Here is a 72,089-nt window from a genome sequence, read left to right as displayed (position 1 = left end):
GTCGGGTCTTGGAGTTAAGTTAATAAAAACCAAGAATTTTTCTGGTGTCTGGTGTTCGTCGTAGCGCCACCATAAGCGTTGTAGTAGACCCACCTCAGTGGGGCCTGACCTGCTATGGAGAGTATGTGTGGTTCGTGGTGAGTCACCATAGCGGACAGGGATCTGTTTGTGACGGACTCGTGGAAGTTAGAGATGGGCCGCTGGCGCGGGCCAACTGTAGCGGGCAAGCGAATAGACCAAATTGATATTAAATGCTAAGTTAAAACACTTCATTTCTTATCACTGCATTTATCTTTCCTAAGCATCTTTGAGGTGATTTGAGGAGGTTTCAACTAGATTTCTCTTCAGGTAAGTTCTTTAACCTTGATTTCATTCATTTACCTTCCTTAAGCATGAATGCTAGGTAGAAAATCTTTAGAACTTAATAAGAAAGATGGGTTTTGATGTTTACTTCATTATTTGAGTTTCAGTCTACCTAAATGACAAAAAGGCTTTAATCTTCCATTTATGTTGATGAATTGAAAGATTGAAAGTTAGGGTTTATACCCAAAGAAGGGGTTTTGAATTGATTGATGAAATTTACCTAATCCCTAGTTAATTAAGAAATTGAAGAGTAGAATTGAACTTCTAGAATATTGGGTTACCAATTTCACCTTTGAAACACCGGTTTTGCCCTTATGAGCCCCTTTTTCCCTTTTGTCATAGCTAATTTTGATTTGAATGATGGTATAGCAATATGGATATGGGTTTCTTCTTCCTTATTTATAACTTAGAATTTTATTATGGATAGACTTCGAGTACTTAGAGGCTCTCCGAAAAGGCAAGCCGAATGTGTGATTGTTTGTTACTCCAACTTGACTTCCAGGTAGGTTACAGCTTACCTTATGGTTAGACTTTGATTATCAAAGAATATGTAGAGTTATTTCTTGTCAGAGAAAGAATGTTACGACTATGGGTATGAAGTTGGGACGGATATTCTTAGGTTGGTATTGTTGATTGATTTGTGGGCTTGTTGCCGCTTTGTGATTTATTAGATTGCTCCCATGTATGTGATACTGGACTTATACTTAGTTGCCTTATTGTGATTATGATACGGCCGTCTCTCTCTTATCTTGAATTTATCATGGATAGAGGGAAGGGCTTGACTTGGAATTGATATTGTGAGATATGCCCATGTGTGGCACGACTGGGATTGATATGATTCACTTGATATTGCTATTTTGCATTGCATTCATCCTCGTTTCCTGATACATTGATATTACATGTGTTTAGTGCTGATAATGATTAGTGAGAAAGAAATAATCTGAGGTCTTTGTTGGATTGTGAAAAAGAGACAAGAATTTGTGATCCGAGGTTGTTACCAGAGGGGAGAATTATGTGCAGTTTGATTAGGAGGGCTTGTCCTCGTTATTTATGTGTTGATTGACATATGGTGCGTCTTGATCTCCTTATCATATTAATAACCTTTGATTCATTGATTTCATATTCTGGCACTCATATAGATTTAATATGATTACACCTGAGATTGCTATTATGCATTGCATTCATACTCATCTCACATGGCATACATGGATATGAACTTTGATTGGTACTAATGGTGATGAATATTAAAGAAACATCCGGAGTTATAGAAGGATTGGACATAGTAGCCATCTCCAGGATGTGTACGAAATGGCTATATGTATGTAGGCCGGATGGGAAAACGTGGTGGAATCATCTTTGGGCTGTGTACGGAGTGACAGTGCATGGATTTCATGGGTCCTTCATGAGTCATGAATATCGAGACGTGGAGGTATTCCATCTGTAGCATGTGTGTACGATATGAGACAGTTGGCTAATGCATTGCACATGCACTCATATTACCTTCACTCATATCTCTGATTGCAGTTGTTGTACATATTGTATGGTGCATTTGGACATTGATTCCTTGGTTGATTATTGATTTGAGTTGTTGTGTGCTTGATTAATACATACCTGGTGACTTGACGAACTCGAGGATTAGAGACATTTTCCAAGGCTATGACTTGAGGTTACAGAGATCTATTTTGGTTCCTATTACCGTGAAATCTATTGTGGTTCCTATTATCGTGAGATTTATTGGATGTGCTTAGTAACCATATTTTATTTCTTACTTGCCTATTTGTGGATTTCTTTCCTTTATATATGTTAGCTAATTGTTGTTGGCCTATGATACCTACTAGTAAATAGTGGTTGTAGTGATACTACTCTTACTACCCCCTTTTCGGGTTGTAGAGTTATTCCATGTACATGAGTTAGATTCAGTTAACCTTGAAGGATCTCACGGAGTTCATCTAGACTTTTCTATTTTATTCGCATCCTAAATGGAAGTTATATCTAGGTTGTGGTTGTAACTTTTATTCAAATTGTATACCTAGAAGCTCTTGTACTATTCAGACCAAATTCCTTGGGTAGTGTTGGTATTCCGAATTACCATATATATATTTTTGGACTTCTATTTCTCTTGTTTATTATTGATGTTGTTTGATGAATCTATAAGGGATGGGTTTGCCTACCAGGTGGGGAAGGGGTAGGTGCCCACGCGATCTGTGATTTGGGTCCTGACAAGTTGGTATTAGAGTCCAAGGTTATTCGGTCTATAAGTATAAGATCATGTCTAGTAGAGTCTTGCGGATCGATACGAAGAGCTCCGTACCTATCCAGATCATTTGAATTACTATTTGAATATCTTTGCCTTATTCTCTCACGAATGGTGGAAACTCATTCTTAAATTATTATACGAGCAATTTAGTTATGGCGTGGCTTGGTATGGAACGAGATGTGCCATCCTGATTCAAACGTGTGACCAAGATCACTTTCTGGCTATAGGATGATGTTTCAGTTGTGTGGGATGGTGGTTAGACTCGTCAATTGTGGGGGTTTCTTGTAAAATGGGAAAGATGGTATAGAGGGTCAGATGATCTCCATGTTTTCAGCGCTGGGTTGCTCGGAACTGGAAAAAGTGCATTTGTGGCCTAAAAAGAGTTATTGGTTTTGGGAAAAATTTTAACATCGTCAAGGTATTATGATGGTTTGCGTGGCACGGGTGTACTAATGGCAGCTTAACGATTCATCTGTGGTAGTGTATTAGATGTCGATATGAGGGGACGAGTGTAAGTTTGGTAGGGATCATCGAAGTTGACAAAAAGTATAGTGACTGCATGTAATCAAGTAGAGAAGTTGAGAATAAGGACTTGAAGGACGACTTTTGTGGGAAACGTGTAGCTAAGTATGATTTCTTAGGGTTTACTGGTAGGAGTACTTTTTGCGATATGGAACGAAGGCCTAAGGAAGAGTATTTGGATAGACTAATCTCCGCTATTAGGAGGGAAAAAATCGGTATATGACGTGCTTGATAGGATAAGGTTGTAATTGGTACTAGAGTGAATTTCGTATTCAATCATAAAAATTTAACTTGGGCTTCGATGTGACTATATGCTAGTGGCTTGTGGATTACTCCAGGGAAATGACTATCAGTTCTAGAATGAAAAGCAAGGTTACTTGTGACGAGTAGAGACTTAAGATATTGGGCAGTTGTTGTCCTAATCCTTCAGTGAAAGGTGTGTTCTTTGGGTCTTCGTGTTTAGAGGATCGGTAAAGGGATCGTGGTATCAAGATCTAGTTGATTTGCAAGTTATGTTGCGGGCATACATGGTAGAATAGATATAAGGGTTCAGTGTTGAGTTGGTATGTTTGGTTATGTCGTCGGCTAGTAGGAGCCAGTGGTTGATTAATAGAATGACTCTAGTATTGGATAAGTGCGAAGTGTTAGTACTCAAGGAGCTATCGAGTGTTGCATCTAATATAGGACTAGGGTTGAGAGTTGTATACATATTCTGAAAGTTTCAGCTGGTTCTCGCTACTACTAATGTTACTATTCGGTTGAGTTGATTGAATAAAAGGGTTAATCGCGCGAATGGTTAAGGGAGTTCTGGTTCATTCGAGGTGGTAAATCAACGACAAGGTTCGAATTAATTCAAGTTGTAGAGAACATTTTGAAATTTGAGTGAAGGGAAATTGAGCAAAGGCACCTTTGTAGAGGTACGTGAGGACGTTAGTAGGACGGTGTATGTGATATGTGGGTTTTAGAGAGCATCCAGTTTTAGAGTTAATTTAGTTAAGGGAACTCTAGTGTGTAGAGTGTGTGACATGCTACTATCTCCAGGATTGACTCGGCTAGTTTACAAGACTTATGATTATGTAGTATTCTACAGAGCGGGTTCGAGAAATGGTTAGACGGTGACGATGATTGTAATTTGATTGGATTTGGGAAATTGAATAGTCAAGGAAAAAATATAGTTGGTCGAGAATCGGTAAAAATAAGGTACATCTTTGGGATTACATAGGTCATTATAGGGTTGTGGAGATGTTATCTTGCATATTTCAGATGAGGTGTGATCGTGAGTACACTTAAAGAAGAGAGTCTACAGAAAAGGAGTAAGTGATGTGATGAAGTTCCATGAGGTTTCATGATCAGCGACTAGTGAGAAGAAAATTTTAGGTAACCAACATGTTAAGGCTTATGGAAGTGGCTTGTGTGGTACACAGTTAGGTAATTTTGTAACTCTCTTCATGGATGAGTAAGTGTGGTTTAAGGGAAAGAAATTGTGGAAATCCCTAATATGCGAGGGCTACACTTATATTTTCGAGATTAGACTGTATTCATGGTAGTGTATTATGTTGCAAGTAATATTGACTGGATAGCTTGGGTGAGCACTTTTGGACATTAAGGATGAGGGAGTAGTTGCGTGAGGTTTAGAGCGGTGGTTATAAGATTTGATACTTTCGAAATTGTTAGGGGCATATCGAGGTGTTACATCGCAGATTTGATGTTTAAAGGGTTATTAAATGACGCTACAGGTTTTGCATCGAAAAGTTTGGGGTTGTATCAGATTTGCGAATCGAGTAAAGGTTGAGAAACATGAAGATTGCAATCATAAACATGAAGATTGCAATCATAAGGTATAGTTCTTTGGTGCTAAGTTGACAACTTGGATAGGACTCAGCTTGGAGTCAAGGGTAATAGACATGATTTATTATGCGTGAGGAAAAGATTATAATTGGTGGCCATAGAGGTGTGGTAGGACTGTGATTGATTTTGGAAATTTGGAGTCAGTTCGAGTGGCTATTAATGGTATTCAGGGGTTGTGCATTCATTCCGGGTTAGGATTGTTTGATTAGAAGTTGATGGACTATGTTTATATTCCCCGAGAGATTTATGGTTTACCTAGAAAGTCACCTTCATGGATTTGATGAGTTTCAGTTCAGATTTAAGGTATGACAGGTTTGTCGAGCTTTATCAGTGTTTGATATTGAACTTGATGATATTTTACTAAGAGAAGCTATTCGGATAGATATAATGATTTACTTCGGTGCTTAGTATTCATTTGATAGGGTATTATGGTTGCGAGAGCGCTTTTGAGTGATCAGATGGTTTCCTATAGACTTCGCCCGGCGAGATACTCAGGGGTATGCTTCCAGTGTTTTGATTTGAAGGTTTAAGAAGACTTAGAACTAGCCAAGTTGAGTATGAGTAAGATCAGTTGATGGAATTTCTTAGAGTTGCTCTAACAAAGATAGAATTCTTTTCTGGTAAGAGTAAGTCATGGTTTCGGGCTTGTATTTATGTGTTTCTAAGAAATCATGGTACGAAGAACGGCTTGAGAAAGGTGAAAGAAGGGCTAAGGGATTCAAAATATTTTACTGATTCAGATTGGGCTACGGTTAGTAGCCATGTTTCAAAGGATTGTGATGTTTGGGGAAATGTTTGTGGGGCCTATTCACCGCGTTGAGAGGTGTTGTTTTATCGAATCAGAGAATTCCATAAAAAAGAGTTCTTATATTCGAGGATTAGTTATGCTTGAAATTCGAATATGGTAATATGAAAATTGGGTCTTTGAGCTAAGTTAAAGGAAGATTTGACTGATAAGGTGAGCGGGCAGTGATGTTGGCATACTTCTTGTCGTAGAGGCTCCATGTGGTATAATAAAGATTCCTTAGTTACCTTCAGCTTTCGTACTCTCTTTCTTCGTTCGAAGAGGAACGATTGTTTTATTGGTATCTGATGCAACGATCTGTTTGGTCGTTATTGCACTTTTGACCCATTTACCCTCGTTGACCCTTCCCTGAGCCTTGTTAGTATGATTTTGACCCACAGGGATAGGCGATACAGTTTCTATGGTCATCGGGCGAGTCTTAATATGAATTGAGGAATTTAAAGCTTTAAAGTGGAAAATGTTTGAGCAATGGTTGACTTTTAGGTAAACAGACCTTTTTCAAAATTTCGTCAATTCCATAAGGTCCGGAGGGTCGATTATGACTTGGTGTGACGTTTGGCTCAGTTACCTAGGCGCTCAAGAGCATTTGGGTTTTTGGTTGGAAAGCTGGTTGTTGCCATTGGGGGTTGACCTGGTCAAATAGACCTCCGTTGGGAATTTCAAGACCACGAGTTAGTCTGTAGCGTGGTTTTATGTATGGTTGCATGTCTGGTTTGTATATGGGAGGTCTCGGGTGATTGTTAGGTTTTGGAGTTGAGTTAGTGAAAAATCAGGAATTTTCTTGTGTCTGGTGTCCGTCGTAGTGTTACCATAAGCATTGTACCGGACCCACCTCGACGAGGTCTGGTCTGCTATGGTGAGTATGTGTGGCTCGTGGTGTGTCACCACTATCAACGGGGAGCCACTGTGGCAGACTCATGGTAGCCAGAGTTGGGCCGCTGTCGCAGGCCTGCTATAAGCAGACAAGCAACCGCTGCAACGAATGTGGTGGACCAGATTGACATTAAATGCTAAGGTAAAACCCTTTATTTCTTATCACTACATTTAATTTAATTTTCTTCTTTTGTAATTGTAAAAAAGTTAGGTTGAAAAATTTCCTCTATTCAGAGTTACGATAAGGTTCATATAGAGGTACTATGAATGTTTGAGGCAATTACACAACTTTGATGCCATTACATGTTCTGAGCGGCAAACGCGCTATATTGATGTATTCAACGAATTTATAGCCTTGACCAACATGCATGGGTAATCTCAGAGTAAACCTATTTTTTTGGCCGAATTTGGACTATTATTAATTGCCATGTTTTTGGCCGAATTTGGACTATTATTAATTGTCATGGTTCAAATTTCACTTATCAATTTATTATCATCCTTCCCCACCCCTTTTTTGGTTTCTTTTTCTGAATTAATTCTAAGTAAGCATGAAAAGCCTATTTCTTATGCAGGGGATACAATATTGATTTCGCCCAACAGACCTCATATATGGAACGTTTCTATCCTTAGAAAAGGGAAAACAAAAAAAAACAAAACAAACAAAAAAGAGAGAGAGAGAGAGAAATTAAAGGAAATCATAAAAGTGTGGATACAATTTTAAGTTTTTAGAGTGCAGATCAATTCTATACAAATTACTTTAACAGACATTTGCATTTCATAATATAAAAAGATAGGAGAGTGACAAATATTCTTTATTGGTTAATTCACTATCAATTTTAGATCAATAAACTAGTCTCCGGTAAAAAGTTTGAAACTAAAATTTAACCAATATATATACTAATTTTTAAAACTTTTTTAAGCAAAGAGATCGTTTTTGGAAATCACACTAACAAAAACAACAAAAGTAATAAAGGCAGAGAAAAATATTGGAGTATCCAATTATAAACATGAAATAAGGATTGATAATAGATTTAAAAGTGAACGAGATAACAAAATTTGAAAAAGAAAATAAAACAACAGACGACAAAATTTGGACATGCAAAATAGTAAAAGACACAGACGATCCATGGGACAACATGGACATACCAAACATTATTAAGAAACGAACACTGGTCCTAGATAGGTCCTTAGATATTGTTGTTGTTGTTGGAGTCTTGAACATTGTTGTTGCAAGGCATATCATCGAAAAAACCCACAACATCGTCATTCCAGTTAAACATCTCAGACAATGGAGGACTCTGTGGATAGTCATAGGAATATCTTTGGTAGTTATTCATTGGCATTGATGCACTTATTTGGGGGACATTCATTGAGGGGTCCATTAATGGTGTCATTGGAGGAAATGCTGGAGCAGATGTTGAAGGAGCTATCATTGGTAAAGGACTTGGAGAAGCCATTGTGGTTGGAGCCACTGGAGGGATCATTCCAGGATCATTTGATGTAGAAGCCTCTCCATCAACCTTTATTTTCATCACTTCACGTACCCTTTTAAGGGTTTCATTGATCACGTAACTCAGATCGTTGAGATCGTAAGGTTTAATGTTAGTGGGAATATTTTTTCCATTCAACACTTCATGCATCTTGTTCGTGAACTCCTTCACCCTGTTCTCCTTCCTTACCTTTGACAATTGATTCTCCAACTTCTTAATCCTTTTCTTGATGACATCTTCTAGTGTCTCCATATTTTGAAATTGCTCCAACTCTGGCAGCTCCCTAAACTTTCTAAAAGTATTGGTAACAGCTTCCTGATTTGGAAATACCTTAGGTTCGTCGTGGTAAGGACTATAGACGACAGTAGCAGTCTCAACATCACATAGGGTGCTAAGTTCTTGGGCCTTTTTCAAGTATCCTTTTTGTCTTTTTTTGTATGAGACTTTTCTCTCGGTGATATCTTCAATCAAAGCAAGATTCACTCTCGATCTAGTCATGGCTAAAGAGGAGGAAATGAAGGAGGAGAAATGTGTTTGTTTTGATATGGGGATCAAATGGCTTTGTTCTTGTTGTTGATGTTGTGTATTTCTTTGCCTAGGACTATTTCCTATTTGTAGGCGGAATTTAGATTATGTAAATTTTTGAATAGTTTGAATTAGAGGATTCTTAGTTGTCACTAGTAACTATTTTGGCATGAAATTAAATGAGGGTGGATTAGATACCAAGTTAGTTACTATTCTCTTGAAATATATGTAGTTTATGGATACAAATCTCGAATCATGTACTGACCAAGTTTTTGCAAGTCAAACTCTTCTTATTAGGAGAATAATTTAGTTGATCAAATCTAAGTAATATCCATAATAGATGGTCATTGAGTTATAAAGTTGTGTTTGCATACTAATTTCCAAAAAAAGAAAGAGTTTGCTTACTAATTTAAGTAGACGTCAACAAAGTCAAAAAAAAAATGTGTACAATCTCTTTAATTTTTTAATGGTATGTACGAATGACTGAAACATGCGAGTATTTTAAATAAAACAAAATGTAAAATTTTAATTAATTATAGTGGCTCAGAATTTTGAAATATCAATTTCACCAACATTTGAATATGCGTAAAACAATAACATTAATTGTTAATTTTATAAAAATACAAACATTTATTGAATGTTAAATGGTGATATGTGTATGATTATATTCGTTGCAGTGCTTCATAGAAACACCTTTTAATCTTTTCCAATTTTGCAGAAACCATATTTAGTAAAGAATTTATGTTTCTTTCAAATACATTAAAAATTAAATCCTGCTTAAGTTGTCTTTTTAACTGTCAACTTACCAACTTGTCAATCGGCACACATTGAAAAAAATTATAAATTGATTTTGAGGCAAACCAATATTCAATAACTGATCAAAACAATGTGTTTGCACATAGTGGAGAGAGAAAAAGAGAATTTAATTATATTAAGAAAAGTACTATAAAAAAAATTAGCATATTGTTTAATAAATTAAAAAATTGGACATTTTACTATGATGAATTTCCTCCCTCCTAGTAACTAAGTTAACTTTTAACCATCGTGGGATCCATATTTAAGTTTATCCGATCATTTCTAGCTAATGTTTATCTGTATAATTAAATTAGAGAGGAAGAAGTAACAACAAATTCACTGAGTTTATGTCATATATTAAAGTTTCGTCGTGTTAAGTTTGAAGGTTAAAAAGTCACAATTTAAATCTAATTAGTGAATTATATTTCTCCGAATCAATTCTTAGGGATAGCCAATCAAGATCCGCTATCGAGAAAAGAAAAGGTCTTGGATTTTAGGTTAGGTTAATCTCTTCATTCGCATAATTTTCATGTCCATCGTCCCCTCTTATTAACGTTATAAATTCTATTAGTATAATCAAAAATGGAAGAACCAACAAGGACCACATTTAGAATTTAATTATCTTATACTATAATTTTTGCCGAGTTAAATTTAGCGGGAAAAAAAGGTCACAGTTTAACCTAGTTGAATTTTCCTTCTTCCCTTATTCACCCTATAGCTATAAGAAAGTCTATGTCATATTATAGCCTTTGTGAATCGAGCTTAACAATCAAAAAGTCACAATTTAAACCTAGTTGAATCTTCTGTCTTCTTTTATTACCCTTACAAGCAAGTTTGTGTTATCATATATTTCTTGCGAGCTAATGAGCTTAACAGGCAAAAGGTTATAATTTAAACCTAGTTGCATCTTCCATCTTCTTTTATTAACCGTATACGTAAGTTTGTATCATTCTATGTTTCCTGCGAGTTAATAAGCTAAACGGCCAAAAGGTCACTATTTAAACCTAGTTGGATTTTCCGCCTTCTTTATTAACTCTAAAAGTAAGCTTAGGTCATTCTATATTTTTTTGCAAGTTAATAAGCTTAATGGCTAAAAGGTCATAATCAAAACCTAGTTGGATCTTCCGTCTTACATTATTAACCTGATAAGTAAGTTTATGTCATTTTATATTTTATGCGAGTTAATAAGCTTAATGACCAAAGAGTCACAATTAAAACCTAGTTGAATCTACCGTCTTCTTTTATTAGCCCCATAAGTAAATTTATGTCATACTATAAAAAGAGTATTTGCTCCCTCAATTATTTGTAAATTCTAATTTTAGTTCATGTGATACGTCACTAAATTCATTTAACCTTCACCTAGTTATAATGTGCACTTTTGGTCCCTTTCCCTATGAATATTCTCTTCTTCTTTTTTCTTCTTTTTTAGAATTTTCAACCCCTCCATCATTTAATTATTCATGTATTATGTTAATCTTGTATCATTACCTTATATTTGAAGGCAATATACTTCTTAAAATAGCCCAAATATAGCACATTTCCTACATAAAAGGACCAAAAGCACACATTTAATTAATTGAAGGTTACATGTGTTGAGACATATCACAAGGACCAATATCATAATAAACCAATAACTGAGGGACCAAAAATGTCATTCTCCCATATATATTCTTTGCAAGTTAAAAATGGGAGAAATGGATTTATAGGCCATTACAAAATGATTTAAATTTTATAGCTTTTTTATAAGAGATTTTATTTTTTACACATAAAAGATCTGAAAAGGTCATTTTCTTCTATTCAAATTCTAAAAGGGCAAGAGATCTCATTTTCTCGTTAAAAAGTGTAATATCCAAAATGTCACAATTTAAACCTAGTTGGATCTTCCATCTTCCATCTCTCCCTAACCACATTTCCTCCACAAAACAAAAATCAAGGGTCATTATAATTGGCCTTCATTTTCCTTTTATTCAACTCAAGGTGATTGCTTACCCAAACAAAGGTAGAATAAGAATTTTTTCTTGTTCTGCGGAAACTTAGAGTGGCCACACTTTAGTCAAAGAGAGCAAAATAAGAAACTTGAAAGATTGGGGTGGCAGGAACACAAACCGAATTTCTTTTTCAATTAATTTTGCCCCAGAAATTACTAATGCTAGGATTAGCAAACACGTGAGGTGCTCTTTGTATTTTTAAAAACTTCAGGGTTAATTTTAAATTTTTTAAGACATCCCTTTTCTCTTTCTCTTTCTTTCCCTCTTTCTTCTTCCATGTTCTTCCCTGAAAACCATTCCTTTACTCTCAAATTCTCCCATTCCTTCATTCTCTATGTGTTTAATCAACGTTGGAAGCTAAAATGTTAGTGTATATATATATTTGGTTGCTGAAAAACGTGAAGAAGGAGTTGAAAGCCATTGACGGTCATTCGCAAAGCTTCGAAGCTCTAGTTAAAAAATGTGAATTACCTCACAATCTACTCCATAAATGTAATGCCTCCAAATCTTCAAACCAACTACTACCGCCACCAACTCTAAGTCATGAGTGAGGTAGTTCTTCTCGTGGACCTTCAACTGTCTCGAAGAATATGCTATCACTTTTCCCTCTTGCATCAAAACACAACCCAAACCAATTCAAGAAGTTTCACCAATAAACCGTAAAATCCTTTCCCTCTACTGATAAGGCTAAGACTGGAGCCGAAGTCAATAAGGTCTTGAGCTTTTGAATGCTCTCCTCACACTCATCAGACCACTGAAAAGCTACATTCTTTTGAGTTAACCGAGTCAAATAGAAAGCAATAGATAAGAACCCCTTCATAAAATGAGCCAAGCACGATCCTCAACTACTTCTCATGATCCTATGTGCTATGAGAATAGACTAAAATTTCATTAGTGAGGACAATCACAAAGGAATCCAAATAGGGATTGAAAACCCAATTCATCAAATCCATAAAAGCTTCGGGGGCACTGGTAAGCCCAAACAGCATGACCAAGAACTCATAGTGACCATAGCGGGTCCTGAAAGTTGTCTTCAAAATATCCTCTGCTCTAATCTTTAACAGATTATAGCCTGATTTCAAACAAGTCATCTATTAGGTTATCGGTGTCACGATCCAAATCACTAGTCGTGCGGGCACCTACCTTTTTCCCACCTAGAAGTTGAACCGGACCCTTAACCATAAACTCAAATCAAGATAAAGTAAATACGAGAATAGAAATATTAGTCTAAAATGTAAACATAGATAAGTGTAGAATACAATACTAATACGATCCCCAAGAACTGGTCTAACTCGTATAAAAGCAACAATAAAACTGTCTAGAAATATACAAGTCTAAAAATAAAATCACAACTGTCTGAATGGAACAAATATAAAGAAAGATATATGAGTCTTAAAGACAGCGGGCTCGCTAAATGCTCACCCTCGACACTCAGCATCAAGACCTCAGGATCAGTCATGAGGACTGGAAGTGGAGCCTGTCACGTACTCTGCACTCATAGAAAAATGCATCAAGGTAGTATCAGTACAAATACTATGCACTAGTAGGTATCATAGGCCGACAATAGTTAGCTAACATATATAAAGGAAAAAATTGAACAATAGACATACTAGCTATCAAGTATAAACACAACACAGTCCAAGAATAGCAACTCAAGTCTAGAATTACCAAGTCAGAATCAACAAGTATGTGAATGTAGTAATGAGTGCGTATGCAATCCCATGATATGCAATGGCCAATATAATCTCAGTACACACATGTCCGGACGGAATACCTCCACATCTCAATAGTCATGACCCATGGGGGACTCGCAAAATCCATGTACCACTCTCATGATCCTGACAAATATCTCGGGCATCGGACACTCTCACGATCCCAGTAAAGACCTCGGGCATCGAACACTCATCTTTCTCATCATCATCAATACCAAGTCACAACTCATATCAGTGTATCATGTAAAATGACGATGAGTTCCATACATAATATCAATGCCATGTGAAATCATATTGATAATTATCGTGCCATACATAGACATATATCACAATATCAAGAATAAGTCAATTTCTTTCCTCTATCCATGAATACTACCAAGATAAGTGATAGATAACGGTATCACAATCACGACAAGACCACTCAGTATCAAGTCTAATATCACACACATAGCAACAAGCCAATAGATCACAATAAGGCAACAAGCCCATAAATCAAACAACAGTACCAAACCTAAGTAATCCATCCCAACTACATACTCGAAGGAGTACATGCTTTCTGCAACAATCACTAACTCTACATATGCTTATCTAACCGAAGTCTAACCATAAGGTAAGCCGTAACCTGTCTGCCTGTCGAGCTGGAGCAACGAACAATCTAATCTAGGCCTTGCCTTTCCGGAAAGCCTCCAAGTACACAGAGTCTATCCATTATTAAACTCTAAGTTAGAAATGAGAAGCAACATACCCATATTGCTATACTATCATTCAAATCAAAGTCAACTAAAAAAAAGAGGGAAATAGGCCAACAAGGGTAAAATGGGTATTTCAAAGGGTTTAATTGGTAACCCAACGTTCTAGGAGTTTAATTCTACTCCTCAATTCAGTCTTTCAATTCATCAACTAAAATGGAAGATTCAAGCCTATTGGTCACTAATTCATCAAATTCCATGCTTAGATTAGTCAAATCTATTAACAAATCTTGTATTGGAAGACTAAATATCAAATAATGAAGTAAATGTCCTGACTCATCTTCTTCCGTAAGTTCTATAAATTTTCTATCGTGGATTCATGCTTAAGAAAGGTAAATGAATGAAACCAAGGTTAGAGAACTTACCCTCAAGAGAAATCTGCTTGGAACCTCTTCAATTCCCCTTAAAGACACTTTGAACAATAAATGCAGGGATAGGAAATGAAGGGTTTAACTTTGCATTAAATAGTGTTCTGGTCTACGTCACTCGCGGTAGCGGTAAAGGGTCTCCTACTGCGAAACCGCTCCCGCGGCTCACATTCCGCCATAGCGGACTCCTGTCCGCTGTAGCGGATTATTACGAATCCACTTATCTTGTCATAGCAGACCAGGCCTCACCGAGGCCGGTCCTCTACAGCGCACACGAGGCCGCCATAACGGGCATCAGAAACTAGCAAAAATGCTAGTTTTTCGCTAACTCTTTCCCAAACCCTGAAAATCACCTGAGACCTCCCAGTAATCAGACATGGAACCATACATAAAAATACGCTACCAACTCACTTGTGGTATCGAAATTCCCAATAAACGTATATTTGACCCGGTTAATCCCCAATGACGAAAGATCAACTTTCTAATCAATGACCCAAAACGCTTTCGAGTGCCTCGAGAACCAAATTGAACAACCCACTAAGTCAGAATTGACCATACGAACCTCTTAGAATCAATAGATTTTCGAAAAAGGTCTATTTATTCAAAAGTCAACTATCGGTCAACCATCTTTCACTCTTAAGCTCCCTTTCACATAAAATCATCATACAACTTGCCCGACCACCTCAATAACCATGCCTCCCATCTCCACGGTCAAAATCATACAAATAGGGCACGGGAAAGGGTCAATGAGAGTAAATGGGTCAAAAGCACTATAATGACCAAACGGGTCATTACATCAGATACCAATTAAACAGTCGCTTATCCTCAAGCAAAAAGAAAAGAAATGGGGGGAAGTACCTGAGTTAGCAAATAACTGGGGATATCTGGAACGCATATCGGACTCGGTCTTCCACAAATCCTCCTCAACGGGATAGTGCTTCTAATGCACCCTAAAAGAAGCAATCTCCTTAGACCCCAACTTTTCGCCTGCCTATCCAAGATAACTATAGGCTCCTCCTCATAAGATAGATTCTCATCAAGCAATATGGAATCCAAACTAATGATATAAGACTCGTCTTAATAGCATCTCTTCAGCATAGAAACATAGAATATCGGATGAACAACTAACAAGCCTAGTGGAAAGGCAAACTCATTAGCAAGAGCGCCAACACGATGGAGAATCTCGAATAAACCCATGTACCTCGAGCTGAACTTTCCCCTCTTCCCAAATCACATCACACCCTTCATGGGCAAAATCTTTAGAAGAACCGGCTCAGTCTCCATAATCTCTAAGTCTTGAACCTTCCGGTCAGCATACATCTTTTGCCTACTCTGAGCTACTAGAAGTTTTTGTTAAATAAGCTTCACCTTGTCCAAAGACTCCCTCAGCAAATTTGTACCCTAAGGTCGAACCTCAAGAGCATCAAATCACTCAATAGGAAAATGACACCTCCTACCATATAAAGCCTCGAATAGTGCCATATCAATACTCGAATGGTAGCTATTGTGGTACGCAAACTCTGCCAAGGTTAAGAACTGCTCCCAATGACTACCAAAATCAATAACACATGCTCTCAACATATCCTCGAGCACCTAAATAGTCCTCTCGAACTGACCATAAGTCTGTGCATGAAATGCGGTCCTAAGATCTAATTGAGTACCCAACTGTACTTGCAAAGTCCTCTAGAAATGGCGATAAAATGAGGACCTCGATCAAAAATGATGGGAATAGAAACAACATGCAATCGCACAATCTCTCAGATGTAAATCCTGGCCAACTTCTCTGCATAAGAAGTAATCTGAATGGGGATGAAATGAGCAGACCTAGTCAACTGAACAACTATAACCCAAACTGAATCGAACTTGCCCAAGGTCTTCGAAAGACCCACAACAAGATCCATGGCAATCCTCTCACAATTACAGTGGGGAATGGGCATTTTCTGAAGCACACCATCAAGTCGCTGGTGCTCATACTTGACTTGCTCGCAGTTCAAACACTGAGCAATAAAATTCGCAATATGTCTCTTCATCCTGCCCCACCAGTAGTGTTGTCTCAAATCAAAATACATCATAATTGCCCCTAGATGAATAGAATATCCAAAATTATACACCTCCTCTAATATCAATAGAATAAGACCACCCACACGAGGAACGCACACACATCCCTTGATCCTAAAAATCCCCTCATCATCAAGCAAGGCCTCCTTGGTCGGACCACTCAGCACCTTATCACGAATCTTACATAACTGAGCATCATCAAACTGTTAAGTGCTGATCTTCTTCAAGAGAGACGACCTCGCCTCAACACATGCTAGAACTTTGCCTGGATTGAATTATCAAGTTGCACGAAACTGTTAGACGGAGTCTGAACCTCCATGGCTAAAGGACACTATGAAGCAATCAACCGAGCTAAACTGCCTATAGTCACTATCTTTCGGCTCAATGCATCAGCTTCCACATTAGCTTTGCATGGATGGTAAAGAATAGTGATATCGTAATCCTTAAGTAGCTCCATCCATCCATCTATGCTGCCTAGAATTGAGATCCCACTGACTGAACACATGCTGAAGGCTGCGATGATCGGTGAACACCTCACAATGGACCACATATAGATAATGTCTCCATATCTTCAAAGCAAAGGCTACCGCTGCCAACTCCAAATTATGACCAAGTAGTTCTTCTCATGAATCTTTAGCTGCCTAAAAGCAAAGGCAATGACCTTGCCCTTTTGCATCAACACGGCGTCCAAACTAACACGAGACGCATGTTAATAAACTGAGAAATCGAGGCTGTAGTCAACAAGGTCTTGAGCTTTTTGAAGCTCTATTCAAAAGCATCAAACCATTGGAAAGGAACCTCTTTTTGAGTCAATCTAGATAAGTAAGAACCAATAGAAGCAAAACCTTTCATGCACTGATGGTAGTAACTAGCCAAACCCACAAAGCTACAAATCTCAGTCACTGAAGTGGGCCTCGCCTAATCCCTAACAGCCTCAATCTTCTTGGGATCAGCCATAATCCCATCCTTATAACACCACGTCCTTGGGCATAAAGCTTTTTCCCTCTCAATAACCTAAGGAGAAACCTCAAATGACGTTCATGCTCCTCCCTACTCTTCAAATAAACAAATATATCATCGATGATGACTATGATGAATGAATCCAAATATGGCTTGAAAATACCATTAATCAAATCTATGAAAGTTGTTGGAGCATTCGTAAGCCCATATGACATAACAAAGAACTCGTAATGACCATAACAAGTCCTAAAAGTCGTCTTCAGAATATCCTTGGCCCGAATCTTCAGTTAGTGATAGCCTGACTTCAAATCAATCTTCAAAAGCATAGAAACACCCTGAAGCCTTGATAACCCATTATCGAATCTCCAACTAAAGTAGACACATGAATAGGCATATCAAGAAGGTCATAAAATAAAACCCTACCAATATAATGATAAGTAAACACAGAATAGAAAGTAGACCTGGATCAAATAAGACTGAAGCTGCCCGATGACAAACAAAAATGGTACCTGTGATCACAGCATTAGATGCCTCGACCTCGGTCCTACCAGGACAAGCGTAACAATGAGCACCACCAAAGCCACTCTTTAATAGATTGAGCTCTTGCCCTAGAGGCCTAAGAACCATATCTACTAGACTAGTACCCACCCCTAGAAGAATGCAAACCACGGCGGCTTGACTGAGCACCGCCACTGGCTAAGGAACCACCTCGACTACCAGAAGATGTCAAAGTCCTAGGGGTCTAGAATCGAGAGCCCTACTGGGTCCCACTCTATCTCAATCATATGCACTCTCTCGCGATATAAGCAGGATCACCACTAACAAAGCAAGATCTAGGTGTCAGAGGCTAACACATTGAGGTTGAAGAAACGAAAGAACTACCTCAATCGGCATGTTGAGAAAATGAGCCCCCAGAAGCATGTCCTGACCCACAACCACTCTATCCAGAAGGGCCACCTGAAGACGCTTAAAGCATGGACTAAGTGGGGTAGCTGGGGTGTGACTGATAGGTACTGGATGACTAGCCCCTACCTTTATAACTGGAACCACTGCATCTACTATACTGACGAGGCCTTTTCTCAGTAACCCCTACAAGAGGCTAGACTATGGCTACAAGATAAAGATAAGCAATATGAAGTGGAAGCACCAGTCCACTCATAAATTGCCTTACCTTCTCTGACTCGGTCGGAATCAACTATGTCGCATATCGAGCCAAGAGCAGAAACTGAGCCTTATACTCTACCACTAATATACCCCTCTAATATAAGTAGATAAACTCATCCCTGCACTGATCTCTCAAATAACGGCGTACGTACTTCTCTTAGAAGGCCTGGTGAAACTATGCCCAAGAGAGTGGAGGCGAACCAACCGGTCTGTACTCAATAAAAGAACTTCACCGCGCCTTCGTATCCCTGCGAAGTTGGAAAGACATATAATCCACACCATGCGACTCCACAATACCCATCTTGTAAAACCTCTCATGCATATCCATAGTGAACTCATATGCGTCCTCACTAGACATGCCAAAGAATTTGGGCGGCTCCATATTCAAGAATCTTCCATTAAGCTCCTAATCCCCAAGTTTCAAGACCTGGCCTGCTAGGGGCCTAGGAGCACTCACAAGGGCGGTATCCCATTAATGCACGGGGCCATGGCAGCAGCAGGTTGTATCCCCGGTGTTTGTCCCTGCTGAGGAGTTTGTGCTCCTGTTGAAGTTTGTTATCTACCTGGAGTAGTGGAACCACCCACAAAATGTTGTCCATTAAGAATTATAAGGATACGGTCCATAGTGTCCTAAAATACAAGATCGGACATGAACTCGGGGTTAGTCTGGGCTGGCCCCATACTTTTCCCAACTGCCTGCTCTCACGCGGGATGGCGCTCTGGTAGAAGCTTTGGCTGGCACTCTAGAGAACTGATCTAGCACACTTCTTTCTAGTCACATGTACCTTTCCCCTGGCTAGTGTAACACCACAACCTCCAGCTCGGTCGTGGTGTTACACCGCGTAGTTTTGTACGTTAAGATTTGTTAGATGTTAGTTGTCCTAGTCTTGGAGATGAGAGTTGTATTCAAATTTATATGAGATTATACTTTCCTATCCTATGGCTATAAGGATTTAATTTCATGTTTAGTAAGTTATGGAAAAATTGGAGAACAAGCAAATCGAAAAAATTAAGTTTGTCGAAACTTTGGGAAAACTTGGCAGAATTTTGGACAGGATTTTTGGTTCAACTTGAGAGATTGTATCTCCTAGAATATGAGGATTTATGGAATGCATAACCTATGTAAATTCAAGTTCAGCAAGTCTTTTTTCTAATGCAACTAACTAATTGTAAATCTGAAAAGTACGAGACCATTTTCACGGACCATGAAAATGATGTTGAGCCACCGTGAAATGGTGGCAGTAAGGTAGAGTTTCTGGAATATTTTCACAGCCTGTGAAATTTTTCACGGTACGTGAAAGTGACTGTAGAATTGAGGAGGTGAAGACTTTGTTCCGTGATTATAAATAAAGGGGGCACAACTTGGGGCTCATATTTTCACTAAAGGAGATTCTAGTGACCTTATATTCTCTCTCAACCACCCTAAACCCTTCCAAACTATTTTAAGAGAAGATCAACCTCTAAATCTCCAACTAGTTCATACAAGTGTGTGTTCATGCTTCTAGTTGGAGTGGTGGTGAATAAGCTGAAGAGTAAGTTGTGTGTGTGGCTAGAGTTCTTCAAGAATAAGGTATGTTCTTCACTCTATTACTTATTTTGAGTTAATTTGAAGGTTAAATAAATCTTATAAGTGGAAAAAGGGTTTTGAAGGAAAGATCATAAAGTATTGTGTTGTAGTTGTTAGCTATGGATGGAATTTGAAAGGACGTTTTGGGTGGATTTGAGTCTAGTTTGGATGTAATCTCCTTATTATGGTATTGTTGATATTGTTAATGATGTTTGGAAGTTTTTTTGGAATTTGGAAAGTAGATGATATAGGGGAAGTGCTGCCTAAATTTCGTTAGCTCACCTAATAGTTTAGTTTGATCGTATAAGAGTTTCAACGACTTAAACTTAGTGTGAATCATCTTAAATGTAGATTCGAAAGCTCAGAAGGATAGATATTGATTGGTTAAGTAGACAATGAGGTATGTTAAGGCTGTCCCTTTCATTCTTGTGGCATGACCTTATCTACACATACTTTCGCAGATGATGTCCATAATGACTTCTCTTAGAAATGTTAGGAGCTTATGTTTCTTGGTGTTATTATGACAATATTGATCTTTGTCTCATGATTATTGATCTTGTTTATTGTTGTTAATATCATCTTATAGTCATTGATTCCTTCAAGGTGAGATATACCAACGATGAAAGATCCATAACTATAAGGGATGGTATAATGACCTTACACAACTCCGATGAATTCAGAAATGTGTTCTCAAGGAATGTTTTGTAAAACCTGGATAGTATGCTGGTTATAGGATCTCCCTAATGAAGTACTTAATGCTAGAAAAAAGGCTTATGATGCATCCAGGAATTTACGAAGGTTTAGTTAATCGAGAAGAAGTCTTAATGGCCCAAAAATGTGCTTATAAGTCTTATGTAATCATGTAGGCATTAGCTGATAAGTAATGATCATGAGAAGTGCATAGGAATTACCTATAGAGGTATGGTTATGATGTTGATTATATTAACCACTAGTCTACGGCCAGTTGGGCAGATTATGTATCAATATTTACCACTATGCTATAGTTGATCGGGTAGTTATACCACCGAGCTACGGCCAGTGGGGCAGTTACGACATGCGCTCTACTATCGGGCGATAATTTCGGTTGGGCGGATAGCACCATGATGATAAGTTGGTCAGGGAAAATAGTATTACACATAGATGTAGTTAAGCATATGAGAGTATAGAGAGATATAGATGCTAGATTCTCATCGATAAGTCAGAAGTTCCAGTAGAGTTTTATTTATGGGTGTGTAGCGCACCACACTTATCAACAGGAGGCTGCAGGGCATTTAGGATGGCTACCCGTCTTTGTATTTAAGATCGTGCTATAGAGTTGAGTCATAGGGTGTAAATTTTCAACTCTGAACTTTGTTGTTCTACAGTTTGACGTCGACTCCTTTAAAAAGGACTACGGGAGATTCGAGGTTTGTAATGATGACGGGGGACGATTAAGTTACTCTTTAGAGGAGGACCCAAGTGAGGATGTGCCCTCCATCGAGACAGACCCATCTAAGATCATGCCTTCTATGGAAAAAGACCCATTGGAGATTCAGGATAAACCAGCGCTACAGGTGTCATTGACTTTGATAAGAGAAGAGAAGTTAGGAAAAGCTTCGATGTTTCCAGTTTCATCTTTGGCCATAGCTGGGCAAGGAAGGGAAAGGTCAATGCTAGGAGTTGAACTTTAAGATTTGGATTATGGTAGACCAGCAGAGAGTGCAAGGCCTTTCGAGAAATCAAGGAGTTTGCAACCTGATGACCCTATTAACCAAGACTTGACGGCATCTTCGGAGCAAGGTTCAAATGAAGGTGGTGGCCAGACCAGACAGGTTAGTATAGTTGGTACATTTATAGAAGCTCCGAATAGCGGTGAACGACCGATAGAGAGATACAGGAAGAACAATTTTTCCATCCAATGTTAGAGCTATTCGTGCCACATTAGTATTCTAGAGTAGGACCACAGGAAGTCCCATATCCATCGGAATTTCAAGACCAAAGCAACTAGTGATGGAAGGTATATTTATCGCTTTGATAGAGTGTTAAAATTTAGCATGAATGATTTTGAAATATTTTTATGCTATGCAACGACGGTAAGTCATAAAGCCCCAAAGATTATATTAAGGAAGGGGGAAAAAGTAATATTAAAGAGGAACGTAGAATGGAATTTGTGGTCAGGATACTGGTAACATGAAAATGGTATGATTATACAAGAAAAGGATATATAAGACATGGTTCGATGGAGGAATTATATCCACGGAGTTTCGAATAATGGGTGACAAGAGGAATCTGTAAGATATAAATGATTTGTAATTAAGAGGAGATAGTATAGTATGAGGAGATGACTTGAGAAGCGAAGAAGGTATGAGATCTAGGTATTCTCACTTGTTTATACTCCTAGAGGAGGTCCAAACAGAGACAACATTGCTTTCAGGTGTGTAATGTTTCATTCCTTATGACTACGAGTCATGTGAGGCCACTATTATTATTGCTTGTGGCAGTGCTCTGTATGGCATTGTATATTTTGGGTTATTATGTTAGGATGGTAGTGGTACAGTTGTAGGGGGGTACTCTACCAAAATATTTGTAAGACCCCTAGGAGTCTAACATTCGGGTACGAATGTTCCTAACGGGGGGAAGGATGTTACACCTCGTAGTTTTGTACGTTAAGATTCATTGGATGTTAGTTGTCCAAGTCTTGGACACCCAAATTATATTAAATTTATATGATATTATACATGCCTATGTGATGGTTATGAGGGTTTAAGTTCATGTTTAGTAAGTTATGGAAGGATTGGAGGACAGGCGAATCGAAGAAATTAAGTTTGTCAAAACTTTGGGAAAAAATGGCATAGAGGTATATCTCCTAGAATATGAAGAGTTATGAAATGCATAATCTATGTAAATTAAAATTCAACGAGTCTTCTTTCCAATGCAACTGATAGATCGCAAATCTAAAAAGTACGGGACCATTTTCACGGTCCGTCAAAGTGATCGCGGAATTGAGGCAGTGGAGACTTTGTTCCTTTACTATAAATAAGGGGGGATCGACTTGGGGGCCATATTTTCAACAAATACAATCCCTAGTGACCCTAAGCTCTCTAAAACACCCCAAACCCTTTCAAACTATTTTAAGGGAAGATCAAGCTCTAAATCCATAACTAGTTCATACAAGTGTGTGCTCTTGCTCCTAGTTGGAGTGATGGTGAACAAGCTTTGGAGTAAGTTGTGTGTGTGGCTATATTTCTTCAAGAATAAGATATGTTCTTCACTCTATTACTTACGTTGAGTTAATTTGAAGGTTGAACAAGTCTTATAAGTGAAAAAAAATTATGAAGTAAAGATCATAAAGTATTATGTTGTAGTTGTTGGCTATGTATGGAATTTGAAAGGAAGTTTTGGGTGGATTTGAGTCTAGTTTGAATGTAATTTCTTTATTATGGTATTTCTGATATTTTTAATGATCTTTGGAAGTTGTTTTGGAATTTGGAGGAAGTAGATGATATAGGAGAAGTGCTGCCAAAATTTCGTTAGCTCACGTAATAGTTTAGTTTGATCTTATAAGCGTTTCAACGACTTAAGATTTGTGTGAATCATCTTAAGTGTAGATTCGCAATCTCGGTAGGATAGATGTTGATTGGTTAAGTAGATGATGAGGTATGCTAAGGTTGTCCCTTTTTTTCTTATGGCATGATATTATCGAAACATACTTTCACAGATGATGTCCATAATGACTTCACTTTTAAAAATGTTAGGAGCTTATGTTTCTTGATGTTCTTATGACAATATTGATCTTTGTCAATGACTATTGATCTTTTTTATTGTTGGTAATCTCATCATATAGTCATTTTATTCCTTCAAGGTAAGATATACTGACGATGAATGATCCATAACGATAAGCAGAGGTATAACGACCTTATGTCACTCTAGTGAATTCAGAAATGTGTTCTCATGGAATGTCTTGTAAAACATGTATAGTATGCTGGTTATAAGATCGCTAATGAAGTACTTAACGCTAGAAGAAAGTCTTATGATTCATCCAAGAATTGACTAAGGTTTAGTTAATCAGGAAGAAGTCTTAATGTCCCGAAAATGTATATAAGTCTTATGTAATCATGTAGGAAGTAACGAATAATAATGATCATGAGAAGTGCATAGGAATTACCCATAAAGGTCCGGTTATGATATTGATTATATTTACCACTGGTCTACGGCCAGTTGTGCAGATTATGTATCACTATTTACCACCATGATACGGCTGGTCGGGTAGTTATACCACCGAGCTACGGCCGGTTGGAAATTTCTACTGATCAGTTAGGCAATTATGATATACGTTCTACCATCGGGCGATAATCGAATGGGCAGGTACCACCAAGCTACCGCCAGTTAAGCAATTACCACTGATCAGTTGGGCAGATTGCGCCATGATGATAAGTTGGTCAACACCATTGTATTGCACATAGATGTAGTTAAGCATATGACAGTATGGAGAGATATAGATGCTGGATTCTCATCGATAAGTCAGAAGTGCCAGGTTGATTCTTATCCTTCTTCTTTACAGTATATGTTTATTATTACACATTTCCGTCTTACATACTTGGTACATTATTTGTAGTGAAGTCCTTTTATTTGTGGACACAGCGATCATGCCCGCAGGTAGACAGGAAGACAGCTCAGACTCCTAGGTTGCCTTCTCAATAGTTGTATAGGAGCACTCCACTTGTTTCAGAGTTGCAGTCCAGTTGGTATGATTCTTTTGTGTACAGATGGGTATGGCGGGTTCCTGTCCCATCCTTATTATGTTATGCACTCTAGTACAGGCTCGTAGATAGATATGCACAGTTAGATATCCTATAGCCATCTTGGTCTATATTTTGTTGTATCATTACTATGGATAACCTTGGCGGCATATGTACTTAGGATTATCTTGATGACGTATGTATATTATCTTTTGGGCTTGTGTCCTATACAGCCTATGGTATCTATGAGTTTGTATTATGGCCCACTTAGGTATGACTAAGAGATGAATGTGTGTGGTGCTCGGTAGGTTAGCTACGGGTGCCAGTCATGGCCCTTTGGTTGGGACGTGACACGTGGCCTCTATCCTGTTCTCATCCTCGTCTGCCGGCCCAAAAAGTGGGCTCGGTCACCTCATCCCTAGCCATAGTAGCTTGTGTCCTCACCATCTGTGAGAGAATAGAAGTGAATTAGATACCAATTTAAATATTCTAGATACCAATTTGAATAAGGTAGCATGAAAGAATAAAGGAATTTGAAGTTTCCTAAATGTCTCATAGCCCTTCGCAGATAAGTATGGAGCTCACCATACTGATCCGCAAGACTCTACTAGACCTGCTCTTGTACTTATAGATCGGGTAACCTAGTGCTCTGATACTAACTTATCACGACCCACATCACTGGTCGTACGAGCACCTACATTTTTCCCCACGCAGTAGGCGAACCCGCCCCTCAATCGTGAACTCATATCAAGATAAAGTAAATAGGACAATAGAAATATAAGTCTAAAACGTAAATATATGTAAGAACGGAATATAATACTAATACATCCCCAAGAACTAGTTCGACTCGTGCAAGAAAAACTACAAAACAATCTAGAAATATACAAGTCTGAAAATCAAATCACATCTGAATGGAACAAATACAAAGAAAGATAAATGAATCTTCAAGGCAACGGGCTTGCCAGATGCTCACCCTAGACACTCAACAGCAAGACCTCAGGATCAGTCATAAAGAGTGGAAGTGGAACCTGTCAAGTACTCTGCACTCATAAAAGAATGCAGTGACATAGTGTCAGTACAAACACTATATACTGGTAGGTATCATAGGCCGACAACAGTTAGCTAACATATATAAAGGAAGAAACTGAAGAATACACATGCTCTCCATCATGGATAAAACACAACACAACCCAAGAATAGCAACTCAAGTATAGAAATATCAAGTCTGAATCCAACAAGTATGTGAACGTAATAATGAGTGCATGTGCAATGCAATGATATACAATGGCAAATTTAATCTTCGTACATATATGCACCATATGGAATATCTCCATGTATCGATAGTCATGACCTATGGGGTACTCGCGAAGTCCGTGTACCACTCTCATGATCCCGAAAAATACCTCGGCCATCGGACACTCTTACAATCTTGGTAAATACCTCAGGCATCGGACACTCATCTCTCTCATCATCATTAGTACCAAGTCACAGCTCGTATCAGTATGTCATGTAAAATAAGGATGAGAGCCATCCATAATATCAATGCCAAGTCAAATCATTTCAATGTCATTTATGCCACACATGGACATATATCACAAAATCAAGTATAAGTCAATTTATTTCCTCTTTCCATGAATACTACCAAGATAAGTTTGAGACAGGGGTATCACAATCATGATAAGGCCACTAAGTATCAAATCCAATATCACACACATGGCAACAAGCCAATATATCACAATAAGGCAATAAACCCACAAATCAAACAACAGTACCGAACCTAAGTAATCCATCCCTACTTCATACCCGAAGGCGTAACATGCTTTCTGCAACAATCACTAACTCTACATATGCTTATCTAACCGAAGTCTAACCATAAGGTAAGCCGTAACCTGCCTGGCTACCGAGCTATAGCCTTGAACAATCTAATCTGCGCCTTGCCTTTCCGGAGAGCCTCCAAGTACACAGAGTCTATCCATTATCAAAATCTAAGTTAGAAATGAGAAGCAACAATACCCATATTGCTATACTATCATTCAAATCAAAGTCAACTAAAAAAAAGGGGGGGAAAACAGGCCAACAAGGGTAAAATGGGTATTTCAAAGGTGTAATTGGTAACCCAACATTCTAGGAGTTCAATTCTACTTCTCAATTGCTAAATAAACTCAAGAATAGGTCAATTTCATCGTTCAAGTCAAAAACCCCAATTTGGGTATAAATGCTAACTTTCAACCTTTCAATTCATCAACTAAAATAGAAGATTCAAGCCTATTGGTCATTAATTCATCAAATTCCATGCCTATTGGTCAAATCTATCAACAAATCTCATATTGGAAGACTAAATATCAAATAACGAAGTAAATGTCAACACCCATCTTCTTCCTTAAGTTTTATAGATTTTCTATCATGGATTCATGCTTAAGAAAGGTAAATGAATGAAATCAAGGTTAGAGAACTTTGGAACTTCTTCAATTGGTCTTAAAGACACTTAGGAACAATAAATGTATGGGTAGGAAATTAAGGGTTTAACTTAGCATTAAATAGGGTTCTAGTATACGTCACCCGCCGCAGTGGCTGAGGGTCCACTACTGCAGAACCGCTCCCTCGGCTCACCTTCCGCCACAGCCGAGCCCTATCTGCTATAGTGGATTACGGCGAATCCACCTAACTCGCCATTGCGGACCAGGCCTCACCGAGGCAGGTCTGCTACAGCCCACACAGGCCCCCTATAACGGGCATCAGACACCAATAAAAATGTTGGTTTTTCACTAACTCATTCCCAAAACCCAATAATCACCCGAGACATCCTAGGTACAAACCAGACATGCAAACGATACATACAAAAAGTGCTACGGATCACTCGTGGTCTCAGAATTCTCAACGAAGGTCTATTTGACCTGGTCAACACCCAATAGCCAAAGACCAACTTTCCAACCAATGACTCAAAATGCTCTCGAGTGCCTCGGGAACCAAACTAAACATCTCACTAAGTCATAATAGACCATCCAGATGTCTCGGAATTGACAGATTTCTGAAAAAGGTCTGTTTGCCCAAAAGTCACTCGGTCAACCGTCTTTCACTCTTAAGCTCTATTTCATATAAGTCATCATAAACTTGCTCGACTACTTAGGGAACTGTTCCACTTATCCCCACGAGTCAAAATCTTACCAATAGAACTCGGGGAAGGGTCAACAGGGGTAAATAGGTAAAAAGCATTATAACAACCAAACGGGTCGTTACAATAAGATACTTGTTCCTGATAGTAACCTTGTTCAACTGTCAATACACATCCTTATGGTACCATTTTTCTTCTTCACAAACAGAACGGGAGCACACCAAGAAGAAACACTAGGTCTAGTGAATCCCTTGCTCACCAAATCCTACAACGATTCCTTCAACTACTTCAACTCTGCTGAAGCCATACGATAAGGCGGAATAGAAATAGGGTGATTGCCTGGCTCCAAATTAATGCAAAGGTCAATATCGGTCAGGCGGTATACAAGACTCAAAGTACAGAAATAGAATATGGAATAGACAGAATAACATAAGAAGAGATCCAGGGTTGCAGGTTTGACTAGTAGCTCACCCTAACGTCACTGATAGATAGCCTCGGGATCAGTCACGAGGTCTCGAACTAAAAACGGGATGAAACTCTGCACTCAATAAAAGTGCAGCAAGAGTAGTATGAGCACAACACTAGTACTCATAGGCACTATATACCAAAAACAATTAGATAACGCATATAAGTTATAGAAATTAACAAGTAAGCAGATACGAGAATCAAGTACAGTGATGAAGTCAATCTTCAAATAAAAGTTCAGAAAGAGTATGTAAAACACCAATTAAGCAGCCATGAGTAGATGAATGAATGCCATGCAATGCAATGCTCTAGCCAACTCTCCACTCCGTACACACACGTTACGGGAAATACCTCATAGTCATAAACCATGAGGGACACGCGTAGTCCATTTACCACTCTCGCTCTCTGGCAAAGACCTCAGAAGATATCACTCACTTTCCCATCATATCAATCACATATGAAGTATGGAAGGCATGTCATGCATAGAGTCAATTTCAACAATATCACAAAAATAGATTCGATAGATACATGCCATGGAAACCGATGATAAGTCAAGACAGTAATATGCTTCTTCTTCTTTTCATGAGATAAATGAGATACCAAGGGATAGGGATAGATTCAATCAATAATCACAAATATTAGCAAACATGGGACAAACCAACATAACAACAACCATACAAAACCAGTCGATTCATCACCACAACCATGCCTAAAGGCCTATCATGCTTTCCCCGTCAAAATCTACAAACTATATACGATTCTCTAATCGGAGTCTAAAAAGATAAGCCATAACCTAACTCGAATGTCGAACAAGTGCCAAGAACATCAAGCCAATGCCTTTCCCTTTCGGGTAGCCAGAGAACGATCAAATTCTACCAAATACACATTTTATGTTAGTATACGATTCTATGGACACCCATGTTACCATACTTCTAAACGCAACCCGAAAAGTGACCCCGGGCCCACAAAGGCAAAATTGAAAATTTAAGTTAGAAACATGTTACCCATAGTCTAGATAGTCAAAATCCTAAGTTTCATGAAATTCTAACCTCAATTAATCCTTCAATTTCATTATTTATACAAAACATAACTTGTGTCAAAAACCCATAAATTTTGGAATTGAAATTCGTGTTAGAGATAGTTTTCCCAAAGTTTTAACAAGCTAAGACCAGGAAATTTACTCAAAACAAACTATGCTAAATTAGAGAAACTCCATATCCGCCTTAGGGTTTATAACCCACAAAATCTCCATCCTAAAATATAATTTCTAGCATGAAATCTCTAACTAATCAAGGATATAATCAAAGATGATGAGAAACGTACCTAAAGGAAGATTCTTCAAAAACCCCTCAAAATCACCTTAAATCTGAGATGTAAAACTCAAAATATATGGATGGGAAATAAAACTCAAAGCAGAGAAATTTATGGATTGGATTCAGCGATCCTCGTAGGTGTGACACATTTTCAGCACTTGCGAGGTCGCATCTGCGAAGAGCACCTCATAGGTGCGAGCCTCACTTGAAACCTGCCTGATCGCATGCGCGGAAGACCACCCGCAAGTGCGACTCCACACCTGCCCACCCGAGCTCACAGGTGCCAGCTCAAGCCATCTGACCAATTTCACACCTACGAACCAACGCGCAGGGGCGAGCTTGCAGGTGCAATGCACCAAAAACAAGAAAAATATTAAGTCTCCAAATCTTCCGATCCAACACCCGAAACTCATTTGGAATCTCATGAACATAAACTAAACATGCAGTTCTATCATAAAACATGCTACGAACTCGCTCGCACACTCGAACATCTCCAAAGAGGTCGTCTTGACCCGATGTTGACCCAAGTCAACTCAAGAACATCTAACACTTATAACTTCAACCAAAGACGCAAATCACACCCGAACGCCACGGGACCCAAACCAATGACTCTACTAAGTCATAAATGACGTTCCGGACCTAATGAAATCAACGGAACTACGAAAATAACAAAAATACCCCCGATGTTGACTTTGGTCAACTCTTTTCACTTCTTCAACTTAGAAATCTCTAAAATTCTCAAAACAAACTAGAACCCGCCTGATTACCTCGGGAACCGCGCAATCCATCTCTGCAAGTCATAAACTATCAAATGAAACTATGGGAAGGGTAATTTAGGGGAAAAGGGATAAAATTCTTAAAACGACCAAATGGGTCATTACATATGAGCATCCTATAATTTATGCTAAACTTCTGCATTGGCTATATATATAATGTAGCAACTGCCAATGCCAACATCTCTATGCTAAGACCAGTTGTGCACAACTTGAGGGTAACTTCTGGAATATCTGTCAAATCGCTTTTACGGGGAATAATGAGAACAAGCGGTAATATAGGAGAACCTATAAGATTCTTGCCAGACTTCTCTTTGCTTGGGGAAAGATTCTAGAAAACTACAATAACTCTCTCCTTCCCTAGCTTCCCCTCCTCAGAACCCCTGTAGTTTCTATTTTCTTCTTGTTCTTTACTAGGTTTTTTTTTTGTGTGTTGTTTATGTTATGTACGTCATTCTTTTGCAATGTTAATATGTACGGAGAACTAAAGACGATCTCATTTTAGCCACTAAGAACTGAAGAGGGTCAAACTTAGCAACTAAAGCAGGTATATATATTCTAGTAGATGATAACGAAGAGTATCAAATGTGCAAACTTAAAAGGGTCACACTTAATTAGCCAGTAAGAACAGAAAAAGGGTCACATATATCAACTAGATTAGGTGTAGTTTCTAATAGATGGTAGTGAAGAATGCAAAAAATAGGCACTGGAAACTAAAGGTGGTCAAATTTTAGCCACTAAGAATTGAAGAGGGTCACACATGACCACTGGACCAGGTGTAAACTCTAGTAGACTGTCACGACCCATTTTGCGGGTCATAATGGCACCCATGCTACCACCCTGGTAGGTGAACCATCCCCTCAATCTCATTTACTTAAAATAAAAACATATGGAAGTAAAGCTGAAATTGTTCTAAAAATCGTAACAGATCTATATGTGACATAAATGCAGAAGTGCTAATACAGTTACAATCCCAAAACCTAGTATGAACTCGTACAAGAGATTCTAATACTAGTACAACATCTGAAATACTGGGATACAAGTCTCGAATACGAAATTAAAAACTATCTGTGGAAACAGAAGTAGACAGATAATCATCAGAAGGGATCCTGGGCTACAGATCCGGCTAGAGGCTCACCCTAATATCTCCTGATGGAAAGCATTAGAATCACTCTTGAGGTCGTGAACTAGATCCTAGATCAAACTCTGCAATCAAAAAAAAGTGCAGCAAGAGTATTATGAGTACAACTAGCACTCATCTCATCATAGGCGGACAACGATTAGATAATACACATAAGATTAAGAAATCAACAACTAAGCAGATAAGGCAATCAAGAACAGTTGCAAAAGCATACTTTAAGTATAAGTTTAGAATGAGTATATCAAACGTCAAGTAAGCAGTCATGAGTAAATGAATAAATGTAATGCAATGCAGTGTCACACATGCTAGCTCTCCACTCTCGTACACACATGCTAAGGGCTAAGCCTCAAAGTCATGACCAATGGGGACATGCGAAGTTCATGTACCAATTGCCACATAGGCTATCATTCTTACCAATTTCCACACAGGCTATCATTCTTGCCAACTGTCACATAGGCTATCATTCTTACCAATTGCTACACAGGCTATCACTCTTACTAATTGCCTCATAGGCTATCTTTCTTACCAATTGCCACAGTGGCTATCAATCACTTGGTCACCATCAACTAATCATGTATGTAAATGGATGGCATGTCAATGCATTAAATTAAATTCAACAGCATCGCAAGTCATAGAACCAATAGATGCACGTCATGAATGATGAACACAACTAAAGTAGTTAATATTATCCTTCTCTTTACATAAGAAAATTGAGATATCAAGTTACAAGGTAAATCGATCAATAATCACAACATATTAGTAAACATGACAACAATCCCACATAACAACATCCACACCAAGCCAGTTGATTCATCACCACAACCATGCTCGGGATTCAAGTATGCAGCCGTATTTGGAGTATGCGTCGCATTTCAGCCATTTCTGTCAGGTTCACTAGTCGCTCGGGCTGCGAGTAAGCGGTGGCAACAAGGCTCTGTGGCGTTTCTTTTTATAGTTTGTGACTTCACATTTCAGCTCTTTCTGTCAATCTCTCTAATTTAGCTCAGACATTCAACTTGCAGCTGCATCTAGAGTTTGAGGCTTCGCATTCTCCCTCGCATTTGTGCGATTTCTGGAATTTTGTGCTATTTTATTCCCTTTTTGTCCTTCAACTCTTATTATCCTAAAAACATGAGAAAACATAATAAAATGGAACAAAATACTTAACAGACTCCTAAAAATTATACGGAGTGGATGCAAATAGTCCTAAAATCCACGACTTATCAAAAGTCCTAACTCTTTTCCCGTCAATATCTACCATGTACATACGATTCTCTAATCAGAGTCTAACAAAGGTAAGCTATAACCTTCCTCAAAGGTCGAGCAGGAGTCGCGAACAATTAAGCCAATGCCTTCCCCTTGCAAAGAGCCTCCAAAAGATTCAAGTCTATCAAATAAGTACCATATGTTAATATATGAATCTAAGGATACCCATATTACCATACTTTCAAACTGAACTAAAAAACCGATCTTAAAAAATGAGCCCGGGCCTACATGGGAAAAACTAGAATTTTATTTGAAAAATAGTCTACCCAAAGCCTTACTAGTCTAGATCCAAAAGACCCATTTAAAAAGCCATCAAATTGATATCTAATTTAATTTTTTTTTTCAAAAAAAAAAAAAGCTCTCTTAGAATTTAGGGCCAAAACCCCCCAATTTCACCAAGCCAACATAATTTCAAGGTTAAATAAGGGATTAGACTAATGGAAAATACAAATTATGACCTTAGAATCTTACCCCGAGAAGAATCGAAGCCTACACACCTAAATTCTCCTCCACAAGAGCTCTCAACCCAAAATATGAACTTATGAAGCCTAGGTTCGTTCTTTGAAATAAAAGAGTTTTTTTTATCTCAACTATTTCCGCAGACCTTTCACCATAGGTGCAGGCTCGCACCTGCGGGGAAAAAGTCGCAAGAGTGATCGCCAATTAATGTCACACCCTAACCTTATTAGGGTGTGATGGGCACCCGACCCTACATACGGAGTCGAGCGAACCCTCGGACTCTTGTTTCATACATATTTTTTTCAATTTACAGAGCAAATCACATGAAGCATATACTAGGAATTTCAACAGAAACTGAGAACAGACATCGTCTTAAGCGGCCACGGGTATCAAACATATCAAACATATCGTATCAAATCCAGTAGGCAGGCGGAATGTGCATCGCCTGAACATATACACATATACGAACATATAGGCCGTTTAGGCCATCATAGCAAACAGGGCCGCTTAGGACACAGATCTCAAACCAGACCAAACAGAATCTGTAGACATATGAAGCCGCTTGCGAACTGACACCCTGTACTCACGACTTTGTCTGCAAAGTCTCTAACACAAATCAGAAAGTACAGCATATGGATACTCAGGCTCGGCGACACTCCGGAGAAAGGTGGAGCTCGCCAATCCCGCTGAACACCTCCTAGCAGAGTCTTCTGATCATCTGTGTGTACCTGCGTGGCATGAAACGCAGCCCCCCCGAAGAAGAGGGGTCACTACGGAATATGTACTGAGTATGAAAGGCAGGAAACACAGTAAACAGAATCATAATCAGAATCGAAAGTACAGATGTGTAACCGACTGAACCATAATCAGAATCAGAAGTACGGAAGTATAACAGACGGAATCATAATCAGATCCAGAAATACAGAACATAAGTGCGATAAGCAGAATAATAAAACAACTTACTGGGAACGCAGACCATGCATGCCAAGAACGGTATCCAGTCCCTTGCGGGACCCGGGGAAAAAGTGGCGCCGCCCTGCCCTTGGTGCCACACACATCTAACTCCAGAAGTATTGCTCCGATCTCCGTCACACAAATCATAATATCATATCATAATAACAGATCACATGTGGTTCAGCGAACCATAACACATCTAACTCCATAACACATCTAACTTCGGAATTCATATACGGTGTCCGGCCCTCAAGCGAGGAACTCGGAGACCGCGCGCACGATATAAACCGGCCCGGGACTCGGTGAAGGAAGTCATAGCATATGCACGAACAGAGTAGTGAGAAATTTATGCACATAGATCAGAGCTCAATGAAATGATCGAACGTATTATCAGAATATTCGTAACGGACCTCTCACATGGCATACTTTTGTCAGAATGCTTATATCGGAATACTCGTATCAAATACTCATGTCAGAATACTTATACCAATATATCCATATCAGAATGTCCATATCAAAATATTTGTATCAGAATACTTACATCCGAATGCTTATGTCGGAACATTTACATCAAACTTCTTATGTCAGAATACTCGTAGCGGAATGCTTATATTAGAGAGGGCATGCGAATCAGAACAAACTCGGAGTAGTTAAGATAGTTTTTATTAGTAGTTAGAATGATAACCAAAAGTTTCCTTTACTTATCATACGGAAATGAGTCATACAGAACAATAGAGTAGGAGTCGGGGTTAGTGGGCCCACCTCGGGTCAAGTCGAGGTGGCGGACATAACTTACGAACATTTGACTCTATGGAGTCATCCGTGAAAGTTTCAAAGCGATTCTCTCACATTTGTGCAGTTTATGGATGTTTGAATAATTTTCCAACAAAATGTAGAAATTATAATTCAATGTCATTGAATGAATAGTACCTAAAATCCAACTCGGATTTCTACGAGAAGAGTAACCCCCGAGGCTTCAAATCCAAACCTAACATACCTAAGACATGCCAAAAGAAGGAGGGGTAAAGCCTTACATACCTTTTCCGCTTCTTAAGCGTCTCCAAATTCAAATTCCAAACGCTCCAAAATCTACAAATGGTCATGTTTACCAAACATTGATTAGAGCCTTTAGAAACTGAATCTTAAAGTAACAATCGTCTACAGAAATTTCGGCAGCATTTCCCCTGTAAATGGGCCATCCCCGAGAATTCAACTCGGCCAAAAATGCAACAACAGCAAATTCGAGAATTTAACTCGGCCACAATATCAACAATACCAACAATCGATTCAAAACGCATACTAGCATTGGCATCTTCGTTCTACAATTTTCACGGCATTTCAATTATATTCAATTCACATTGTTCACACATCCAAGTACTAATTCAAGATCATTCAACACCATTCAAAAGTATTTCAATCAATCCACAAAATGTTCAAATTATCCCACCATTTCATACTTCACCCGAAATCCCGACAAGTGCAACAAAACTTCGACAACACATTTCTTGCTTCCAAATTCATAGACTATGCCAACAACACACATATTAACGACATTGTCTTCACAATCAAAGAGACGACACCAAGATCACATTGGCTTCAAATCAGCCCGTAACCATTCCAACATCAATTTAAATCATCAAGTCCTCATTTTCATCGTAGAATACATGTCAACAACAATCAAAATACTACATAGAAGTTCATTCATTTTTCCTACACGACATATATACCACACGGCCAAGCTTCAACATTTACAACTTCAACTAAAATCGTCACACTTTCATTATCCACATAGAATTCACAACAACAACAACTAAAACACTACATAAAATCATTGAACCATTGATCCTACCCTCACCCATGCACACGGCCACACCCCTATGTCCATGTTTTCATGAATTTCATTCACTTCTACACACCACAACATTCACAAGCCATCCATAACACATAAAAGGGCATGAATTCTTACCTTTCCTCTTCAACTTCTTCACTTGACTAAAATGCGGAAACGACGAAACGGATGACTTATCTTCCGAAACAATTATGCCACGTTGTAGCGGACCCTTGACTTAGTGGGAATATCACAAGAAAATAATTTTTGGGACAATATTTCTATGGCTTGAATTTCCATGGGCTGGCCGAATAGGCCCTTCTCTTTGCTCTCCATTCTTCTTTCTTGAAGCTTCTTGAAAAATGAAGAATTCATGACCTCCTTCCTTATTTATCACATGCATAAAATTTAAACATGGGCTTGGGCCATTTTTAAGTGCCATGGTCGGCCACCCTTCACTTTGGGCCTCGTTTTTTCTTATTATTTTTTTTGAGCCCAATTGGTTGTGGCTAATTTTGTAATTCCCGAAACTAATTTCCGAAATTTCAAATTTTGCCCTCGGCCTTTCTCCATTTTTCCGCATCAATGTTTTTCATGAACACCTTATATATAGAACAAGATCAAAATATGGCCTTGTCTCTAACTTGTCACAATTATTTCAAATTTTCCGAATGTGCGAAATACGGGATATAACAATTAAGGTACAACATGCGCAGGTACAGGGAAAAGTCCGCCTATGCGCCCCCCTCCCCCTCCAATCCCACGATTTCTCGCACCTTCGTACCAAACCCAGCATGTGCAGTCTCTTTCCTACAGGTGCAGTTACACTAGCACCAAAATAATTTAATTTTCACTAAGTCCGGTCCAACACCCTAAACTCATTCGGGACCCCATCAATAAAAACCAAACATGCTAACTCATCAAAAATCATGTTACAAACTCGCTCGCTCATGCGAATTTCCCAAAAGAGGTCGTCTTGACCCGATGCTGACGCAAGTCGACTCCAACCAACCAAAACCAACATTTCCAATCAACACCCCAAAACGGACCCCTCGGGACCCTAACTAAAGGCTTAACTAAGTCAAAAATCACCTCTTAGACCTAACGAAACAATCAAAATTCAATTCCGGACACAATTTCTGAAACGTCAACTGTTGGTCAACTTTTATTCACTTATTCAACTTAGAAGACTCTAGAATCCTTAAAACCAACCAAGATTTGCCCTATATCCTCGGGAACTGCACCACTCATCCCTACAAGTCATAAATACAGAAAAGAGACTACGGGAAGGGTATTTTAGGAAAAAAGAGTAAAATGCCTAAAAACAACCAAACGGATCATTACATAAGATACCAATTAAAACGTTCATCCTCTAACAGAAAAGAAACAAAGGGAAGGTACCTAAATCAGTAAAGAGTTGGGGATATCCACTACACATATCAATCTCGGTCTTCTATGTAGCCTTCCTAACTGGACGATGCTTTCACTGCACATTTATTGAAGCTATCTCTTTTGACCTTAACATCCTAACTTGCCTATCCAAGATTGCTACCAACTCTTCTTCAAAGGACAAATTCTGATCAAATAGTATAGAGTCCCAATGGATGATATAAGAACCGAGTAAATGGTATTTCTTCAATATGGAAACATGAAACACCGGGTGAAAACCCGTTAAACCTGGTGGAAATGCTAACTCATAGGATACCTCATCAATACGCCAAAAAATCTCAAAAGGGCCAATAAAACTCGAGCTTTACTTGCCCTTCTTCCCAAATCTCATCACATCCTTCATGGGTGAAACATTTAATAGAACTTGGTCACTAACCGTGATCTCCAAATCATGAACCTTCCAATTCGCATACTCTTTTTGTCTACTCTGAGCAACAAGAAACGTCTCCTGAATCATCTTCACTTTCAAAGACTCTTTCAACAAATTAGTACTCGAAGGTCTCACCTCGAATGCGTCGAAACATCTCTTACCATACAAAGCCTCAAATAGACCATATCAATGCTCGAGTGATAATTGTTGTTGTAAGAAAACTCTGCTAAGGGCAAAAACCGTCCTAATGAACACCTAAATCAATGACACAAGCCCGCAACATATCCTCTAATACCTGAATAGTCCTCTCTGACTGACCATCTGTCTGCAGGTAAAAAGTTATACTAAGATACAACTGAGTACCCAATTCCTTCTACAAAGTCCTCTAGAAATGGGAAGTGAACTGAGTGCTTCTGTCTGAAATGATAGAAATGGGCACCCCATGCAATCGGACAATCTCCCTAATATAGATCCTGGCTAGCTTCTCCGATTTGTAAGTAGTCCGAACTGGAATGAAGTGCAAGTACTTGGTCAATCTATGCACGATAACCCGAATAGCATTAAACTTTCCCAAAGTCTTTGGAATTCCTACCACGAAGTCCATAGCTATCCTCCCCACTTCCACTTTGGAATGAGCATCCTCTGAGTCATACCACCTGGTCTCCAATGCTCATACTTAACATGATGGCAATTCAAACACTGGGAAGCGAACTCAACTATATTTGTCTTCCTCCTACCCCACCAATAATGTTGTCTCAAGTCACGGTACATCTTTGTAGCACTAGGATGGATAGAATACCTGAAATTATCTACCTTCTCCAAAATCAACTTAATCAAACCATCAACACGAGGAACGCAAACACGTCTCTTTATCCTCAAAACTCCCTCTCCATCAAGATTCATCTCCTTGGCCACCCTATTCAATACCTTATCTCGAATCTTTCACAATTTCACATCCTCAAATTATTATGCCTTGATTTTCTCCAAAAGGGACGATCTCGCCTCAACACAAGCAGAATCTTACCCAATTTTGAAATATCGAGTCTGGCCATGCTATTAGCCAAAACTGAACCTCTATAGCCAAAGGATGCTCCTCAGTAATCAAACGCGCCAAGCTACCCATACTCACTACCTTTCGGCTCAACGCATCCACTACCACAGTAGCCTTGCCTGGATGATAAAGAATAGTAATGGCATAGTCCTTGAGAAACTCCATCCACCTCCGTTGTCTCGAATTTAGATCCCGCTGACTAAACACATGTTGGAGACTACGATGTTCCATGAATACCTCATAATAAACTTCATAAAGGTAATGCCTCCAAATCTTCAAAGTGCCTCCAAATCTTCAAAGCAGATACGACTTCCGCGAACTCTAAGTCATGAGTGAGTTAGTTCTTCTCATGGACCTTCAACTATCTCGAAGCATACGCAATCACCTTACCTTTTTGTATCAACACACAACCCAACCCAATTCGAGAAGCATCACAATAAACGGTAAAGTCCCCTATCCTTCCACAAACAATGCCAAAATCAAGGATAAAGTCGATAAAGCCTTGAGATTTTGAAATCTCTCCTTACCCTCATCAGACCATGTAAAAGCTACATTCTTTTGAGTCAACCAAGTCACAAATGAAACAATAGATGAGAACCCCTCACGAAATGAAGATAGTAAATCGTTAAGCCTACGAAACTTTAAATCTCAGTCACCATGATGCCTCAATCTTCTTGGGATCTCCAAATCTTCAAAGCAGATATGACTTCCGCGAACTCTAAGTCATGAGTGAGTTAGTTCTTCTCATGGACCTTCAACTATCTCGAAGCATACGCAATCACCTTACCTTCTTGTATCAACACACAACCCAACCCAATTCGAGAAGCATCACAATAAATGGTAAAGTCCCCTATCCTTCCAAAAATAATGCCAAAATCAAGGATAAAGTCGATAAAGCCTTGAGATTTTGAAATCTGTCCTCACCCTCATCAGACCATGTAAAAGCTACATTCTTTTGAGTCAACCGAGTCACAAACGAAACAATAGATGAGAACCCCTCACGAAATGAAGATAGTAAATCGTTAAGCCTATGAAACTTTAAATCTCAGTCACCATGATGCCTCAATCTTCTTGGGATCTATCATGATGCCATCCTTCGACACTGCATGCCCCAAGAATGCCACCGAGTTAAGCCAAAACTCACATTTTAAAAATTTATCTTACAATTTCTTCTCTTGAAACAACCTAAGTACTATCCTCAAATGCTTCTCATGATCTTCCTTGCTACGAGAGTACACCAAGATGTTATCGATGAAGACAATAAAAAATTCATCCAAGTAGGGCTTGAAGATCCCATTGATCTAATGAATGAAAGTTGCAGGGGCATTGGTAATCTCAAAAGACATCACCAACAACTCATAGTGACCATAGCGGGTCCTAAAGGCCATCTTCGAAATGTCCTCTGTTGTAATCTTCAACTGATGGTAGCCCGGTCTAAAATTGATCTTAGAGAAGATTGACGCACCCAGAAGCTGCTCCAACAGGTCACCTATGCAGGGAATCAGATACTTGTTCCTGATTGTAAACTTGTTCAACAATCAATAGTCGATACACATCTGCATGGTACAGTATTTCTTCTTCACGAATAGTAAGGGAGCACTCCAAGGGGAAACACTAGGTCTAATGAACCCCCTTACTCAACAAATCCTCCGACTGCTCCTTCAACTCTCTCAAATCTAACAGAGCTATATAATAGGGCAGAATAGAAATAGGGCGAGTGCTTACTCAACAAATCCTCCGATTGCTCCTTCAACTCTCTCAACTCTACCGGATCTATATGATAGGGCAGAATAGAAATAGGACGAGTGCTTGGCTCTAAATCAATGCGAAAACAATATCCAATTCAAGTGGCATACTAGGCAAATATGTAGGGAAAACCTCCCAAAACTCACTAACTAGTGGTACCGACTATAGGAAAAATGCGCCAAGTAAACTAAACACCCCTTATCCACCAACTTCCTCACCAGAAGGAATAATATAATGTCCTTGGGAGCAAGGCTAGGAGTACCCGTCCACTCTAACCTCAGAATGCTTGGCATGGCAACGTGACCGTCTTGGCATGACAATCTAGAATCACGTGATAAAGAGATAACCTATTCATGCCCAAGATAATATCAAAATCTGCCATGATGAGGAGCACTAAATCTACCCAAGTATCGTAACCCATGCATGTAATCACACAAGACTGTTAGACTAGATCTACTACCGCATAACCTCCGACAGGAGTAGAAACACGAATAGGCACATCAAGTAGGTAACAAATCATATCAAAACTCGTAGAGAAATATGTACAAACATAAGAGAAAGTAGAGCCTGAAGCAAATAATATTTAAGGTGCCTGATGACACACCAAGCTAGTAACTGTGATAACCGCATCAGAAGCTTCTGCCTTTGGCCAGCCCGAAAAGAATAGCAGTGAACTCATCTGCCCTCGAACTATGTACCTCAACCGCCACTATGGCCAGACAGAGCTCCACCCCTGGCTGAATGTGATCCGCTCTTGTCGGGCTAATGACCACTCTTTCCAGACTGATAAGTACCTCTACTAGGCTGCGAACCATTTCTACCGGAAGATCCACCTCTATTAACAAATGGTGATGAAGCTCTGCATGCAAAAACTCGAGATCCCTGCTGAGCTCTCCCCTGCCTGGTCTAGGACACTCCCTCACGAAATGCCCTGTGTCACCACACTCATAGCTAGATCTGGCCGCAGGGCTATGGAACTAGTATAGAAGAACCATAATACCTTTCCCGATCTGATTGTCAGGTATAAGAACCTCGATAAATCTATGTAGAACTCAGCTCACTAATCCCCGAAGGGCCACCTGCTAAAACCTGAAGTGTTGATTGAATGGGGTGGCCAGACTGGTATCGGTGACTGATATTTGGCACAAATATCTAGATTTAGTGTCATTTACACTTTACTTCTTAGCACTTTCATCGCAGTTTTGAATGTGAATTGTTGTATATGAGCTTATATTGGTATGTTTATATGAATAGGTACAACAAGGACCAACGAAGGGTATTCCGGGCAGTTTTGAGTAACTCCGAGGCTGTGTACGTCGATTGAACGTTGCGAAGGAAGTTCCAACACTTGAAGGCAAAATCTGACCACTGAAGGGTCTCATGCGCTGGCCATGCGCCACACAGCCAGCGCACAAAAACACCATTCCTGAATCTCAGACAGACCATGTGTTGGTCATGCACCGCACAAGAAGAACATAAAGGAGGTTATGCGCTGGCCATGCGACGCACAGCCATCGCACAAGTGGCGTCAGTTGTCCTATTTAGATCGGGATTGGTCCCACTTATCTGATATTTGCCCTAGCTTATAAATAGCCTTTTTTACATTAGAATAGACGACTTTTGACCTGGAGAGAGTAGGAGCCTCCGTAGAGGCCGGAGATTATTGGGTTTATTCTTTTCTTCTCCTTATTACTAGTTTGTATATTTTCTTTGAATGATATGCTGTTTTTCCTCCATCTCTATGTGGAGCTAAACTTCTCGTTCTAGGGTTGTGGTAAACCATGATTATTGATGTTTGGTGATTATTTCTTATCTTAAAATGAGTTGTTGAGTTTGATTGCTTCTTTAATTCTATTCATAATTGCTTGATTGTTTGGCCAACAGTTAGGTTCTATCGACTATTTAATATACAAGCTTGGGAAAGATGTTGTTAGATTAGAGAAGGATTAAAGAAGGCGTGATCTGATTATCCCGACAGTTGGGCTAGGATTTGTGGCTAGGATAGGAATATACCTAGGCGCCGCGTTCAATTAAATACCATAAACGAATTGCGTTCTTAACAAGTCAATTCCATAGGAATATAAGCGGTGAACAATTTTGAATAGGCGAGTAGTAGTTCCGGAGAATACTACGAGAGTTAATAATCCGGTAAATTAGCAATCGTCAACAATTCATATTAAAGGGAAATAGTTCGAAAACTCAACAGGATTGGTGAACCAACCGCAACCCTGGAACATTCATCTCATTGATAATATAAAAACTCGTTCTTTCTTTGTTGAAGTTCACTATTTGTCTCTTTTATCTTCAATTAGTTTATAACTGCAATCTTCGAATTTCATCTCTTGTATAGATAATTTGGATAGTTTAATTTAGTTGACGGTTAATCATAACTCCTTGTGGGTTCGACATCCGATTTCTAAAATCACTAATCACTATATTACTTGTACGACTACGTATACTTGCGTATGCGTTTGGACGCAACAAGTTTTTGGCGCCGTTGCCGGGGAGTTAGAAATTAACTGTTTATCTAGGTTCTACTTTTCTTTTTGTCCATTCAAGTTTTTTTATTTTTTTTATTTTTATTTTTTTAATTTAGTAGTTTGGATATCTTTCTTGATATGGCATCTTGGAATAAAAATTGGTCGAATATTGGTTGTGCCTATTTTGGTGATTCTTGTCTGATTTGTGGAAGACCCCACCTGTGGAAACACTGTCAGTCATAATATTTTCGGGAATGGGTTGTGCGCACCTACCCAATCCTTTGAGCGGAATGTTTGTAGTATAGGCGGTGGTCAAGATGGCCATTGGAATGGTTGTCCTAACTCTTATTCCTCATCCCCGAGCCCCTATTATGATCCTCTTGTTGTTTGTGATGTTAACAGGAGTAATGAAGTGGAGGATACAGAGAGTCTTGCTCGGGTTACAGATATGATGAAAAAAATAGTGGAGCAAGACACATTAATAAGAGAGAAAAACGCAGAACTAGAGAAGGCCATGGAGAGGATTCGTGCCATACTCACAGAGATGCAGGCCGAGTCTGAAACTTGTAATCTGCAAGTTACAGGCTTAGCCAATACCCAAGACGAACCTCAAACAGAAGAAGAGAGTGAGTTCCTACAAGGAGATAACTTCGAAGAAGCAAAGATAGTGAGCCAATCGTGGCTAGCGGAACAAGCTCAACAAATGAAATTTCATGGGTTTTTCCGCGATGGACTCACAAACATGGTGACACAATTGATTGAAGTCAGAACAGAGCTCAGACAAGAGATAGACAAATTTGACTCAGATATCCATGACCTGCAAGCTCTAATGAATAAAAAGGTTGAGATGTCTGATGCCCAACCACCAGTTGTTGTGGATACTGGCCTACTTATGGAGCAGGAAGAGGAATTCCAACCATTCGACCAGAATATTGTTGATGATGCCAATGTTGAGGGGGTGCATATGAGTGAGGATGTAAAAAATAAGGCAGTTTCGGAGTTGGGGCGTGTTGGTCCTCATTCTAAATATTTTTCTACATTATGTTTGGTTGGAGACATGGAAATCGAGCCCTCCAAGCTTTTGGAGAAGTGTATAAATAAGGAACAAGACCCTTATATCCTAAAATTTGCCACACCAAAAGGGCAAAACGGCATTCCTCACTTAAGGGCCAAGAAATGCAAGATGCGACATCTATTGCTTGGTTCCTTTATTTTCACACCACCGCCCCAGGAGCGGAGCAGAAAATTTGATGCAAAATTAGGGGCGCAATTCATATCCTCAAGGTGGAGGGAAAAGTGGTGAAGTTGATTCACGTCGTGCCACGACGTTAACTAAGGCGCTGGTTGGGAGGCAACCCAACTTTTGTAGCATATATGTTATGTGTGTGTTTATGTTGCAGGACCAAGTAATGAGCAGGAACAATAAATGCTCGAAGCAGTTAATGAAACAGCTTCAGGTTTGTGTGTGTTATGCCCATGCGTCGCATGGCATTCGCACAAGGGGTAAGCAGGCCAAAATTTTGGCTAAGTACAAAGTTCAGAAAGGGGTATATTGTGCGCTGACCATGCGACGCATGGCCAATGCACAGATCGGCCCAGTTCTAATTCTTTTAAAAAGAATAAGACACGGCCGACCCCCCACTTATTCCTCACTTCTCATAAAACTCCTCTCTCTCTAAAACAACTCCCACCCGAACCCAAACACCAAAACCCTTCTCCCAATCCCTTCCAATTCCAAGGAAAGTAGTGTAAATCATCTCCTCCACAACACAAGGTAAGAATTCGTGTGTTTTCATCAATGAAATCCCATTCCTTCTTTCCCCTTTTCGTTGGGTTGAGAGATTGATCAACAAGGGCTTGTGGGTTGGGCGAATTTGGATGGATGTTTCGGTATTGTGTTGTTTGTAAAGAGTGTTGGATGCTAGAACAACGATTCCCAAACATAAGGGAGGGCTTTACAACCCTCCATTGTTGCAAAACTTCAAGGGGTAGTTCTATGCCTACAAGTTGCTTGATAAAAATTCCTCAATTAGCAGGTTCTTTATGTCTTGAGTGGTGTCTGGAGTCATATGCATGATTTTGAACGTATCGTTTCTTGAGAGGTTTGGTTGCTAGAATTTTGAAGCATAAGAAAATGGTGGTTTTGAAGCAGCTAGCATGACTTTCAAGAATTGACTCAATGAGTATGTTAATGCAATTTCGAAACCTGCATATACACTGAATTCTGATGTAGACCTATTTGAGTGGCATGGCTAAGTAAAGTACTAGGGAATGTATGATAAGTGGTTGCTCGAGGGCGAACAAAGTCTAAGTGGGGGTGTTGATATTTGGCACGAATATCTAGATTTAGTGTCATTTACACTTTACTTCTTAGCACTTTTATCGCAGTTTTGAATGCGAATTGTTGTATATGAGCTTATGTTGGTATGTTTATATGAATAGGTACAACAAGGATCAACGAAGGGTATTCCGGGCAGTTTTGAGTGATCCCGACGCTGTGTACGTCGATTGAACGTTGCGAAGGAAGTTCCAGCACTTGAAGGCAAAATCTGACCACTGAAGGGTCTCATGCGCTGGCCATGCGCCGCACAGCCAGCGCACAAAAACACCATTCCTGAATCTCAGACAGACCATGCGTTGGTCATGCGCTATACAAGAAGAACATAAAGGAGGTTATGCGCTGGCCATGTGACGCACAGCCAGCGCACAAGCGGCGTCAGTTGTCCTATTTAGATCGGGATTGGGCCCACTTATCTGATATTTGCCCTAGCTTATAAATAGCTGTTTTTACATTAGAATAGACGACTTTTGACTAGAGAGAGTAGGAGCCGCCGTGGAGGCCGGAGATTATTGGGTTTATTCTTTTCTTCTCCTTATTACTAGTTTGTATATTTTCTTTGAATGATTTGCTGTTTTTCCTCCATGTCTATGTGGAGCTAAACTTCTCGTTCTAGGGTTGTGGTAAACCATGATTATTGATGTTTGGTGATTATTTCATATCTTAAAATGAGTTGTTGAGTTTGATTGCTTCTTTAATTCTATTCATAATTGCTTGATTGTTTGGCCAACAGTTAGGTTCTATCGACTATTTAATATACAAGCTTGGGAAAGATGTTGTTAGATTAGAGAAGGATTAAAGAAGGCGTGATCTGATTATCCCTACAGTTGGGCTAGGATTTGTGGCTAGGATAGGAATATACCTAGGCGTCGCGTTCAATTAAATACCATAAACGAATTGCGTTCTTAACAAGTCAATTCCATAGGAATATAGGCGGTGAACAATTTTGAATAGGCGAGTAGTAGTTCCGGAGAATACTACGAGAGTTAATAATCCGGTAAATTAGCAATCGTCAACAATTCATATTAAAGGGAAATAGTTCGAAAACTCAACAGGATTGGTGAACCAACCGCAACCCTGGAACATTCATCTCATTGATAATATAAAAACTCGCTCTTTCTTTGTTGAAGTTCACTATTTGTCTCTTTTATCTTCAATTAGTTTATAATCGCAATCTTCAAATTTCATCTCTTGTATAGATAATTTGGATAGTTTAATTTAGTTGACGGTTAATCATAACTCCCTGTGGGTTCGACATCCGATTTCTAAAATCACTATATTACTTTTACGACTACGTATAGCTCCGTATGCGTTTGGACGCAACAGTGACAATGCAAAAATTGCCCCTATCCCTAGAAGAAGAACTACTAAAGCTACCAAATCAGCGAATCCTCCTGTCTTCAACCCTACCATGAGCCTGAAGCCTTACTGACTCGACCTCAGTAGCCTGATCTACCATGGCCTAGAGTGAAGCCCCAACTACTAGCTGTAAAGTCGCTAACTTCAACAAAAGTGTCTAACCCTTGACGAACTGTCTCGCTCTCTCTGCCTCGGTGGGGAGTAACTGCACTGCATATCGAGCCAAGGCATGGAACCTAGACTCATACTCCGTGAACGATAGCCTTCTCTGCTCTAAGGCAGTGAACTCATCCTCCTTCTGTCTCTCAAAGTTCGTGGAACATATTTCTCCAAAAAAAACTGATAGAACTAGGTCCAAGATAAGAGAGGAGACCCAGATGGTCAGCTGTCAATGTAGGATCTCCACCGTATCTTCGTATTCCTACGAAACGAGAAAGCAATATAGTGAACTCCATGCGTCTCCACCATACCCAACTTGTGAAGCCTTTCATGACAATCAATGATGGACTCATACGCGTCCTCCTCAGGGGTACCATAGAAACAAGCAGGCTTCATCTTGGTAAACCTCCAAAACAAATCCTGCTCTTAATGAGTCATAACCGAACCAGCAATAGGTCTAGGAGCAAAATCAGATGCCAGAACCTCGTCAGTATAGGGAGCCATAGCACCAGCAAGTTGTGCCTCTGGGGTCTGGAACTGCTCGAAAGTCTGACACCCTGCTCTAGTCTGATACCCATTTAGTGTTTAGCTTGAAGGGCATCCGCTTGGGTCAGTCCCTCGAGAAGACTCAAGATGTGTAACATAGCATCCTGAAGTACTAGTGTAGCAATAAAATCTGGTTGGGCCTGGGCCTGGACAGGTCCCAGCTCCTCCTCCTCCATAGGCTCGTCCTCATGCTCTATATCTGGCTCAGACTTGGCCAACCGCGAGTGCTCTACCCTTGGTCAGTGCTGCCTCACAGCCCCTACCTCTACCACAGCCTAGACTTGAGCCTAGTGCCACGGCCCTAGCAGACAGTCCTGACACCTCATCCCTAGCGACTCTCGCACATGTCGTCACTATCTGTGAGAGAATAGAAAGTGAAGTCAGATACCCATTAGAACCAACTAGATACCTAGAATAAAGTAGCACAAAAGGAGTGAACGAATGGAAGTTTCCTAAATATCCAATAGCCTTTCGAAGATAAATACGTAGTTGATCATACCGATCCACAAAACTCTACTAGATGTTGCTCTTGAACTCGCTAGACTGGTGAACTTAGGGCTCTGATACCAATTTGTCACGACCCATTTTACGGGTCACGATGGCATCCATGTTATTCCCCCGGGTGGGCGAACCATCCGCTCAGTCTCATTCACTTAAATTAAAGACATACGGAAGTAAAGCCGAAATTATCCGTTACAAATTTCCGCGTTCATTCAAAGTTTGATTACAATTACTAGTCTATTAAAACTAAATAACATTTATATATAGCATTCAAATTTTCATATTCCCAACTGCTAGGAATACATTGATTTTTTATTCTCTTTTGCACGTGATTTTTTGGAGCAAAAACTTTTTAATATTATTTGGTACCGTCTAAGTTATCCTATTAAATTAATTAATTTGCAATTCACGTTGCTATTGCCAAATCATGGTATTATGTATATGTCATTTTATCATACCAGTTGAGTCAGTAATACTTCATTCTCACAGTTGTCCATTAGAAACAGTCGTCCATTGGAAGAGCAATGACAACTTCAAATTATCTCTTGTCCTGGTGTCATAATGTAAACAACACAACGCCAATTTGCTTGGAATAAAATACATCTTACCTTTGTCTATATGTTGTACGATTGTTACTATGAAGCATAATTTGTCTAGAAAATTTATACCAACTATGCATACTTATATGCAAGAAAAGCACCAAGCATCTAGTTATAAAAGAAATGACTACTACCCATAAATGAAGGAAATTACTTTCTCCCGTTTAGCAGAAGCTATTTTTCTTAAAAAACATTTTTGGTCAATCATACACCAAAAAATAAGAGACTAAACTCCATTTGGATAAGCTATACAATTCATTTGGATAAGCTATACAATTCACTATATCCACACTACTAGATTGGCTTCATAGTTGGTAGATTAGACAGATCTGACCACACCAATTTGTATATCAACCAACAATAAAAGATTCAACTTTTTTCTTCTTAAAATAAATTTATATATGTTCCCCTTCACATGGTTTGCCCTGAAAAAAAAAAAAATCAACTGCTCCATTTCGATCTTCTAGCGAATTAGCAGATATAGTCATGATTCAATAGGTTAGGAGCCGTTTGGCTTAGCTTATAAGTTGCTGAAAAGCTATTTTGTGCTTAAAATAATCCCAAAAAAATAAGGAGCCCAATTTTTTTATTTTTTTTTTTTTGCTTACAAACTGTTTTCAACTTATAAGCTGCTTTTTTTAAGCTAAGCCAAACGGGCCTAGATCCACTTACTTATCTTTTATTCATTCCTAGCCTATCAAATAAATTTGGTTGGTATGATGGAAATATTGGAATATTTGGTGATTCAAGAAGCCACTTTCCGTTATCCAGAAATTTCACCTCCAAAAAGTTGAACATCTGACAAACAAGCCAATTAGCCAAATACACCCATTAGAAACAGCAAACAAATCTAACAATAGAGAACTACTAGAAGGGGCTCTCATTTAAACAAACTTATAAAACCAGATTGCAACTGTAATTTCATTTAGATTGTTAGGACCAATTTTGTTAACAATTACATGTGATCATCCTCAAGATATGAACATAATTGAACAATATTGGGTTGAAAGGAATTTTCTATCAGTCAAGAAGAATTCTCTCTTGTAGATCTAACTGCTTATACTAAATTACATGGGATGAGCCATGGAGTATCATTTATGTCAAGATCCTCAAAGTTTACATAAGTCCAAGTGATTTCAGCTGCTGAACATGCTCCGGTGGCAGAGGTGGTGGAGACCAATCATTTCCGTTGACCTCGCCATCGACATCCTCAACAACATATTCCTTCAGAAGAATAAAAAACATATCAATATGATACAACCAACATACCCACTGTAATCCCACAAGTGGGGTCTAGGGAGGGTAGAGTGTACGCAGACCTCACCCCTGCTTGGGAGGTAGAGAGGCTGTTTCCAATAGACCCTCGGCTCATAATAAAGCAATAACAAAGCAGAAACATATCATCATGATAAAGTCACATTTAAAACAGATTTAAAAAAAGCAAGAACAGGGTTTAAGCTCACCTTTGTCAGCATTCTTTTTGCAAGGATGTGGTAGTGCCTCTGCCATATTCTCTGTCCAACCATTGTAGCAACCAGAACACTATAAAATATGCCGATGACAGTAAACAGTCCTAGCACAATTAAGGCCATTATAAATATTAGTGGCAACCCAGCTTCACCGGCACCTCCTAAGCAACCTCCACATTCACTGGCTGCACCAGCACAACCCTCAAAGCATGTTGTGCAATCAGTCCACATACAAAGTGTACCAGGCAAATGACAGTCTGCACACACTCTGCAACGGCGTCATAAGAAAAAAAGATGACGCACCAGTCATCAGAAAAAGAAAACAATACATCTTTCCTCAGAAAACTAAGCGAGCACAGTTTTATTGACAATGCTTAATTGCTTTGAATACGTTGCAGTCTATCAAGAGTGCAAAATGAATTGAAAAAGAAAAAAAACTGTTTGCATGAGCTAACCTTCATTTACTTGTCTCTTGGATTGATGGATGAGAGAAACAAGGAAGAAGAGTGAAGTATTAAGCTTATTACTAATGACAAGAGTCAAGATTCTTTACCCAGGATGACAACAACAAAGGCACAATTCACGGCAGGGCTGAGCCAAGTCATTGCGCACTCTTCGATCATAACAGGTTATGAAACAACCAGATAGGCCTAGCAAAGCGAAAAATAACAGTGCCCCTGCACATTGTCAAATCAATACCTTAAAGTTAGTATCTTTTTTCTTCCTCTTTTTTTTTTTTTTTTTTTTTTTTTGGAGGTGGGGTTGTACAAGCTAAAAAGTTGAATATCATCGTAAGGTCAGAGAGCCTAAATTGACCACGAAGAATAACAAACACAATTCTCGGTGCAATAACTATCAATTATTTTGAATACCATCTATGTTCCTTGAACGCCATTATGAGCATAAAGAAATGGGATGTCTCTTCCTAAGATAGGGAGAACTAGATTAATACTACTGCACCCAGAATAGCAAGAAACAGACCAATGTTACTGCGATGCTTAAATCCCCTCTTTCTACATATCGCTTGCTCCTTCTGTTTCTCTTTTTATCCTGTAAATTTTGAGTTGGCTCCATTATTCTTATCCAGGAAGCTGTTGGTTTGCTTCATGCCTTCATCACAACGTAAGGTGAAAAACCCAGCGATGCTTATTTTGGGCTGTCCAACCACCTGCAGGGTATGCACTCCTAAAACTAAATACTTGGGGTAGCCATGTAAATATTATGCACGATAAAATATTTTCCCCACCTCAACCGGGATCTCATTATCGAGACATTCATCTACTAATACTAACTCAAAATCAAAAGAAAAATCAGTTTAAGGGGCCTTGTGATACATTAATATCCGACTGCCAATAGAGTGCATAGAATTCACTGACAATTAGACCTTATGCAAGTTAGAAATATAGCAATTAAACCTTAAGCATAACCAATTGGTATCGCCTATATATATCCTTCACTTCTATTGCGTCTAAAGTATGCTTACAAGATAATCTTATGTGTTTTCTGACTTCCCTATATGTGACTTTAGACGTATATGTGACTTTAGACTTACCTTGTCCAATTTAACACTTAATCATCAAATCATCATTGTTTCATCTGGAGGTCTATACAGATACGATCATACCATCTCAAAAAATTCTCTTGTTTTATTTATGTGAGCAACTTGCACCCTTTATCAAACGTGACTATATCTAATCTTATCATATCATGTATGCTTGCACATCTATCTTAAAATCTACACTTGGGCAACATTTATTCTGTGCCATGTTTATGACAGAGAATATGTGATTCCTGCTTCATGTCCAAAGAAAAAAAATCCAGTAAAAAGATCTAATCTCCTCTACCCCCCACCACCACCACAAAATTAAAAAGAAATGGCCACCTTCTGGCTTTCCTTTCTTCTACCTTTCCCGCAATAAAGGACAATACAGATGCTTAGGTTTGATTCACAATCTAATCTCCAATTCTCTACCCCTGGGAATTAACTATTCCTAAATTCCGCTTTTCGCATTTTCTAGAGATTTTTATTTGACTCAACTTTCCTGTAAAATGCTAGACAGGCGTACTTTTATCATTTTATCCACCATTTCTCAATTTCCCAGTATACTGAGAGAACCTCCAATTGATTAATGAACTTGGGGATAAAAGATCAATGGCTCACTTGGTTTATTTATAACATTCTTGCAGAGAAAAATGCACTAACTAAGCATATTTGCAAATAAAAATCACAACCTAGTAGCAACAGAAAAAATTAAAAGGAAAACATAAGACTTCATCTATGTTGCTCGGACTCTTCAAAAATGCCGATGGGTGCGTGTCGGATACTCCAAAAATAGTGTACTTTTGGAGAATCCGACACGGATGCAGCAGCATTTTGGAGAGTCCACGCAACATAGGACTTCATGATGGTCCCCTCATTATATTCCCCTCGAATACTGACCAGTGTGAATAAGTTATATACAGGGATTATAATGTGGGAATTATAATTGACGGAATTGTTGGGTGCATATACTTTTTGTTGGTACATTGGACTAAAAATGGGATATACAGGATGTAATATATAACGTGTTTGGATTTACACTTGATAAACTTGTTCTTTCAATTTTGACCTTGGCAAAAAAAAACTTTTGGAGAAAAACTTTGGAGAAGGGTAAATGTATCATTTTGTAGTGGTATCTTTTTCCCGGGATTCTTATACTGGACTAAAAAATTCAACTGAATGCAGGATAAAATAATTCACATTTTATCCCGAGATCATTATCCCCTTGTCATTGTACTTTACTCTTTTCTAGGACAAGGTAACACCCGTTAAAGTATATTAGCTACCAAACATCCACTTAATGTCTTCGAGAAACAAGGAACCCTAATTCAAGTACATAGTCCCAATAAGCTATGTTGATCGGACTCTCCAAAAATAATGCCGCACCCGTGTCGGATCCTTCAAAAACGCACTACTTTTGGAGGATCCGATACGCACCCGTGTGGGTGTGTCCATATTTGAAGAGTCTGAGTAACATAGCCAATAAGTTAATACCTTTCAGCCTCCTTCCAAGCTAAAACACCTTACAATGCAGCAACAAAGAAGGTGCTTCAGCAGGTAATCATGCAACTACTTGTGACAATTATATAACAGAAGCTATTCATGCACTTGCTTCATTAATCTTTGCTAGTAATCTAAGTGTTCGACATGCTTCTACTGTGCTCTAAGAATGACCTGAAGTATGTACCTCTTTCTTTTTTCTTTTTTCTTTTTTCTTTTTTTTATAACTGTGGCTTCCGGGCCAGTTTACGCGCACGTTGACTAATTCCACGGGATACCTGCCATGTAATTTTTAAGAACTCATTTGAACTGATACCCTCTGTTTCAATTTATGTGAACTCATTTGACTGGACAGAATTTAAGAAAAAAGAGAAGACTTCTAAACTTGTGGTGTAAAATGAGGCACATATATTTGTATGGCTATAAATTATTACATAAAGGTAAATTGCTTCCAAATATGGAAAGGGGTCATTCTTTTTGGCACAGACTAAAAAGGAAATAGGTTCACATAAATTGAAACGGATGGAGTATTATTTTACATCACAACAAAGGGAAACCTAGGAGGTAATTTCCTGTTAAAACCGTGTAAATTTTTGGGGGCGGCCCAGCATGCCCTTAATTCTAAGGAATACAAAGTTTCAAGTTTCAAACTAATTAAATGTTGTTAAAACCTTTTACACAAGACTCCTCAAAAGGGAAGAGATAGTTATCTCCCAAAGCATCTTGGCCTAGATAAAACTCATAAAAGAGTGGAGAGCTTTTGTATGGGTCGTGGGGATTTTATCATACAGCTTTGATAATGAGAATGCACCTCAGTTGGTGTTCTGTATTTGCTTATACACTGCAAACTAACATCAAACCTGTGTCCTCCGCATATTTGGGGGAAATCCAATCATGTCAAGCAACATCGCGTATTACAATTAGGTAGTTGAATTCAATCATGTCAAACATCACATATTACAATTAGGTAGTTGAATTCACATTCCAAGCCCTGACCTAATAGACCTCACGGATTTGTACCATGGGTTACGCCACCATCGAGATGAAAAATGCGTGCACCATGTAAAAACTTGTGTTATGTCCGATAAGGCACATCATTTTTCTCTCCTTTTCGATGTCGGATTTTCCAAAAGCGTTAATTTGAAGTTTGTATAAGCCTGTAAAAACTTGTCCTTGACCTACCCTCATCAACCCATCCTCCGTCAAGGATGTCACATAAACCACCCCCCTCCCCACCCTCACCCCCCAAAATCTTGTGGACTCAGCCTCCTCGCTGAGGTTTGCCCCACCATCTGACTGCCGGAGTCTGACTCTGGTACATATTTGTAATAACTCAAGCCTATGGCACGTATTGCCCGCTTTGGCCCAACAAACCTAACATATTCGTCCCTTGGACTACACTCTAATCGAGCTCAAAAGCATACATACCATGTAAAGTTGTGTTAAAATAAGTCACATCACTTTTCTCCCTCTCCATTAACGGTGTGAGATTTGCCTACGCTATGCATCCCTTCTTCAAAAGCTTGCCAGCCTAGAAGTCCGTTGAACCTTTTCCTTGACCCACCCTCCGTCAGGGACATCACATTGTCCATGATCATAACGCCCTTTGGTTCAAGGCTTCAGGAAATGCTCACTTCCTATGGAAAATAGGTAAATTGGCTTGCCACATCACAATGCAATGGCAATCCACATCATCTCCTAAACGTTTGCACATGATAACTAATATTATTTTATCTTCTCAAATTTCAGCTATGCCCTCCTTGCTGCCAACCAACTGAAAATACATACTGCTCTCTAAGCTTTGGGAAGTCAAACCCGTAAAGGCGGAACATTTTGACATCTCTTCGCACTTCACCAGAAATATTTTACTTCCTCTTTGTCTTACTTTCAGCTATAGTGATCCGGTAAAGCCTCTAGGAATATCACCAATTTGCATGACAAGGTAAACATACTCTTTTTTTTTTTTATAAAGGTAACATCTTGTATTCATATCCAAAAGCAGCACCTGGAAGTGCTGAAGGGGTAATTACAAGCTCATAAAAAGAGCCATAGTGAAGCTGTCAGAAGCTAGTCTAAAACTAGTTTGCTATATCATTACAATTTGCTTATAAAATCTATCAAATCCCCTATATCCCCTAATAAATTTTGTTTACACCAAAAATATAAGACACTTAAGACAATTCATCCTAAATGTATGGATGGAATTGCTTTTGTCTTCAAAAAGTCTTAAATTCCTCTCTTCCCAAGCTATCCACCAAATGCAAGCAGGGATTAGCTGCCACCAGTTCTCTTCTCCATTTCTGTTGCCAATCCCTTGCCAACTATTGAGTAGTTCAAAAGTAGATTTAGGCATGACCCAACTAACACCAAGAATACAAAAGAACATGTACCACATATTTTTATTTTTATTTTTATTTTGAATAAGGTAACATAACATGTACCGCATATTTGCAGTTGTCTTGCAATGAATGAAAAGGTGGTCGTTTGTTTCCGCATCTAATCCACAAAGCAGACATCTTGAGCCAAAAGATGCCAATCAGAAAACCTCTTCTTCGTAGCCTTTCATGTGTTAGGCATGCTTTCCTAACCACTAACCAAGCAAAGCAAGAGACTTTTAGGGGGATCTTGATTTTCCAAATGAGTTTCCAAGGCCACACTACTGTGATGGAGGTTCTATGATTATAATTCCAGTAGGCAGACTTGATAGTGAAAAAGCCCTTACTATTTAACATCCAACCCTTAGTATTTAACATGCATTTTGGTTTGTCTGGTATATCTAGAGTGATCTTGAAGGGTTCCAAAGCCTGTAATAGCTCAGCTACTCTATAAATCTCCCAATCGTTTAGTGCTCTCCTGAAAAGCATATTCCACCCTTGATGTTCCCATACCTGGTTGGTCTTGATTTGTTGTTGAAGGCTTGTCAAGTAGAGATCAGGGAAAAGGCTTTTCAAAGAGTTTTGACCTGTCCATGCATCATCCCAGAAAGCAGCTTTCAGACCATTGTCAATTTCGATGCAAATGCTGCTGTTGAAAGTTGGCCAGTAGTTCCTGATGGCTCTCCAAGTACTGATCCCATAAGTGGATGTGACCACATTTGTTGTCCATTGGTTTAACAAACCATATTTATGAGCAATGAATCTTCTCCATAATGTAGTGTCTTCCAAACTGAATCTCCATAGCCATTTTTGAAGTAAACTCTGATTGTGAAAACCGAGATTCCTGATACCCAGACCTCCTTGCTTCTTGCTGAGAGTTACAACTTCCCATTTTACTAGATTCATGCTTCTTTTGTCCTTGTTGCCTTGCCACAAAAAATTTCTCCTCAACTTGTCTAATCTGTCCTCCACACATTTGGGGAGGGGGAACAACCCATCATGTAGGTGGGGAGGGCATCAAGGACTGAACTGATAAGCGTTAATCTGCCACCTAGAGACAGGTACTGACTTTTCCACCTTGCTAGCTTCTTCTCACATCTCTCAATCACCTCGTTCCAGATCCCTATGGATTTGCTCTTAGCACCAAGTGGCATTCCTACGTAGATTGTTGGAAGTGATCCCAATTGGCAGCCAAGGATCATAGCTAGTGTTGGAAGGTCAGTTACCCGATTCACAGGGAAAAGGCAACTTTTATTCCAATTTACATGAAGACCCTGAAAGAGCTTCAAAAATGGTGAGAATGGCTCTGAGGTGTCTGATTTGTGCCACTTTTGCTTCACAAAAAACAAGGGAATCATCTGCATAAAGCAAATGTGTAATCTCCATGTTGATGGCCAGGTTGTTTGTAGTTCCAAAGCCTTTGATCCAACTGTTTGTATTGGCAATTCTGAGCATGTGATTGAGTCCTTCCATGGCTAGGACAAAAAGGAAGGGGGACAAAGGGTCCCCTTGTCTTAGCCCTCTGCTGGAGTGGAAAAAGCCTTCAGGGCTTCCATTGATTAAGACTGAGAACTTCACAGTTGAGATGCAAAAAAGTATTCAGTTCCTCCATTTCCCTCCAAACCCCATATCAGTCAAAACCTTGAAAAGAAAGGACCAATTGACATGGTCGAAAGCCTTTTCCACATCAAGCTGACATAGGATTCCTGGAACCTTTTGTTTGATCCTGGAGTCAACCAATTCATTGGCTAATAAAGTTGCATCCATGATCTGCCTCTCTTTAATAAATGCCATATGATGCTCATTGACAAGCTTGCCCATGACAGTCTTTAGTCTTTCAGTGATGAGTTTGGAGATGATCTTGTATACTCCTCCAATTAAGCTTATTGGTCTATAATCCCTTCATTCTTCTACTCCGTATTTCTTTGGGATCAAAGCAATGAAAGTGGCATTTAAAGACTTCCCAAATACTCATTCTGGTGAAAATTGTAAATTGTTTGCATCATGTCATCTCTGATTGTGTCCCAACAAGCTTTGAAGAATCCCATTGTGAAGCCATCCGGGCCTGGAGCCTTGTCTATAGCACTCTGTTTAATTATCTGTATCACTTCAGTTTCAGAGAAAGGTCTTCGCAGCCAATCTTGTTCTTCTTGAGTGATCCTTGGACAACCGATGTAGTCAAAATTTGGCCTCCATGATTTTGTTTCAGAGTATAATTGCTTGTAGAAATCCACCATGGCTTTCTTAATATTTTCAGGTTCCAAGACCTCTTCACCTCTAACAATCAGTCTGTCAATAGTGTTGTACCTCTTGTGAGTTGTTGCCATTTTTTGAAAAAACCTGGTATTTTGGTATTTTTGTCACCCTGTTTCAACCACAACACCCTTGATTTTTGTCTCCAACTGTCTTCTTCTTTGTTAGACAAATCTTCTAGCTCAACTAAAACAGTTGCCATAGGGCATCACCTCATCTTCATTTAGTTCCCTGTTGTCCTGTGAATGATCCAGTTCAGCCAATTCATTTAGAAGACTGTTTTTCCAATTAAGCAGCTCACTAAACCTGCTCTTGCTCCATTCTTTAAGCTTACCCTTCAAGTTTAAGTTTTGTGCTGAGTACATAGTTTGGACAACCATGTACCACGAAATTTAACCACCATTGCTGGACCATATCAGTAAAACCTCACCCTAAGCCACCAGTTTTCGAATTTAAAGTAACTCTTCTGATGATCCCAGTTTCCACATTCAAGCATAAGTGGTGTGTGGTCAGAGTCAACCTTTGCAGGATTTTTTGTTTGATATGTCTGAAAGATTCTTCCCATTCCGTAGAGTAAAGAAACCTGTTGAGCCTAGCTGCAGTATTGTGATTCACCCCTCTGAACCAGGTAAATCTCCCCCCATTCAAAGGTGGATCAGACAGCTCCATGTCTTCAATCCATTCTGAAAAATCAGCCATTGAATTGGTGATTCTGGAACTGCCTCTTCTCTCTATCGTGAATCTATTTGTGTTGAAATCACCACAAACGACCCATGGTCCCTCCCAAAGTCCTCTATATGTTGCAATTTCTTCCCAACATGCTTGTCTATCGATTCTGGAGTGTGGTGCATACAGGCCAGTGAGACAGCAACTGAAAGAATGTTTGAGTTGATGTAAAACTGTATGTGATTGAAAAGGTTCCTTTATCAATCAAAACCCCTCTCCATAATCTGCTATTCCATAGCATGATAATGCCACCCTTGCTACCTGTCCACATACTATAGGTGTAGGGACAGTCCTACCATACCGGCAAACTTACAATCATGTTGTTCTTTCTCCTAATATGAACAAATGTCCTAAACCACTAACTTCCATTCATCAGAATCCTCTCAGTTTCATCTTCAGACAAAAATTATAAATACATAAGAACATCTATAAATGTAGCAACGCTAGCCCTTCCTGTCACATCCTTCATCAGGACGATATAGCCATAAAAATGCAAGTCTTATAAGGGAAAGATTTTGGCTTTTGTGCAACTCGAGAGAATAAAGAATAAAATTCATATCCAAAGTGTTTGGCAGCATTAAGAATAGTCAGGGTGGAGGATTCTCTTTAAAATACACAAGCAAATAGAATATAATTCAAGTTCCTATTAGTACCCTTGACAAGCTATTTGTAAACACATAAATTTATTGGATTAAATTCATATTAAATCCATGTTCATTTGGGTTGAACAATTAATTTGGATTGCACAATTAAATTAGTCCATTTTATTGCTTTCAAGCCCAAAAACTATTTCTTCCACACGTCCAAAATTCATGCCACGTATTCAATGATATGGCATCTCAGTCAAATTCAAGACCAACAACATAGATGCCACGTGTTCAAATGATGTGGCAATTCCCAGTCAAAACAAGAACCAATCAAAAGTCGTCAAGTGTCCAAAATGACATGTCTTGGCCAATCAAAGCAACCTTATCACATAGCATTTGTGATAAGCTTGATGACTTACATGAACCAATCAGAATCAGGCAAGAGAATTCATTTACACTTGGACTGCCTACTCCCTACAACTATAAATAGGGAATTACATAACTTTCTGGAGACATTCAGCAAGCATTGGAGAAAGCATCACCATTGATTACATAGTTCTTCGAAGGAGTGGTAAACGGAGTTCTGCCCGGAGATCAACCTGAAACAACATTTTTTTTTATGAAACTGAAGTGCAGCCTGACATTTTTGGAGATCAAACATATCTCAAGGAGGTATAAATCATCCTACATTCGAGAAACCCGCTACTAACGGCCCTCAAATTACGGAGAACTATTATGAGAGATGAATCAAGAGAACAAACGGAACTGTACTCACAAAGATTCATCAATAAAATTGCTTTTCTTTTATTTTTGTGATTGCAGCTTATTTTAAATACTTCAAGAAAGTTTGTTGCGAACAAATTTTGGCACCCTCGGTGGGACCAAATCTGCCCTTCACCTGTCCTCTCTCAAATTAGATTTGCAAAATCTGGAGCAAATTCCTACGGTGGCCAGCTCAAGAAAGATGAACAATATTGCATGTAACAATATCTATGTTGATGATATGGAAGAAAAGGAAATCTTCAAGAATGGGCGAAATCTCTGGGGGACATCTCTTGTCTTTATCGAAGGGTCCTTTACCTAAGCCACATAACTTCAAAGATGGAAGATCCATTTTATGAATACTTCAAGTCCCATCTTCGTAAATTGAAAATTGGTTGCAAAGAAACTTACACGCCGAGTGGGACCAAATCTACCCTTTATCTCTTCTCTCACAAATCAGATCTGCAAAATCTGGAGACACAAAACCGCAAATAGAGAAGCTCCATTTTTATGGTGCTTACAATTTTCTTCTTTGAGTTTCGTCAAGCTTGTAACCCGACAAGCCTTGAAGTACCGGGCATATATAGACATCGAAATTTTACTGGATTTAAAATAGGACTCTATGAGACGAGTCCAATCCATCTTTAAACTTTAAGGTCTGCTAGGGTTTCTTGGAGGCTACTCTACGCTAAACCCTAGCTCACGCCTATATAAAGGGTTACATATTCCCTTGAAAAGGCATCTCGAATATCCCATAAACTCCGATATTCACAAAGAGATCAAGGCATCACATACTACCTTTCTCAAAGTCGTTGCCCGACATTCCTAGCAATCAAATACATGGCAAGGAGGCCCAAATCATCCTGCACTCGAGAAATACACTATTAACGAGCCTTGAGTCACGGAGAAAATTCGAAGAGAAGAATCAAGGATAAACATATTTGTACTCACAGATATTCATCAATAAAATCTCTTTTTATTTGTGGTTGCAATTATATTTCGTACTTTGAAAATTTGTTCTGTTCGCAACAAATTTTCTTAAAGTATGTAAAATAAGTTGCAATCACAAAAATAAAAGAAAAGCAATTTTATTGATGAATCTTTGTGAGTAGAATTTAGTTTGTTCTCTTGATTCTTCTCTTAAGATTTCTCTGTGACTCGAGAGCTGTTAGCAGCGCGTTTCTCGAATGTAGGATGACTTAAGCCTTCTTGAGATGTGTGTGATCTCCAAGAATGTCAAGCTACACTTCATTGTTCCGGATTTATCTCCGGGCAGAAATCCGTTCACCACTCTGTCGAAGAACTATGTAGTAGATGTTGATGCTTTCTCAAATGCTTGTTGAATGTCTCCCAGAAAGTTATGTAAACCCCCTATTTATAGTTGTAGGGAGTAGGCAGTCCAAGTGTAAGTGAACTCTCTTGTTTGATTCTGACTGGTTCATGTAAGTCGACAAGCTTATCACAAATGTCATGTGATAAGGTTGCTTGTGATTGGCCAATGTAATTTTGGACACTTGGAGACTTTTGATTGGTTCTTGTTTTGACTGGAAATTGCCACATCAATTGAACATGTGGCATCATTTTGTTGGTCTTGAATCTGATTGAGATGCCACATTATTGAATACGTGGCATGAATTTTGGACCTTCGGATGAAATAATTTTTTGGGCTTGAAAGTAATAAAATGGACTAATTTAATTGTTCAACCCTAATGAGCATGAATTTAATCCAAATTTTATATGAATTTAACCCAATAAAATGTATGTGTTTACACTATTACACTAGCTTGTTATTATATTCAGCAAAAGTACCAAACCTACTCGCCAGACGTGATCTAAGATACTTTTTCCTCTTTTCAAATTAATCAGTTGAAACAGAAAGCACAATATTGGATATTACTCCAGCAATGCCCACCATGAGAATATTTTGGCCATCGTCACTTCTTTAAGTGTATTTCTAATTCCAGTTGCCATCATCCTTCCTTTAGTGTTTCGGTTATCCTAACACGAAATTCTGATTATAATTATATCGACGTATACTAGAATCAAGTTGCTATGGAATCAAACCCTTAGGCAAGATACTTTAAGTAAGATATTCACTACCTATTACATGACAGTAATAGGTTAGAACCATACTTATGTTCTCTGCTTTAAATACCCCTAACAGCACAACACATAAATGACTCGGAGCTTACCCTAAGCCCAATTCTCCTTCCTCTCTCCCTATATAGAAACTTCTGTCTGCCAGTATCCCTTTTTGTTTTTTCCCCAAAAATCATAATCCTAAGAAATTACGATCCCAAGGTATTGCCCTTCTCTTTGTAGATCTTCTGTCATCCATCTTCACCAATCCTATCAGCCACTATGCTGTCACCTTACCTCCTCACTTCTTTTATAAAGAAAGGTATGCCTCGAACAGACCTTAATCCTATATCACTTGATGTGATCTAAAAAATTTAATCAATCAAGATTTTCCGTTAATACAGAACCGCGACATGTGATAAACAAGCAGAAAAACAAAGTTTGAGAAGCAAATTGCAGCAAATAAAGAATGGTTTTGAAAATTGGGCTTTAAATTTGACCTATATCAGTCTTGAATCCTCTTGATCAAAATCTAATACCAGGGACACATAAAGAGAGAGAAGTTACCAAAAGCACTTGTTCGCGGATAGGGATAAAAGGGAAAATATTGAAAGACCTAGAGGTGAATAAGAGTCGGGTTTGGTTTTCTGGACGAAACACATAAAAAGCCCCATTCATTAATCTTTTGTTAGGCTGTCATTCCTCTAGATGTGGCTGACTGTTATGGAATAAGATTTTTCAGTATGAGCTGATATGGGTCATTAGACTTACTCAGCTCATATTTTATGAATCTCATATCATAACAGTCAACCATATCTCAACACTAGTGATCAGATGATCATTCAAGGTCTCTATCACTATTTCTTAATTAGTGATCAGTATGCGAAAAAGATTTTATTGGAGCAGCAGGTGAACAAAGAATGTCAATGCGTAGAAAGAATATTGTCTACCAATTGAAACAAGGCAAGCATAGTAACTTCAGCTCCTTTTTAAAAAAAGTAGCATCTTTAGCTCCATGAAGGATATAAAGTCGAGCAAGATTCCTCAAACTATCATATCAACCATCACAATTTTCATTTTTCCAGCAAAAGAAAGAATGAAGAAAAGGATATAAATTCCTGAGAGAGACAGAGAGAGTAAAAGTGATTGGCACAATAGTATTTAAAGGAAAAGACATCACGAAATACCATGACTTAACAGATTTCTTTCTCTTTTTTTTTTTGATAGATAACTCCATGATTCAACACAAATAACCAATCAGAAAACACATCATGATTTAACAAATATATAACTAGAGGAAAGCTCAAGATGTTTTACCGCATAAGTAGTAGAAACTTAGTTCGCTATCAAACCCCCAAGTCAAACGCAACCAAGACTTATGGTGGGTGTCAATCAAATAAACTAAATATCCCAGTAATGATATAACCTGCAACAAAGAGGGAAAGTGCTCAATTGGATATGTTATCTATAAATAAGATAAGGAAATATCTCAGAAAACCAAAGAACAAAACTGTAAATAAGACCAACCACCTACAAGTTGAACTGCGAGAAAGATGAACAAAATGTCTCTAGTCACAAAGAATCGGAACTTTAAAGTTCGCCACTTTCTATCAGCAGGAACATGAACTCTCAAGTAATAGGGAGCTTTGCAAGTTGTACAATGGGAGAATGCGAATCCTTCCTGTAAAACACAATAATTTAGAAGGAAATAAATTAAATTCTGGTGATTATTTCTTACTGTAAATTGCTGGGAAGTTATCAGCCAACTTATGCATACATTGCTTCTATGGAAGGAAGGCCTTAACAACTACTTGATAATTTTGCATTACTGTTGAAATGAAAAGCCCATTCGAAAAATGACTCTTGTAAGTACAGTGGCTAGTCCAAAAGCTATACATGCACGATATATGTAATCCTGATCCTACGCTTTAATGCATCAATACAAGTAAAAATTAATTCCAAGTAAGGCAAGGAATAACAATAACTAGCACCCAAGGATGTGGCCTAGTGGTCAATGGGGTGCACTGGAGAGCCAGGTCTTGGTTCAAATCCTAGCGGAGGCAAAAACTATAGGTGATTTCTTTCTAGCTGTCCAATTCTTGGTAACAGAGTTACTCAATACCATTGCTGGTGGGAGGTAGCAGGTACCCCGTGGAATTAGTTGAGGTGTGCGCAAGCTGGCCCGAACACCACGATTATTTGAAAAAAAGGAGTAACAGTAATCTTTACAAAGTGCCTTTCTAAAACAAAAGCAACAAGGCAACTTCGACAATAAATAGGTATAAACTGCTTAAGTAATACAGATTCAAAAGCCAACCGAACATACTTTCACCGCACGCCAATGATCAAGGCATTCCCGATGAACAAACTTTGATGTACCCTTGCACTTGCAAGGTGCAATAAAATCCCTACCTGAAAAGGAAAATAAAAACATTTATGAGTACCCCAATCCGTAACAGAACAAGTTCAGCATACAACCCAATAATGATATGCTATAACATGAAATAAACAACAAATGACTTGGACAACAAGCATTCACCAAACAACCAAAACTCATACCACCTTTTCATTAAATGCGTCTTACTTCTTTCATTTCTTTGATAAATCAAATAGAAAACAAATGTTGATGAGGAACAAATCCAAATACAATAAATACAGTGGCACATCGTATTCTCATTTGTTGTGAAATCAGACAAACCAATTACACTAATGCATATCTAATTTGACAAGTACACTTGGTTCTATAATTTGGGATTATAATTTTCTTTCATGAGGATATTTGGGGTTATGCTAAAAGGGGGAAAAAACATATTATTAGGACAAATTCACCAAAAGAACTTCCTTTCCAGACACAGGGTCTCAAGAATCACCTAAAGTGAATTTCTTTACACTTACAAACAACACAAGAATCCTAAATACAAACGAACAAAAAATCAAACCACCACTTCATCAATGCTTCTTACTTCTATCATTTCTTTGATAAATCAAATAGAAAACAAATGTTGGTAAGTAACAAATCCAAATAGAACAGATGCAGTGTCACACAGTACTTTCATTTGCTGTGTATTCAGACAAAACCAATACCACATGCTTAAATTCTCAGCCCAATGAAAACTCTGCCTCTCACTAATGCATAGTAACTTCTAATTTGACTAGTACAATTGAGTTGTATAATTTGGGGTTATAGTTTTCTTTCATGACGAAATTTGAGGTAATGCTAAAAGGGGAAAACGACATGTTATCAAGACAAAATTACCAAAAAAAAAAAAATCCTTTGCACCACAGGGCCTCAAGAATCACCTAAAGTAGTTTCCTTTACAGTTACAAATAACACAAGAATCCTAATTAACACAGCCTCTCACTAACGCACAGTAAAATCTAATTTGACTAGTACACCTGGGTTGTATAATTTTCTTTTATGAGGAAATTTGGGGTTATGCTAAAAGGGAAAAACCACATATTTTCAAGACAACACCAAAAGGCCTCAAGAATCGCCTAAAGCAACTTCCTTTACAGTTACAAACAACACAAGAATCCTAATTGATACACTCAAACCAACTAAAATTCCAGACAACAAATTGACAAAACTGCAAACCGAGAAAAAGAACTAAAGGGTCAAAGAAAGAAAACTGAATTTTTTGAATTAAAGGAAATTTGGGGTTATACTAAGAGTGGCAAAACCCCATATTATCAAAGATAAATTCACCAAAAAAATACTTCCATTTCCACCACAGGATCTCAAGAATCACCTAAAGTAGCTTCCTTCAACCACTACAAGAATCCTAATTAATACACTCAAACCAACTAATATTCCAAACAATAATATACAAACTGCAAAACCAAGAAAAAGGGGAAAACCCAATATTATCAAAGATAAATTCACCAAAAAAAAAAAAAATTACTTTGCACAAGAATCACTTAACGAAGCTACCTTTACAGTTACAAACACCACAAGAATCCTAATTAATACACTCTAACCAACTAATATTCAAAACAAATCCTACACTGCAAAACCAAGAAAAAATTAAAGGGTCAAACATAGAAAAACTGACCATCAGTTTCAAGACAAATTCTACACTGAATTTGTTCAGAAGAACCAGCTTCAAGGTCTATCTCACTATGATCACTCATCACAGATGGTGGGACCAATGGTGATGATTCAGACTGATCAACCATTTCCATTTTTTTAAGTGTACAAATTTACAAATGATCAAGAAAATCAAAAACCCTAATACCCCTTTTTTCTATTTTTACATGTATATGTACAAATACATACATACACTTTTGAGATATATGGCTTTCTCTTCCCTAAATTATACTTTGGTGTTGTTGGTGGTGTTTAGGGAAGAGGTGGTTTTATTTTCTTGCTGTGTTGTCTGATGACAACAAACAAGAAGAAGAAAATGTACAATAAAGAAGTCCTTGTCGAGGTCTATCATTATTATTATTACGGAAAAGGGCCAAAATTAACCTTGAACCTTAAAAAATAGTTCATTCATACCCTTCGGTATATTTTAGGGTCAATTATACCCTTACAGTTATACTATGGGGTCAATTATACCTTCTGTCTAACGGCTGCCACGTGGCATCATCTCAGCCCTTCAAAATTATTTTACCCTCAAATAATTTTTTACCCACTAAAATAACTCAAAACGACCCGAATTTTTTTTTCCAGCAAAAATAATACGAAATTATTTTTATATTTTTTCTGGAAAAATAATTCCCTATTATTTTTGCTGGAAAAAAAAAATTCGGGTCGTTTTGAGTTATTTTAGTGGGTAAAAAATTATTTGAGGGTAAAATAATTTTGAAGGGCTGAGATGATGCCACGTGACAGCCGTTAGACATAAGGGTATAATTGACCCCATAGTATAACTGTAAGGGTATAATTAGCCCTAAAATATAATGAAGGGTATGAATGAACTGTTTTTCAAAGTTCAGGGGTAATTTTGACCCTTTTCCGTTATTATTATTACCCTTCCCAAAATAGTCACGTTTTTACTTTTTCTCATTACTAATAATTGGCCTTTCTTGTTAACTTTTTTCTTTTTCTTTGATTCTCCTCTGAGGTGCTTACGACTCAAATCAAATATTATCAATTTTTTGAACTTAAAAGCTAAAATCAAATCAAATTAAAAAAAGGGACGGTTTCCTGGTTTTCATGAACACACCTAGTTAGTACCTAACTCGAGTGTTGTATAATTTCTCTTATTAGTAGTATAATTTGGATACTTAGTATGTGTTTGGACATGCGATATGAAATCATAATTTCAAATCAGCATTTGTTTATGCAATTTGCATAAAATTTTAATTTCAACTTGATGATGATTTGACCGATTTCATATCATGATTTCAAATCATATCCAAACGGCTCCTTAGTAGGCGTTTGGCCATGAGATATGAAATCATGATTTCATATTTTGATTTCAAATCAGCGTTTATCTATACAATTTGCACAAGATTTCAACTTCAACTTCATCATAATTCCAAATCCCAAATTCTCCAAAAAAAGTATTATTTGGGATTCCAAATCATGACTTCAAATTATTTTAATGTAAAACTTGACCCATAAATTTATATTTTGTAAAAAAAGATTCATAAGTTGGTAGATATATTTACCAACCATTTATATCAAATATTAAAAGATCTGTAAGTTGGTAGTATATTTATAATAAATTTACTCTTGCCAACCATTTACCAATTGCATTTACTTATACAACTCATGTTCAATTTTTCTTTTTATTGAACTAAAGTTCGATCGCTTAATGTTGTATTTTTTAGAAAGGTCTTAGCGTATTAATTTTGTTATGAACTATGATTTGCTCATTTGGTAAGATTGTTTCAGAATTGGAAAGTTTTGATGGTTTTCACAACTTGTAAGGTTTTTATGTTTATGAGAAAAAATACAATTTAAGAAATCCAAATTGTATGTCCAAACAAAATTTGACTTCAAATATCATGATTTCAAATCACTGATTTCGTATCATGATTTCAAATCATGTCCAAACAGCTCTCTGCTACATGTTGTTTCCTTTGCTTCGGTTATCACACTATTTATTGTTGCTACCCTTTATTCTTTCCATTATCTTCATTACTGTATGTATTTACTGTATTTCTTTTTCTACTGATTTTGATTTGCTTTACTTGAGCCAAGGGTTTATTGGAAACAACCTATTTACCTTTACAAAAAAGGGATAAGGCTAGTACACATCACCCTCCTCAAAACTCACTTGTGAGATTACACTAGTATGTTGTTATATTCTCCGACTTGTTGGTTGAAAGGTTATGGAATTTTTTCGTTGAGTTAAATGCTTATAATAAAAGAGAGAATTACATTCAACCACCAATAATGTTATTCTAATATTATTTTTTTGTTGGTTTGATTAAATTTAAGAAAAATAATTTCAACCCACAGCTCAAACACCGAAAAGACTTTTTCCAAAAATCTTTTTCTTTTTGTGATTGAACTTTAAACTTGCTTAAGGAATATAGAAAACTGAAAAAACAATTTTCACAAAGGAAAAAAATGTGAATGTCTAAGCCCGGGTTCGAACCGGGGACCTCTAGTGTGTGAGACTAGCGTGATAACCGACTACACCACCCAGACCTTGTTGTAAATTTTCTTCTTATGTTTTATCTAGATCAGTCCTACTTTTGATAGAAAGGGAGAACTTTTTTATTTGTATTTAGGGATCGTTTGGTAGGAGGGATAACTTTACTACTATATATAAGGTAGAATACCAAATTTTTGTAGTGCTCACATAAATTTTTTTGTCTCTTTTTACCCCTAATTAATAGGGAAGTCAATGGTACGGTTCGGGCGGTTATTATATAAAATTTATATCATACCAATTATTCGGTTATCTCATTTTGTAGAACCAATATTAGACATACCGAAACCGTCCCATCATATCGGTTTTCCTTTGGTATCGGTATGATTCGGTTAATTTTCGGGGTTTTTTAACAAAACATCATCATGTCATAGTTACTAGTGAAAGTTAAAGACACGGTATCATGCATACTTTTATAAGACTTTGGCAAAAATTCTAGACATTTTTATTTTTTAAAAGGTGATGAATTAAGAAAACATGAAAGACGACAAGAATAAAGATTGATCCCACTATTTTACGGTAGTGTAAAACAATGTTAAGCAAAGACAACAAGTATAATTTATATCGCACGAGGGGGCAAAAATCAATCAAGATGGGACTCAAGAACTAAGACTACTAAGATTAAGTATCCAATAAGAGAAATTTAAAATCATGTGAGAGAAAAATATCTAGTACTTTATAGCTTTCTATCCAAGATCGTTGGAATACCTTGTAGCTTACAAGGTAGTTACTACTCGAGACGCTATAACTAATTTAATTTAGAGTAGTATAATAGGTTTCAGAGTTGAAACTTTAGGTGTTAATTATTTCATCACACATCCCGGACCCAAGACAAAAAATTTATATATTTTATTATATTTAAATCTAATATATAGAACATATTGTACACATATAAATTTATTCGGTACGGTTCGGTATTTTTTCGGTTTATTTTTATAAAATTAAAAACCAACCCATTTAGTCGGTACGGTTATAAATTTTTATAAAAACCGTCGGTTTATTAAAGAAAACCTAAATATCGGTTCGGTATGGTACGGTTCGGTCGGTTAAGTCGGTTTTTTAAAAACTATTGAAATCCCTACTAATTAATATTTTTATTACTTCGTGAATCCTCACACATTTTTGATAAATTTTGAGAACTTTAAGGGCTTTTTACATACCACTAAAAATGATGATGTCATGAAAAAGGTGATAGTAGACTCCCACAGCACAATGATGATAGTAGACTCCCACAAAGCACAATCACACATATTTGAATTAAAACATTGTTCTTGTAATATTATTTAGTATTATATATTGATGCTATTTACCATTTATCATTTAATATTAAATTTTTATTTGTTCTATTAAACGTAATGTTTTTTTTTTTTTTTTAAAAAAGAAAGCTTAAAGTAAGAACAATTTAATCTCATTGACTTTTCAGTATTTTTTGTATGATTTAATTTGAAAGAAATAGAAGAGTTTCTTGCAATAACAAATCTTTTAATTATTTATATATATTTATATTTATAAGTTAACTTTATTGATTTCAATATTGGAGCATATATATATTTTACATTAGTTAAATACATCATATCTTTTGCCAAAAATAAGTTAGTCAATACGGGTTCAATTACGAGAAACAAATAAAATTAAATTTACATATGATAAAACTCAATTTTAATCATTGGAGATTATAATCTCAAAAAAATTCAGTAAAATATGAATTAAAAGATCTTTTGTGCATGCATATGTTTGATCTTTTTTGAAAAAAAAGTCTAATATTTAAATTAAAAATATGTTCTCCTTTAACTCAGATACTCTTTTGTACTCAAAATTTGAAAAGTCTTTATAAAGTGTCAAAGTGATGTTACATAAATAACGAAGTAAGAACAAATTTTTTGAAAAATAAAATATCAATTAATTTAATTTTTAGCGTTAATTTGGGCCCAAGCTTAGCATGAGTGAAGTGACACTAGTATTCCATATAGATGGGATTGGGTGAGATAGGATGGGATAACTTATCCCACCTATATGCGATAAGTTGTCCCACTTTTTATCCCATATAGATGGGATCGTGTGATATACCAAAGGTGTTATCCCACCAACCGAACATGGGATAATTCCAATCACATAAGACTAATAATCCCATTACATCCTATCCCTTCTACCAAACGACCCCTTAAGGTTATATAAGTTTGACGTTTACTAAACTATTCAGTTTAGTAATATTTTTATTTGATCAAAACTTCATTATGATGATTTGCGGTAGTAGATAAATTTAGTGTTGGGTGTGCGAACAAAGTACCACATTGATAGCTGAAAAGAAAAAGGAGCTACTTATAAGGAGTTGAATACTCTTAATGATGTGAGGCCTTTTGTGGAAAATCGTGCGGACTTGGCCCAAAGAGGACAATATCACATCATGCTTAGAGTATCTTTGGGTCGTTCTTCCCAACAAAGTGGTATCAGAGCCAATGGTTTGGCGGGACGAGTATGAAGATGGCGGAGTGAGGCGTGGGGCCCGGCTTAGTGCCTTTGCCCATCTATGGGCAGGTTTACGACCTTTACCCGTAGCTTTGAAGACACATTCACAGCCTTTAGGCTTCGATGACCGTAAATACTCTGACAATGTGGGTGGCACACAGACATGTTGAATCTCTGACACGTGGTATGATAATGAGCCACGTGGAACTTAGTTCGAGGGGGAGATTGTTGGGTGTGCGAACAAAGTACCACATTAATAGCTGAAAAGAAAAAGGAGCTACTTATAAAGATTTGAATACTCTTAATGATGTGAGGCCTTTTGTGGAAAACCGTGTTAGGTTTTTGGGTTTTCCCTTCTTATGTGGAATTGGATTAATAAAACCCAACCCAATTTGGACCAGGCCAATTTTGCCCAAAATTTCCTCTATATATTGGATCAATTTAGGTCTTATTTTCACAATACAAGAGTGAATTCATAGCAACCATATAGAGAGAAAAACGTGAGAGAGAAAGCAGATTTTTGTCCAAACATTTTCTGCTACAGCAGTCCACTTTAAATTGAGTTTTCCTATTCGTTAACCGTTGGATCGTGCTGAAATTTGAACTGGGGGTTCTCAACATCTGGTTCTTCGATTTCAACGGCGGAGATCGGATTTTGTGGTCTGTAGCTCCAGTTTTCGAGTACGAATAGTAGCTCGTTTTGGGGGTGATTTCTCTCCTTTATTCACTAGTTTTTGTGATATCTTTCATGTATTGTTGCTCCGTGCTTGGATTTGTTGTAGTATCCATTTGGAGAACATTTTTGTAACTCTTGTTGTTTATAGTGGAACTTTTGTGGGCCGGAGGTCCCGTGGATGTTTCCTCTTCACCTTAAAGGAGTTTTACCACGTAAATTTGGTGTCTCTTGCATTCGACTTATTTTTCCTTTTGTGCTAGTGTTTATTGTCTTCTCTTGGTTCAAATAGTGTGGGGATTTTGACTTGGGTATTTCTTCCGCTGTTACATCATCGTGCAATTTGGTTATTGATTGTTTCTTCCCAACAAAGTGGT

The 72,089-nt window shown here is 38.2% G+C and overlaps 2 protein-coding genes and 1 non-coding gene across 3 annotated transcripts; all 3 read right to left on the bottom strand.

Annotated features, from left to right (window-relative positions):
* Positions 1-7,855: 7,855 nt before the first annotated feature.
* On the bottom strand, positions 7,856-8,656 carry LOC132612863 (agamous-like MADS-box protein AGL80). Its single transcript, XM_060326941.1, has one exon. It carries the CDS (start codon positions 8,654-8,656, stop codon positions 7,856-7,858), a length of 801 nt encoding a protein of 266 aa, XP_060182924.1.
* A 40,898-nt stretch (positions 8,657-49,554) lies between these two features.
* Positions 49,555-66,359, bottom strand: LOC132613583 (uncharacterized). Its single transcript, XM_060327656.1, has 7 exons — positions 66,015-66,359; positions 64,289-64,374; positions 63,497-63,643; positions 63,280-63,388; positions 50,694-50,817; positions 50,135-50,408; positions 49,555-49,895 (listed from the first exon to the last, which is right to left on the bottom strand). The coding sequence occupies exons 1-7, from the start codon at positions 66,142-66,144 to the stop codon at positions 49,788-49,790; spliced, it is 978 nt and encodes a 325-aa protein (XP_060183639.1). The 5' UTR covers positions 66,145-66,359; the 3' UTR covers positions 49,555-49,787.
* Positions 66,360-68,495: 2,136 nt separating this feature from the next.
* On the bottom strand, positions 68,496-68,569 carry TRNAV-CAC (transfer RNA valine (anticodon CAC)). The gene has a single exon. It is a non-coding gene; the product is annotated as a tRNA-Val (tRNA).
* Between the last annotated feature and the right edge of the window lie 3,520 nt (positions 68,570-72,089).

This window comes from Lycium barbarum, chromosome 10 (genome assembly GCF_019175385.1).
Source record: "Lycium barbarum isolate Lr01 chromosome 10, ASM1917538v2, whole genome shotgun sequence".
In the NCBI taxonomy this organism is placed as follows: Eukaryota; Viridiplantae; Streptophyta; class Magnoliopsida; order Solanales; family Solanaceae; genus Lycium; species Lycium barbarum.
Note: the sequence above shows the minus strand (reverse complement) of the source record. Positions and strands in the feature narration are given on the sequence as shown.

Excerpts from the sequence above, each read along its gene's own strand:
- LOC132613583 (XM_060327656.1), bottom strand. The coding sequence starts at position 66,144 with ATGGAAATGGTTGATCAGTCTGAATCATCACCATTGGTCCCACCATCT. Across the intron at positions 63,389-63,496 it reads TCTTTCTCGCAGTTCAACTT|GTTATATCATTACTGGGATA; the intron begins GTAGGTGGTTGG and ends TCTTTGTTGCAG. Across the intron at positions 50,818-63,279 it reads AAGTTTCTACTACTTATGCG|GGGCACTGTTATTTTTCGCT; the intron begins GTAAAACATCTT and ends GACAATGTGCAG.
- LOC132612863 (XM_060326941.1), bottom strand. The coding sequence starts at position 8,656 with ATGACTAGATCGAGAGTGAATCTTGCTTTGATTGAAGATATCACCGAG.